The following is a 63,275-nucleotide window of genomic DNA, read 5'->3' as shown; positions in this document are numbered from 1 at the left end:
ATATATAACTAATTTCAATTCATCACATCAGTCATTTTTATAAGAAAAAAATATCAACTGGCTCTACCAATGTGAGGATTTTATGATTTTCTTCATCATAATAGCATATGATGAAGAAAAGCATAAAATCCTCACATTGGTAGAGCCAGTTGATATTTTTTTCTTATAAAAATGACTAATGTGATTAATTGAAATTAGTTATTAATTTTCTATTGATCGACTGCTCAATTAATCAACTAGGCGTTTCAGCTCTATTTCAGCTGATAAGTCATAAATCATAATACTTTTTACAGTTACTTCTTTTGTTTCATAAATGATTGCCAACTCTACTGCACAACACCAAACCAACTTATCAGTACAACAGTGAACTTCCTGTTAATTTTCTCTCTGCTCTTCATGCTGAAGTGCTTCACCAGAGGATCAATTCCTCCCAAACCTCTCCACCCAAGTACGACTCCATCGTCCAGTCCCTACAGACAGAGCTGATTTCTGGACAAGTAGTAGTCATGGGACCAGACAAGTAGTAGTCATGGGACCAGATTACCTAATTGTGTCAGTTGCAAGGTGATGCTCTAACTACCTACAGTCTGACATAAGTGATCAGGCCAGGAGGATATGTTTGGTATGTGCTGCTGGGCACGCTGACATTCTTTTAGGTCTTGTCTTTATGATCTTGCAGTTCCTTGAGCATGACATTAAGGAGCAGAATCATAACATGGTCAGGTGTTGTTCTCAACAGCCTCATGCTTGACTTCTCATGGCCAAACAAAAGCCCAGGGCAAATCTTAACCAACCAGGTGCATTACCATTGGAAATCTCACCCAATAAAATCAACCAGTTACAAAAATATAATTTTGAAATATGGCTCACTGTTTGCTATTGTGCTATAGAAAAACAGCCAGGAAAGAGGCCCCTGTCATCTCTCATGCCCAAAATAGTGGTGCCAGTGTGGCATAAATGTGGAATCTACATGGCACTAAGCAGTTCAGCTGGATAACAGGTTTGATCACTTTACAATGTAGAGGTTTGGACTCTGATTCAATGGAAGATGTTAGGATTTTTAATACAAAAACATATACAATTTAGACTTTTTGTGTGCTTTAGGTGTTGATCAATGCTCTGTCCTTCCATAAAGAGAAAGATGACAGCCTCTCCCTGAGAAGACTCCAACCGCAAAGTCAGCCAAACAGACCTCTTGTTGACCGTAAGTTGACATTTGCCTTTATTGTTATTGTTATTAGTCATATTCTTCCTACTAACAATTTCCTACTTTCCCAACTCTCCCTCATCAGCGGAGTTTCCAGAAGAAAGTGTGCATTTTTTAAATGAAAAGGACCACGTAGTTCAGAGATTGAAGATAAACTCTGGTCCAGGGGATCCTGAGGAACAAAGATGGCATTACAGCCATAACAGTGCCTCAATTATCTGATAGTTTCTCATAGTTTCATTGTTCTTATCAAATGAATTTAATTTTTTCATAAATATCTTCCCATGAGCATATTATAAAATGGTAGTATCTGGATAAGCTCATGTTGCACTGTATGATGTACATTTATGTTGTTCTCCAGTGTGACACTGTTATGTTATTGTGATCACCAGCCAACAGAGGGCAGTCTTCAGACAAGTACTTTCTAATAAAGAAGGCAAAATTGTCTACTAATAAGAATTGTCTTAAAACTGATATTATGAAATGGATTTTTAAATGAAGGACAACAGACCGGTTTTATGCTGGTCACTATGCTGAAGAAAACGATGGCTGCTATGTAAATCTGATGTGCATACCAACTGTTCACAGGGTATTACATGTCACATGTTAAGACTGCATGCAAAAAACATGTCACTCAAAACGTTGCACTAGAGGAATTTGTTACACTGAACATGTTTCTAGATATCTGTTGACACTGTTCCTGTCCATCTACTGGTGAGTAATATTTCAGTGTATCAGTAAACTATAGTGACCTCCCATGTGTTTTGTAAGATGACAATGAAGCCTAAACAAGCAGAACAAGTGAGACTTTTTGTCTTCATATAACAATATTTCGAAAAATTAAGCTGCACTTGAGGCCAAATCATAGGTAAGAAAGGACAAGAAGACCTGAGTCAAACAAAGGTCATGAGATGGATCTTAAAATGTGTCTCTTTTATATGCAGCGAAGCAAACTGAGGACAACAGCAGTCCAAGTTATAAAAATATGTTCTGTCTGAGAACTTCAATAATATTTAATGCAGACAGATTTAGAGTTCAACTTAAACTGACTCTAAACTGAGAACTATATGGCTTAAAGCTATAGTCTATGTATTTCCCTTAGACAGATAATTAATTAAAAACATAATCCAGACCAGACTTCATGTTGAAACACAATACACCTTTTAGCCATTCTTTCACAGTTTGAGTACATTGTCCCCATCATATCAAATAGGCAGTTGTTGCATAGCCACTTTCAGTTTAAAGATAGTCAACAATATCCTCCCTTTTCTTACCGAGTCTGCAGCTTCAGGGCGGAGAAGTTGGGAGCTGCCAAGTGGGCGTTGTCGGTCACACGCATGTCAGTAATTTAAACGTCTGCAGGTTAACCCACCTACACAGTACAAGTCAAGAGGAAGAGATCTGCTGTTGTGGAGAATTAATTAATGTTGCAACAGTGGCGCAACCGTTCGCGGAATAATTGCTCTTGAGAAAAGAAACAGTAAGTAAACTAGCGGTTTCTATTTTCTAAAGGCTAAACCGACTCTCTAATGAATATTAGTTAGGCGAGTAACGTTAGAGCATCTCGGGTTGTCTGGTCGAGTGTCCTAGATCTAATTTATAAGCTAGCTCTCGTGCAGGGACGTATTGGAATTGTCTTAACATGTGATACAATATTCTTAAAATTGTAGCTAATTCGAAATACTAGTGTCATGCCATTGTTTGTATTGTCCATGACACATTGAGTAGCCTACTGTTAAACAGGAAATTATGTTTTTATTTGAAATTCGAGTGTAATTACTGTTCTCCCAACTTTGTTATCAAGTAGCCTTATAGGAGATATTAGGCTACAATGTAGCCTACTAATGTACTCCTGTTGTATTGCTACAGGTTAACTGTTTCTATAAGCATATGTTCTGCTTCTAAACTGTTTAACAGAATATATAGGTGGAAATATGGAGCCCAAAACTGTACTAAAGGAGAAGTTTTTCATCGTGATACGCGGGAAAACGAGGAAAGGCTTCTGCCGAGGATGTATTGGCCGTGTGGAGGCAGAGTTGCAGCCCGGAGAGCTGATGGGGCTGCTGTACTGCGGTGGCAGCAATGCAGGGAGCCCTAAGAGCGGAGGCATCGTGAGGAGGGAGGACACATACCCTCTGACCCGCCACCAGGCCCAGCTACTGCTCTTCGTTTACCCCGCAAGCAAACGCCTGGAGCTGCTGTGTAACCCCCAGCTGTTCTCGGCTATCTGTAAACTGTCTCAGGATGATCTGGTGGTGGTGAAGCACAAGAAGGGACACCTGCCAGGGATGGTGAAGAACCTGATGCAAATTGGGAGGAAGGAGAACAAAGACGACCTGCACATGCTTGGCTTTGAGGTGGAATTTGTGGTGGGTAACATTTTATTTTTCTGGTTTATTTGCAGCATCTAAGTGTGGGTGTAGTGTGGGGCATAATGAACAAAACAGAAGAGGCATAGTTATATTGATCAGCAGGTTTCTCTGAATAATTGCACATACACACTAATATAACCTCAGGAAATATATTGAGACGAGGATGACCATATCATTTCGGGTGATCTGTTATTAGTCACAAGATTGCTAGAGATGCGTGACTCTTTGTCATTAGTGCAAAATGTGCACATGCACAAGAACGTTTATCTTTGTTCTGTACATAAGTGTTGAGTGTCTATTTTCTTATAGGACAGTGATCACAATTTGTCATCCAAGAAACCCGCTCCTCTGCCCCTGTTCAGTGCGGCAGACATCGTCCAGGTGGTCCCATCTTACTCCCTTCCCCTCGGACTGCACTGGAAGGATGGCCAATGTGGGGGTAAGTAAAGTGGTAAAAGTCGCAGCTTGGTCTGCCTCTTTTAAATGTGACTTTTTTTTGTTTTTAAAGATGATTTTTTTGGGGGCATTTTTAGGCCTTTATTGTTGATACAACAGCTTAGACTTGAAAGGGTAGAGAGAAGGGGGATGAAATGCAGCAAAGGGCTGCAGGTCAGAACCGAACCCGCGGTTGCTGCGGCAAGGACTGAGCCTCTGCATATGGGCATGTGCTCTACCAGGTGAGCTACCCAGGCGCCCAACATGTGACATTTCTTAACCACAAGATACTTGCTAGTGATGTCTTTTTGAGTTATTGAACTAAATTCCTTTAAAAAAAAAAAAAACTAAATCCTTTTTGGTAAAAAAAAAACTCCCTCCTCTGAAATCAGCGAATCAAATCCTGCTATTAAAAGTTTTCAGAAAATTACTAACTCCAGAGGGGGCGCAGAAGAAGCAGTCCCAGTACACAACTGGAAAAACTGGTCCTCTTACTCTGGAATGTAAAACAGCAGATTCATCACGGGGTCTGACATTTTATCACATTGTGAACTCTGAGCTGTCTACGTGCCTCTTATGTAACATGTTCAGTTTTAGCTAGATGCCAATCTGATGAGGCATCATGTGACAAGCCTAAAACAAATGTCCTAACCTTCAGCCTTTCTAAAACCTTATACTCTCCACAGGTCTAAACAGAAAAGCAGTGACGCGCATCAACTCCATGCCGAATATAGGATCTCGTGCACGACAAGTGAGCAGCAACGACACAGAGCAGAGTGTCATTCAGAGCCAAAGTTCAAGCGCATCTCATGTGCCTCTGGAGGTGGGATCCATGGTGGAGGTGGTGTCCAACACAGGGATCACAGTATATGGGGTTGTCCAGTGGTTGGGGGCCCTTGAAGGGAAGACTGGTGAATGGGCTGGGATTGAATTGGTGAGTGACTATAACATTTTGTACGTTTCTGTCAGCTTTAGGCATCTACCTCATACTTGATTTGGTTTTAATTGTTTCAGGACTATGAGGTGAATGGCTGCTCTGATGGGACATATGGAAGCCAGAGGTATTTCACCTGCAAAGGGAACAGGGCTTTGTTCATTCCCGTCACAAAGTGCAGTCCTGATAGCAGGTTCTTGTGCTCCTCTACAGGAAGGGAGACCTCCAAACTCACTGACACACCTCCAGGTTAGACCCTTCTCCCAGTTTGGTGGGATGCACATACACAAGCAATTCAAATTGACACACATTTTAAATTATTGGTGTTTAAAGTGTTTTTCAAAGTAAAATGTGACTATTATTTTTTTTATTTTTACCAGTGTTACATTTTACTTGTACAAAATAAAATTAAGCTTTAGGCAAATAATATGTTAAAATTCCGGGTCACATGGGAACAAGATCTGGATCACAACTTCAGGGATAGGGACTGGGAGGCAATATGTGCAGAAGCCCAAAACTTCTCCTACAACAGCCGCCACAAGCTCTTACAGCTTAATCTTATCCATCAAATTTATTACGCACCGGAAAGACTTCATAGAATGAACAGTGCTATCTCAGAAACCTGCTCAAGATGCAAGACAGACACAGGTAACCTGATGCATATGTTTTGGAGCTGTACAAAATGAACCCCCTATTGGGGCTCCATTCTGGATACACTTAAAAAGGTCATAGGAGTCGAAATCCCTCATTCGCCAAGACTTGTTTTGTTATGGGACACAACAGCTCTGCCAGCTGATAGGAGGAAAAAAAAATGCTTAATCAAACTAGCCTTGCTCGCTGGCAACAAGTGCATTGCTATCAAGTGGAAAAGCAAACTTCCCCCTCCTGTCTCCTTATGGTTGAAGGCGGTTACCTCATATATGGCCTCAGGAAAAAATGATGTTCAATCTCAAAAAGAAACCTCCTCTATTTGTAAATTGCTGGAAGGACTTTCAGCGGTACCTTAACAATATGCTTCAGCCTGCTGGGCAACCTCTTCCATTGGTGTTACAATAGGCACGGAAGTAACTCCCTTCACCCTGCCACTACTGATGACTGGATGTCCAGGTTTTTTATTTTTATTTTTTGTTGTTGTTGCTTTTTATCATCATTATCATTGTTACTAGTAATAATACTGTCACCACTTATAATTATTACCATTTGTTTGGGTGCTGGGTGTTGAGTAATAACTGCAATTACTACTCTGTCTTTATTTCCTTTCCTGAGCAGTGCGGGCTTACTCTTTTTTTTTTTTTTTTAAGATAATTTTTTGGGCTTTTCCACCTTTTTTTTTTTTTTGACAGGACAGCTAGCTGAGAAAGGGGAGAGAGAGGGGGAAGACATGCAGGAAATCATCACAGGTCAGACAGAACCCTGGATCTCTGCGTTGAGGCATAAACCTCTGGGTACATGTGCGCCTGCTCTACCACTGAGTCAGCCCGGCCACGGCTTACTCCTTTTTTGTTACTGTGATTTTGGGGGGAAGTAGGGGGCCTGGGTTGGGATTGGGTTGGGATGGGGTTAAAATGACATGGTCTTTTGTTACACCCTTGTGTTATTACTTTTATAAAAATATCAAAGAAATTGTTCAAATGAATAAAATGAAGCTTTAGCTTAACCTAACATCCTTTTATAATTGTCTATTCTAAACTGTTGTGGACACTAGTACACTACACAACATTTAAACTGCTGTACAGGACACTTTGCAAACTCTGAAATTTTGATCAGGGTGCCAGTGTTATATAAAGCTTTAGTATTTTTAGTTTTTCATTCATCTCAATTACCTGCAATTTATGATTCACACAACCTCATAGAATCAGTTTTGAGGAACTTGGCATTTGAGGAACTTGGCAGGATTTAGTGAAGATAAAATTATGCAAACGACACCTGTTAGAATTTTTTTTTTTTTTATCAGTGGAACATTTGACACTCCTGTGAACTTCCTGCTTTGGAAAAGCAGAATAACCATTATTCATAAAGGCCTGTGTGATTGTACAGTTAAATGTGTTTAAGCCTGGTGAGAAGCTACTGCAGAATACAATGTTTCTCAAATCTGACGTTACTAGTGAAGTGATGTGGTCTGTGTTAAAATGCCAACATCTCTTTTTTTTGTTTGCTGTCTGTTTTCAGTTCCTCCATTTGAGGACACAGAGGAGAATGCACCACCTATTCCTGAATCAAAGGCATTGTCTTTGTTAGTGGGAAGAATGAAAGGGATTCAGGGTCACGTCAACTCCTGTTACCTTGATGCCACACTCTTCAGGTAAAACCAGTTCACCACCTCGCAGAGCATTTGATTCTCAAGTAGCACACTTTTGCAAATTCTGCTCAGATTTACTCTAAAGCATCTACAAGAAACTTTCATTTTGTGTTGATTAATTCGGTAGCAATAGGGTTAGGGCCAAATAAATGTTATAATCCTTAAATCGTTTTGTCAGATTTTGCGGGGTTTCCGGAAGAGGCATTAAAAATAACTATATAGAAATAGCCAATCTTCTAACTCTCACTGATGGTCTAGTTTGCTTATGTAGGTCCTATATAGGCATTGGTGTTAAATTGAGACTGTTTAATAACCAGATAAAAGTTCCTTGTAGTTGCTTTAATCTCTCATTATGTACATTTTATTTTATTTGGAGAACATGTACAACTAAATGGAGCATGGTGAACTGTATTCAGAGTTGATAAAACAATGTGGTTTTCTCTTTTAAGTTTGTTCGGCTCATCCGTGACCCTGGAAAATATCTGCCAAAAACCTGCTGACACGGACAAACCCGTAACCTGCACTCTTAGAAAAATAGTCAACTGTTTGCGCAGGTATTAACCGTGGCTTCAAGACTTTGCTTTTCTAACTCCTTGCATTATCATCTAGTCTGCAAAACAAGAACATTATGACATTTTACATAGTCTCAACTGGTAAACAAGTACACTCTGTCTCAATGATATGGGTACTCTTTATTCACTGGCTAACAAAAAAAAGTGCATGTGCTCAAAACCTTCTTACATAAGAAGGTGTGTCTTTGTGTTTGCTCTTAATTGTTTTGGTGTATGCAGCTATTTCAGCGTATGAGTTCTTGTGTTTGCTCACTGGTAGCTATTGTATTTATTGCAGACAAGGGTTTGTGCCTGCCGCGAGTGTGATGAATTTCCGTGAACAGCTTGGCTGCGACACCTTCCGAACAGAGGAAAAAGGTACACATCCATATTTTGCAACGTGCATTGTTAAAAAGTATAGAACCAATTACTGTTTGTTTACAATAAGTTCCGGGTAGAAAACCCATGCGTCATGTACATTCAATTTAACGGTGTTGAGCAAATGGGGATGAGTTATTTCAAGTCTTATTTCAAAGTTATTCTCATTTATCTAAGTTTGATGCTTTTAATATGTCATTAATAACAGAACTTTCTCTAATGTTAGGTTGGAGACCTAATTTAGCCTACCTGTTGGGTTACAGACTAAAGAAAATGACATAAGTTTACCCAACAGTGACATCTCACCTCTATTCGGGACTGCTAGTTTTAGGTGGACAAGGACATAGGCAAAGCAGCACAGCACATAAAATAAGCAAAACGGAAACATCAAATCGTACCACTGTGTTTAACTATATATCTTTAAACGCTACAGTTAATGGCTGAAAATGACACCAGAAATGAACCCGTGTGCTGATTTCACATTTCAAAGCAATTCAAATCAGCTGCAATCACAACAATCACTTCCAGTTGTCCACTGGAAGTGATTGTTGTGTTAGCGCAACTTCATGGTAATTTGGTCTATATTCCAATAGAATAGTCTTTAGTTGTTGCAACATAACCTAAATACGCCTACTGTTGCAATTCTGTAGGTTTTTAATTGCTTTGCTTCACTGCAGACCCAGAAGAGTTCATCACAGTCCTCTTTCAGAAAGTGCTTTGCATGGAGCCACTGCTTAAGCTCAGGTACAATCTTATTTCTTAGTTAAATATCCTGTCCTATTTGACTGTGTTAAGTTACTGAAATTCTGTTTCTTTTTTAGATCGAGACAAGAAATATGTCACGGTGCCTATACCTTCCAGGTCTTTCTAGAAAAAGAACAGATGGGACCGATGCCCACTGTCCAACAGCTGCTGGACACATCCTGCCTGTCAGGAGACCTCAAGTTTGAAGAGGTGAGCATGTGCTCCTCTTAAAATGAAAAGAGGGGGGGGGGTAAATCAAGTTTTCTTCTTTACAGTAATGTAACTCCAATATTGCCTTTCCTATTTTTCCCTCAGATGCCGTCCTGTCTAATGGTTCAGATGCCAAGGTTTGGAAACAAGTATAAGATGTTTTCTCACATCATTCCCTCCACTGAGCTGGACATCACAGATCTTCTATACAATTGTGAGGAACAGGCATAATCAATTAAGTCATAAAGGATGTGAATAGAATACTACTTTTTAATAGTGTTTTTGAAGAGCTTAAAGATGCTTACAGATCACCTAAATTTTTTCATAACAGCTCCAAGGGAATGCTTCGTTTGTGGGCATTTGGCAGAGTACGAGTGTCTTCATTGTCTACCAGATCGCAAATTGCAACCAGGGAGAATAAAACAGTACTGCTCTACCTGCAACACACAGGTAAAACCAGATGGCTTGAAGCAGAAGATGGTTTTAGATGTCAAGTCTCCCACTCACCTAACTTGTAAACATGTATAACTTTATATTTTCTATTTTTCTTTCAGGTTCACACACATCCGTCGCGGCAGGGTCACTCCCCCAAAACTCTTGCAGTACCAGCAGATACAGCCTCTAATACTCCTGTGCCCAGGCACACGATGCAGCTGTCTGCTGTGCTCTGCATTCAAACAAGCCACTATGTGTCCTTTGTCAAATACGGCTCTGATCCTCACTCCTGGCTCTTTTTTGACAGCATGGCAGACAGATGCGGTAAGATAGATTTCAGCTTGTTTATTTGAATTAATAGGTTGTTTCTCATTGGTGTCATTATTAGTTACCATACAAGTAATTTTATTCTGATGTTCGTGCAAGCTATGACTTTTTTTTTTTTTTCTAAGAAGTGGTTACCCTTGACTGCCTTATTTTCTGATAAGGTAGCCTCAGCAGTTTTAGATAAAGCCACACTCTGATGTCCACTCTTTCTTACAGGTGACGATCAACATGGCTACAACATTCCTGAGGTCCGAGCTTGTCCGGAGCTAGGTGACTACCTGTCCCAGCCGGAGGAGGAGCTGGCTTGGTCTAAGCCTTCCCAGGCTCCTGAACTTGTGCGCAGGTTACTGTGTGACTCCTATATGTTTTTATACCAAAACCCAACCATGCCACTTTCAAAACCCAACCATCAGGAATAGTAAACGCATGTGAGGTTGAGGACACTATGTTCCCATAACAGTGCCTTAATAATCTTGCTTCTCTGCTTAATCTGCAAGATTTTGTGTTGGTTATTACATCCAAACAGCAGGAACTGAAACATATGCTTTTAACATCATTTGGTGAGGATATACAATATTGTTGAAGAGAAAAAAACAATATAAATGACATTTGACTATAAAATGACTTTAGTCAAAGTTGATGTACTGTAGATAAGCAAGGAGCGAAAGAATGAGCAGGAAACATATTACACTGTGTACTCATCAGTCTTCATCTCTTGAATGTCTTGCTGTTATTACACTGATTTATTTAAACCAACATATAAAGATAAGATATATATCTTTTAAAGTAAATTGTGACATTAAAGGCATTACACGTAAATGTATATAATCTAGTGAATGAATGAATTTAAATTGTTTTGCCTGTTAAGTTATAGTAAACAAGTAGAGTACTGAACCTTGAGCAGCTTGTGCTCCTGATAGGCTACATGTGTACCCATCAAGCACTTGTTGACATACTACAGTGCTGTGGAGACCTGGCTATGTGAGACTACTTGGTGACATGTTTGTTTGGTGTTGCATAATTTTAACTATGCGTTATCAATTGTGAACTAAAACACCTGAAGCCTCCACGTCATATAAACTACATGCTTTTCTTTTTGATGGGCCGTCGCTTTATAAACAGAAAATTGGTACATGTAGCCTATGTCCTTTTGTATAGTATTTACTTCACTGTGTCGAGCAAACACAGAATTTCCTTAAGAAAATAAACCACTGCCTATCATGTTTTTTAGCAGTGTGGAATAATGCATTGTAATCAGTTAAATCAACTACATTTGAAACCTTTTTTTTATGCTAAATCTTGAACTAAATGTTGAGTCTACAGGATATATTATGGACTGCAATGCCATCTTGTGGACAAAAATGAGTTTGCCTTTAACGTTATTCACTGAGATCCACCATCAAGTCTCAATCATCCCTAACAGAAAAACTTTTTTCTTAATACTAGTATGTATGCAAGCCCATCAAACCACATGAGTATACATTATTCTCATAACCTCTGAGGGAAAGAAATATTGGCTTCACAAAAACAGTGTTTAACAAATATTAAAGTGCAAGCTACCATGTCTACCATTGTCTAAGGTATGATTAAGAAAATAATTTTAAAAAATGTGTTTTTAGATGCTGTCCTGTGTATTTAGATTAAATTTGATATAGTTGTACAGTGACCATGCAACATGCAATTGTGTTTTCAACAATGTCCTACTGTCTTCCAATCTGGTCTCTTACCACCAAGGAAATTACTGAACCAATAGCACGACTATACAATCGAGCTCTCAAGAGCCACAGTAATCTTCCAAAGTGGTCTCACCATTGCATTGCACTCACACGCTCAAACGCTCTGACTTACCAGAACTACATAAACAGACACACTATTGCATTTTATTTTCTGATTCAAAATGGCACTTCACCAGCACTTGCTGGACTTCACTCGACACACAATATGAGACCAGTACGCCTCACTAGGTCAGTTTCACAGGCATTCATTACAGCTCCCTCCATACAAAAACAACTATGGTCAGAAATCCTTTTTTCATACATACACCAACATTTGGAATGACATTCCCCATCACATCAGAACACTACCATCCATCACATATTTCAAAAAGGCACACAAACTGTTCCTTGTCAACAGTTACACTTGCACACATTGATTTGTTAATGTATTGTCCAAGCGTCTGTATTGTTGTTTTAGTTGTCTGTATATGTCTAGCCCACGCTAATGTCCTGTACAAGTGTTTCTGTCTTCATGTGCCGTAGCTGTATTGTTGTTTTACGTTTCTGCAGAACAGGAACCTGCCGGAAACCAGTTTTTAAACTGAGTCAGGCCCGTTTATATTGTAATTTAATGTTACTTTTAACTTTCCTATATAATAAATGAAATGAAATCATCTGTCACTACACCTTTTCATTTATTATCTAAAGAGGATTACGAAGATGAGACTGAAACCTTATTTGTAGGACATTTCAGGTGGTCATAATTCTGAAACATACCTTTTGAATTTCAATTCACTCAGCAACTTACAGTCTGAATATCTTTGCCATTGAGTTGTTAAGTGACAGGCCTGTTGGCTTTCAAGGTTGTGGAGGGCAACAGCTCCTGTCTGTTACGTGCCACACATTCTGGCCCACACCGTGTTTGAAATCATTAAAATGTGTATAGCTTGTCGATATGCATATTCACTAAATGACATAAGGATGGGCATATATGCTATCTGAAAGGACAGGCTTCTTCAGACACAATGATGATGATGGTGAAGAATTTTATTATTAGTACTACAAATAATATGTACAAAGAGCTGCTTCATCCTTTTGCTGTCACTTCTCAGATAAATTGAATACAAACAACAAACAGATAAACAAGTAGAGTACTGAACCTTGAGCAGCTTGTGCTCCTGATAGGCTACATGTGTACCCATCACTCAGGACAGTGTGACCATCGTGTGCCCGAAGAGCAACACGTTTTGGTCAAGAGGAGGAGCTACTACTCTCTACCATTTAAATTGAGGCGCATGCGCAGTACTGTACAATTGGGACTTCATCTCTTACACAACTGTGTCTTTTCTTCTTCAGTCTGTCTGCATCTCCTCGCCGGTGTGTGGTCACCCTACACGTTACTCATTTTTGAGTTTTTAATCAAACAACGCTTAGGAAATGAGTGGGGACCAGGTAATGTCACCACTTGTGGTTGACGGGTACAATTTCTTGCTACCGTTTTATTCGCTTGGTTTGACAAGGTAACTTAGCTAACTGTGAATAGTGCCTGCTAGCGCGGGTTAACCGAGTGTGTTTGTAATGTTAAGCCAACTCATATTGTTGTTAACACCGTCTTGACATGTTTCATCGCGTTTTTATTTGTAATTTTACGTAGAGGTACTGTCTAGTTAGCTTTCCAGATTGTGTGGATAGGCATGAACTCCGAGACAAAGTGGGCTAACGCCACATTTAATTTGGCGTTAGCTGTAGCCAATGTTAGCCGTAGCGGCTTCGGTATCAGCCATGTTACCAGCCAGCGTAGCAAGCTAGCCTAGCTAGCAGGGTAGCTAACAAACTCGCTTTTCAATCCAGCAAGTTCAAAGTTAGTTAGCCGGCTTATTAGCCATTATGATATTTAACGTTCATCTGTTTTTTGATTTTTCAGATTGACGGTGGGTCTCGTTTCAATGGTAAGTTTGTGACATGAAGCTAACCAGTTAAAGGATGATTTCCCTTATATCTATCACGTCTTCACTGATCAAATGTAACGTTACGGTAGTTCTCAGTAGAGGACAGAAATGGCGTCCAGAGACTAAGTCCTCTGTCTCACTCACAAGCGCCTATTGTTCAAAAGGGAGGTCTATTAAAAGCATTTCCGCAAATTATTTTCTCGATTCTAATAATTATTGGGACACAGCTCGAGGTGTTTTATCTGTTTATCGTATTGGAATTTCTTGTTGGTTGACTTTTAATACCATATTTCCCACCTGAAAGTGAGGGTTTGGGGGTTGAGGACTTAGTCTCTGCGCCATTTTCTTTTTTCGGTGTAGCGGCCTGACTACTGCAAGCTGAACCCAGGCTGTGAAGTGCAGATGGCTATGTGAAGGAGAAATGCGAAGGCATTGGGCTTAATTAAGATCCTACGTAGTGACCAATATTCGACTCTTTAATTTTGTTTTAAATAACGTATACGACAGTAAACTGCTTTTTAACAGCTAGAGAGTACACCTGTTTCTAAGTTTGGGCCACATTTAACAGTCCGCACATGTCATCAACTTTAATTGATAATCACACAAGTTATTGGATATTAGAGCATCTTGACAATATCTTAAAGTATAAAGTGAGCCCGTTTTTAGAGTTTTTAATGCTTTTATGATTTTGTCCATTTAAGCTATAGAAACGTATATATCAATCATACAAGACACCATCCATATTTATACCAATTAACCAGGACTAACTTTTTCTAGGGGATGCACTTTAAACACCTACTACCTTGGACAAAATATTCAATGTCTGGTTTCAGTGAAATTATTGAGGTGCCTTAAATACTCCAGCAACCAAGCATGGGATATTGATCTGCTATTGACTTTTTGTTGCTAAAAATCATCTAGACAACTACACCAGTCAACCTTATTTGTCATTCATCAGCAATGGGGCATAAAGGGCTTTGGCTTCACTTCTAGTTAGAGTGGTATTCATTCCCTTCAGACTGAACAGAGAGCATCTTAACTATGGCCTGGCTCAATTGACGTTGGTCAGCACGCTCAACCATTTATCTACTACAAATTGTACTCTTATGCATATATACATTGGACAGTTTACCATGTGTTCCCTAGTCAGTCATATATCTAACATCAGTGGCTTGGTTTAGATCTGAAGACAGCATAAATAAACTGTCTTTGTGCCAATGATAAAAGTAACCAATGTTAAGCTCAGTCTCTTGAGTTTAGTGTTTTTTGTATTATTAGAACAAAGTACTGATCAACACATGGCATACCAGGGGTATATGGACAACTTGTTAATAGATTAGCCGTTTACCTGCCAGCTCTGCTTGTGACCAGGTGTGCTTTTCAATATGCTGTTTTATTTTATATTGTTGACACAATTTTCTTAGATTTAACTTGGTACTATATAATTGTGTATTGTTATGATCAAAGTGACCAAGACGTTGATGCATTTTTCCTTACTAATCTAACTTAGCTACTTGACAAATTTCACATTCACAAATTTATTTATAAACTCAATTCTTTGTATTTTTGAAAAATGGAACCATACATGTCAATGATTTCTTCCTTGCAAAGAAAATGGCTGCAAAACGACTGTATGCAATATCATGTTTTTAAAGGAACACGCCGACGTATTGGGACTTTGTCTTATTCCCCGTATCCCCCAGAGTTAGATAAGTCCGTACATACCCTTCTTATCTCTTTGCGTGTCATAACTCCGACGCCCCCACCGCTAACCTCGCTTGGCACCGATCCTGGAACTAACCGACTCCATCTAGCCTACTGCTCCCAGTAAGTGACAAAATAATGCCAACATTTTCCTATTTACATGTTGTGATTTGTATAGTCAGTGTGTATAAATAAGGTCACATGAGACAGCCATCTAACGTATACAAACTGGGAACTATATTCTCAGAAGGCGATGCACTGCTACTTGGGCGTAGTGATTAGCGAAACGCCTGCAAAGCACCGCTGCTCCTCACCACGTCCCTTCTTAAGTGCTGCGTGCAAATCACTCCGCCCAAGTAGCAGTGTTTCGCCTTCTGAGAATATAGTTCTCGGTTTGTATACGTTAGATGGCTGTCTCATGTGACCTTATTTGTACGTGCTGTGACTATACAAATCGCATGTAAACGGGAAAATGTTGGCGTTTTGTCATTTATTGGGAGCAGTAGGCTTTATGGAGCCGGTTAACTCCAGGATCTGTGCTAAGCTAGGCTAGCGATGGTGGCGTCGGACAGAGTTAAGACACGCACGGAGATGAGAAGGGTATGTATCGACTTGTCTAACTCTGGGGCATACGGTGAGTAATAAGAGTCCCAATAAGTCGGCATGTTCCTCTTTTAGTGAACTTATTGTCACTCGTTTAGTCATCATACACAAGTTAGTCTAATTATTTTCTTGATGTGTATGTTGACACCTTAAAATGAAATTAAAGGTTAGGCATTTATGTCACGCCACTTCATAAAAGACTGCGTAGGAAAAAACAATGTTTTCTTGCTCTAAGCGCCTCCAACAGCCTCCTTGGGGTCCATTAAGGGATTGGAAGATCCTCCATGATGGCAGAGGGGAAATTATTTCTGGGTTACAGGAGGAGAGAGAGAATGCAAGAAAGCATGAGTAGCGTAATGAAAAGCACCCCAGGTCTATAACTTTCAACCCTCTAAAGCATGTTGACTTGATTTTCCATTTAAAAAAAAAAAAAAAAGAGAGAGATGGATAGATTTTTTCTTCTTCTCCTGTAGTTTACAAATTGAAGAGGGTGAACGCCAACTTTGTTCACTGGCATGTTTCATTGTCTCAAACAATGGGCAGTAGGTGGTGCTGTGCTACTGTGTAATAGATTTTCAGTCTACATTCTGCATGACATTCTGATTTGTGGTGTTTTTTATTTATTTTTATTTTTTTTAGACCTTGTGTGCCAATCCTGTTTTTTACTTAAAACTATGGAAAGGGGGGGTCCCATATTACCACCTGGTTGAGCGGAGTGCATGTGTTCGTCTTTGGCATTTGTATATAGGCTTGTACTATGGCCATTGGGTAGATCTCCTACCTAATGTAGGCTCACAGCAATCCTACCATTTTATTCAGTCAATTGTTACTTGGTACTTTGAAGATGATGATGTTTTTTTTTTTTTTTCTCAGACTCTCACAAGCATAAAGACAAGTATAAAGAGAAGGAACACAAACATAAGGACCACAAGAAGGATAAAGAACGGGAGAAGTCAAAGCATGGCAACAGGTAGTGTGTGTGTGCTTCTATACTCTTATTAAATGCAGGTTTCTGCTCTTAAGTGGACAAGACATTTTCTGTATTAAATGGGTAAAACAACCTACATTTTGTATTAATTTTTTTTTTTACTCTTACATAATCTTTTTTTTTTTTTAAACTAGCAATCACAAGGACCCCTCTGACAAAAAACACAGAGACAATGAGAAGGAAAAGATGAAGCACAAAGATGGCAGCACAGACAAATACAAGGACAAGCACAAGGAGAAAAAGGTGAATTACCCTGCACATAATTCATTGAAGAAGGTACACATGGTTGTGCATGTGATTTTACTGCCCTTGCTAAACTTACTCAATTGGTCTCTCAATGGGGTGGATGTTGAGGGCAACTGGTGTGCAATAGACAGATTCTTGGTCACTCCTATCAAAATGCTATGCAAAGGCTTCTCAGTCTGCGATATTCATCACTCAGGGCCAACCAGTTATGTTTATGTAGAAAAGTACAAAAAGGTTAAATATAAAACTTAATGATTAACCATCAAAAATGACAATATTTGACGACTGAATTGGCTTTTATGCAGACCTGGTTGTGATAATTTGCTGTTGCACTTAAACAACTTTAACTTTTTTCAGATGAAGTCCCTCGATGGTAAAGTCAAAAAGGAGAATGGCTTTGCCAGGTATGTCTGGAATCTATATTTTACTCTAAATTTCACCCAAGTACTATATGTATGCTACCTGCAGCTTTTTTTATATATGAAGCCATTTCTATTTTCATTTGCAGCCCTCTACAAGTGAAGTCTGAGCCTGAAGATGGTTTTTACCACTCTCCTAAAAATGAGAAGTCCCTAAAAAGGGAGAGGGATGATGATAATGAGTGAGTATCCTTTAGACTTCATGCATGGCTTCCATGTGTCTATTTCATAGGATCAGGGTATTTGTATGGTTATCTGTGACCAAATTTGTAACGCACGTTGTTTTTCAGCTCTGAATTCAAGCCCAAAAAAATTAAGACTGAAAATGACAAGAAGGCCAAGAAAAGGAAACAAGATGAGGTAAGCAAAGGCCAGATGCAGAATGACAACTTGGGATTGGGCTTCTTGTCTAAAGCACAAAATGAGAGTACCTGAGAAATTGGAGAGGTGTTTATGTTGATACTGCCAGATTTTTATTTTTTTGTTTTTTTTTTTTTTGAGCAAAATTACTTTCTCTTCTGTTTTTTTTTTTTTTTTAGGACATTAAGCCCAAAAAGACAAAAAACAAAAGAGAAGTCACTGATGGGAAAAAGAAAGCAAAGAAAGAGCCAGAGGAGAAGTGGAAATGGTGAGTTATCCATGCCAACCAGATGTACCATATCTACGTGCTGATCAGCGTGGGGGGTGGAACATGTATGGACGTATTGCGTGCTATTGTTGGATAAAGTACATTACACAAACGATTTGGTTGATTTCCAGGTGGGAAGAAGAGAGATACACAGATGGCAGCAAATGGAAGTTTCTGGAACACAAAGGGCCAGTGTTTGCCCCACCTTATGAGCCTCTTCCTAGTAACGTAAAATTTTACTATGATGGTAAGACTGTATTTCCCTACGGCAGTACTCAACTTTTACATTAGTCAAGGGCTATACTGTTGAACCATGCGATGGCATGTCAGTGGTGGACAAATGCACCGATTTCATATACGTTTTAGGTAAGCACATGAAGCTCAGCCCAGAGGCAGAAGAGGTTGCCACGTTCTTTGCCAAAATGCTGGACCATGAGTACACCACAAAAGACATCTTCCGCAAAAACTTCTTTAAAGATTGGAGGAAGGTAAGAAGAAAATGCACTTTTTTGAATGATAATAAGTCGGTAGAGTCGTGTGAAGTAACCGTTCAAAGATTTGTCTTGTGATCGTACCATGTTTTGCTAATGCAGGAAATGACTGCAGAGGAAAAGGCTAAGCTCACAGACTTGAAGAAGTGCAACTTCACTGAGATGAGCGAATACTTCAAGGCTCAGTCTGAAGCCAGGAAGGCCATGACAAAGGATGAGAAACTGGTAAACTACTACGTATATCGAAACTAGGGACTAAAATAGTGGGCCACACAATATATCAATCAACCTTACAGGATGATATTGACTGAAAGTATTAGTTTGACAATCTCACCTGTGTTTCCTTTTGTTTAATTACATAGTAGTTGTAAAATTGATAAAATGCCAGTCAGCCACACCAGCCCATGGCCCTAATTCAATATTACTTTACCCCACACATTGACAGTTGAGGAGCTAAATAAATCAGTTACTCAAAGTAAATTGTTTGGAATGGCGTTCAGCCATTCATCCATAGTTCATACCACCAAATTACCTTGCAAGTAATGTTTTTTGCACTTTTAAATGCAGTACCTGGAGAAAGTATCCACCCCATTTGCACTTGTTCATGTGTTGAATGACATTGGATTCAATAAGTAGTGTTTTATTTTTTGTGTGGAAATCTTATTTTTTTTGACACTGTCTTCAAATTTTTAAACTAGCTGGACTTCTGATGCGTTTTTGTTCCAACACTTTGTAGAAAATAAAGGCGGAGAATGAGCGCCTCTTGCAAGAGTACGGCTTCTGCATCATGGACAACCACAGGGAGCGTATTGCTAACTTCCGCATTGAGCCCCCAGGGCTGTTCCGTGGCCGTGGAGACCACCCTAAGATGGGCATGCTCAAACGGCGCATCAGGCCTAAAGACATCATCATAAACTGCAGCAAGTGAGTGATGTTTATTTTATTTTTTTTCTCGCTATGCTGGTGAATGGGTGTGGTTTTTTTTTTTTTACACTCTCCAAAATGCATCCTAGGGTATTTTTGTGTGTGTACATGAGTCAAACTTTAGTATAAAAGCATATTTAGGACCAAATCGCCACTTAAGATTCACCGTATTCTTGTTTTTGGGTCAAATGGCCTTTTGAATGGGAGTGATAGGAAATAGGAGCACGCTTATGCTAGTCAAAAAATGTCTCGACGCAACATGAAACTTTGCTTCAAGTATCACGAGGAGCTCTACACCTTAACGCAAGCATTGACAACATTCTCTTTGTACACAGATTTACTAAAGAGTTTTTGAGCAACTCAACGCAGCTGTTACCGGCCACTACCACCTCGGCAGTCAAAACGAGTCGATATGCGATTGAACAGACTCCATATGAGGCTCTTTTTTTTTTTGTATTTTTTCTTTTTTTTTTCTCTCCCAACTAGAAGGTCAATATTGTTTTTCAGTAACGACAAAACGACTTATCCGTGCATTTATATGGAACTAAGCTTTAGGAGTCTTTACTCTCCTCCCTGTTACGTTGCATTCGGAAATCGATTGTTTTTGACTGATAAAATGGCTGCGGCCGGAAACGAGCTACGGTGAGTTGTTCAAAACCTCTCTTTTTGTAAACTCTGGGTACACAAACAATGTTAATGCTTTCGTTAAGGTGTAGAGCCCCTGGTGATACTTGGAGCATAGTTTCATGTCGAGCCTTCTTAATATGCTTTTAAACGAAAGTTTGACTCGGGTACATTCACAGAAAGACCCTAGGTTGCATTTTTGCGAGGGTTACGCTTTAAGTGAGTTTGATATTTTTATTTTTTATCTATTTGCTCCTCCATAGGGATTCCAAGCACCCAGAGCCTCCTCCAGGCACTAAGTGGAAAGAGGTTCGCCATGACAACAAGGTGACTTGGCTGGTGTCGTGGACGGAGAACATTCAAGGCTCCATCAAATATATCATGCTGAACCCCAGCTCTAGGATCAAGGTGGGCTGAGTTCTGCACTAAAAGGAGTTTTTGACTTGGTTTAAAATGAGTCTTTAGCCATTCCAGAGTTCATGTTCCCCAGATTGATTGTTACCTTTCAAAACCTTGACAATCTGTTAAAATGTGGGCTCCACTGGAATGTAAATATTGAGACTGCAATGTCACATTACTTGCTGTACTGTGCAACAACCTACTAATTTCTAGTTCCTCATAATCTAGTTCCTTAGTTACTCATTTGTCCACGTGGTTTGTCTGCAGGGAGAGAAGGATTGGCAGAAGTATGAAACGGCTCGTAGACTGAAGAAATGTGTGGACCGTATCAGAACCCAGTACCACGAAGACTGGAAGTCTAAGGAGATGAGGATCAGACAGAGGGCTGTGGCACTCTACTTTATCGACAAGGTGAGGTGCATCATTACTGGTGACATTGTCCGGAGTGTCTATAGCTCTAGGGAGTTTAATGTTGTCATTGCTTTTTAACTTGACTGTAACTTGCAAGTGGGGATTAGCGGGTGCAGTAAACACCAGCTGCAGAGAGGGGGGTAATTTCTTTGTTAACCGGCTTTAATCCAGCTGTCCTGATGTGTTCTAGCTGGCTCTGAGAGCAGGTAATGAGAAGGAGGAAGGAGAGACTGCGGACACCGTGGGCTGCTGCTCGCTGAGAGTTGAACATATCAAACTCTATCCAGAGAACGATGGTCAAGAGTACGTGGTGGAGTTTGACTTCCTGGGTAAAGACTCTATCCGCTACTACAACAAAGTCCCTGTGGAGAAAAGGGTAAGAACTGTAAAGCAGTCTTTTTCTGTTTTAGTGTGCAAACTTTATCTCTGTATTTATGTGTGTTCTTCCTCTTCTAGGTATTTAAGAATCTTCAGTTGTTTATGGAGAACAAGGAGCCTGACGATGACCTGTTTGATCGCCTTAATGTAAGCAAAACTAACCTGGGAATGGGTTTTGGCAGAAAATTCACAATTGCATAAATGTTTATTTGGAGAGTGTTTGTAAATTAACTGATGTCTACCTTTTGGCACTCTGAAAAAACAGTCTTTGTACAATGATTGTCTCCTCCCAGACTTCTGTTCTAAACAAGCATCTTCAGGAGCTGATGGACGGTCTGACAGCCAAAGTCTTCCGTACCTACAACGCCTCAATCACCCTCCAACAGCAGTTAAAGCAGCTCACAAGTGGTACGTCTCCACCTGCAGTCAAAGAATCTAAAACCACTCAAATCCAGCTTTATTTAGTCCTATGTACATACTTCATACAAATTCTTGAAAGTTTCATTTTAAACGTTGTTTTTAAGGTTAGAATATGCTTGAATTTGAATATACTCCTTAAAGCATAACTCTTGCCGAAATGCAACCTAGGGTCTTTTTGCGAATGTACCAGAGTCAAACTTTCGTTTTCAAAGCATATTTAGGACGGAAGCATCACTTAAGATTTAGGAGTCCTAGGTGCACTTTCATGCTAGCCTCAAAATTATTATTATTATTATTATATATATTTTTTAAACGCCAAGTATCACTAGGGGCTCTACATATGAGCTCAAGCATTGAGAACACTGTTTAACAAAAGGTTTTGAGCAACTCACGTTAACAGTGGTTTACGCTATCTGCCGTTTTCCCAGTCAAACGTAGGCGGTCTCCGAATGCGAATGAACGCCTCCATAGGAGGAAATGTCATTCTTGAGGCTTCTTTTTCAACTACAAGGTCAATATTGTTTTTCACTAATAAAAAATTATCCGTGCATTTATATGGAACTAAGCTTTAGGAGCGTTCCATCTTTACCCTCCTCCCTCGACTATTTTTGACTGGCTCGATAGACGGCGACCAGAAGAAAAGTTACGGTGAGTTGCTCAAAACATTTCTTTTTAGTAAACTCTGTGTACACAAACTGTGTTCTCAATGCTGGATTTCATGTGTAGAGCCCCTGGTGGTACTTGGAGCAAAGTTTCATGTTGTGTCAAGCCTTAGTGTTTTAAATGTCTATTTTGAGGCTAGCATAAAAGTGCCCTAGTACTCTCCTTCAAAAGGCCATTTGACTGAAAAATGAGAATACAGTAACTCTTAAAAGTGACTCTTCTGTCCTAAATATGCTTTTAAACGATGGTTTGACTTGGGTACATTCACAGAAAGACCCTAGTTGCATTTTGGAGAGTTACGCTTTAAACGTTCTATTTTAACAATCTCATGTAAACCAAAAATCTTAATTTTTGAAATGTCTCCTGGCATCTCATGCCAGACGCCGGCCAGAATGTGCGCATGGCCTTTCACATTACATCTAGTAACAATTTAGATGTGGTGATATAAGCTTTGAGTCTGGAAACCTTTGGTTTACAGTACCTTGTGAAAGTGCCTGAATTTTTCTCTTTAAAAAGCTGTACGAACCCTGCATGTAGAGATAAATAGAAGGTGCATGCATCTAAATTGCTTGTTTGAAATTAATAATAGGCTTTTAATCTGGGTTTGACTACTGTCACGAATTATTCTGCATACTTAAATCTCATTCTACACACCGTCTCTCTCTAGCGGATGAGAACCTTCCAGCCAAGATCTTGTCCTACAACAGGGCCAACAGGGCTGTGGCTATCCTGTGTAACCATCAGAGGGCTCCACCAAAGACATTTGAGAAGTCTATGCAGAACCTGCAGACTAAGGTTAACACGTTTTATTACTCTTTGACACTCCCTTATTTTTGCTTAACCAGAGAGATGGTTAGTTTATATCTCTCATTTCATTTGTAGGTTTAAATAAAATGCTATCTTGTCAATTGTTTAACCTCCAGTTCAAGTAAGGATTTTATATCCCCAAAAATGTGGACTTAATTAATTGTTAATTGTTTGACTTGGCTCAATGGGAAATTGGTGAATGTTTTTCTACATTGCGGTAGCAAAAATTATTAATGGGAATTTTAAAGGAAAAACTAATTTATTTTTGTCTAGAAAGAGCTTGATGGGTATTGAAATTGAGTTGTTGCTTTTTTTTTTTTTTAAAGTTCCCTGACCCCTCCAAATTGTCATGTTCTGTCCTTCAATAAAACAATTTTATTTGAGACTAATCACTTCATCTTTTTTTCTCTTTTCTTAGATTGATGCTAAAAGGGACCAGCTTTCTGATGCCAAGAGAGAACTGAAGAGTGCCAAGGCTGATGCCAAAGTACGGAGAGATGAAAAATCAAAAAAGTAAGTATCTACAGGTTTGCTATAGACGAAATGCTGTCTCCCTGGTCAACCCTGCTCACCAGTTATAACCTTGTGTGCCACTTGTCTCACCTGTAGGACCGTGGAGACCAAGAAGAAGGCGGTGCAGAGAATAGAGGAGCAACTGATGAAGCTGGAGGTGCAGGCGACCGATCGTGAAGAGAACAAGCAGATTGCCCTTGGCACTTCCAAGCTCAACTATTTGGACCCTCGCATCTCTGTGGCTTGGTAAGATGATGATGTGGATGGATAGAAAAAAAAAAGCTAAGCTTGTGTTGCTCAATAGAATAGAAAGATTAACCCCAAAATCAAAAATGGAGACATTGCGGTTATTTTTTTGGCACTTTGAGCACCACAATCGGAGTGCTATCTAGTTCAATTATATTAGAGAAAAGGCAGACCTCCATGGCTGAAATGCCCAACACTGGTCAACTCGCACCAAAACAAGTCTAGAGATTAATAAACAGAACTACAAGTAAGAGGAGGAATATGTATTTTTGATATTGGGGTTGATGGTCCCTTCCCTCCCCTGATTTCGTTGTTGGACAAAGATGCACAGGTAATACAATGAGGAACGTGGTTCTTAAATAATGAAATTTTGCTGTTATTTCTGTCTGTGTCCTAAGGTGTAAGAAGTGGGGCATTCCAGTGGAGAAGATCTACAACAAAACCCAGCGTGAGAAGTTCGCCTGGGCCATCGACATGGCAGACGAAGACTTTGAATTTTAAATCCCAATTTGTGGTTTAAACTATGATACACTTTTTATCGGATACTTGTTCTTTTAGCTTAACCGACTTTTGCTTGACGGCCAGACCTGATCAGGATTTTCAGACAGTTTGAGCAGAAACAAAAACACCGAGACATGGTAAGACGAGATGATGAGGCCATAATGAAGTGGCAGGAGGGTGTTGTGGGTAGTCTAAACATCTGATCTGAGATCAGGCATCAAGACTGAACTACACCCACAACAGAGCATCAAGGCATAGTCCCAGTAATTGGAAGACCTTTTTACCTTGTCTCCCTCCCTCCTCGGGGACAAAACCTGACAATGCCTACACTTTGAACTCTGTGGTCCTAGCTACTGTATTCAGCAAAAACAAAATGCTTTCATTTTATTTTCTCTGTTCACTTGCTTTGTATTTTAGCCCTTCTGTGTATTATTAATGAATTCTATATTTTAATAGACAAAGTTAAATCGAATGATCTCCTTAACTACACCCACGCGCCTTTTGAGGAAATGGAAATGTGAGCGCTACTTTTGAGTGTGTGTGCGTGCGTGTGTGTGTATGACGGGGCTTGGCCATGAAATTGTTTGGGTGAATATTTTAAACTGGACTATGTTGAATTGTTTAGCATGAAAGACTGTCTGGGCAGGCAAAGGGGGGAAAATACTGCAACCATGTCAATATTTACTTAAGCAAGCAAGCAGAATGTGAATATTTTGTTTTACAGCCTCCATCAGGGACTTCTTTTCAGTGTAAATGTGAACCAATCATTTTTATCCTTTAAGTCGTAAGCATCCTCTGAATCTTTCTGCGTAGCTCTGTCTACATCGATTTTTAACTTAATTTAATAATTGTCTCAAAAAAAAAAAACTCCCTTCTGTTACTTGAAGATAATGCTATGATGTATTTAAAGTCATTGAAATGAAAGTGTTTTTCTTCCCCGAAGGATATGTGAGGGATATCAACTTTGCCCAAAAAAATCACCAATCTGTTACAATTTTAGACAGTTTTTTTTAATTATGTAAAGATTGAGGATAAAATAATGTAACATTTAATGTGAATTCAGTTCATTTTATTCCACTTTTATGATAGGAAAATTGTAAGTAGCTGTAAAGTCAACATCCTATTCCTGTTTTACCTTTTTGTCATAGCCTTTTGATCATGTTTTCTTTAGTTTTATGCTCATTGTAGGTTGAAAAAATAAATAAAACCCTACAAGTAAATGTACTATGTTCTTGTGAATTATTTTTATTTATTTTTTATTCTTTCTCCACATTTCCATTGATCAGAAATGTACTGTATATCTGTGGATTGGATTCTGAAGACAAGTGTTAACCAACCTCAATGCTCCCAAGCAAAGCTGCTTTTACACTAGCGGCCATCTTGGAGATCTTGCCCGAGTTTGTGTCCTCATATTTGCTTAGTCAATCATTTGATCGTCTAAAACCAGCTTGCACTTTCTCTGAAGGTTCTCAGCCTGTGATGCATGTAAGCGTTAACAAAATGTAAAGACAAATGAACAGTTCTAAGAATTGAATCTATTACATGTCTTTTAGCTGACACTTTTATCCAAAGCGACTTACAATTGCTGTATTTCCTATTGTGTCAGAGGTTGCACCCCTCTGGGTTAAGTGTCTTGCTCAGGGACACATTGTTTGATCTATGGCAATGGGAAATGAACCCAGATCTCCCACACCAAAGGCATGTGTCAAATCCACTGCACCATCACTACCCAATCTAGTCCTTTACATTAAAATACTCAAAGAATATTGTATGTTGGAAACTGAGCTGTGGTGTGACTGGAATCACTGCAATCCTGTACATTCCTGTGAGGACCTCCAGAAGATTTTTAGTTTCTCCCTGTAACATCTGGCTGGCCTATAACCCTTTTCTTTCTCTACAGAGCACACCCTTCATTGAATAGAGAAGCTCTGTTCACCATCTGAATACATTCCTAAGGCAAAATACCTCACAATACATATTGCAGACAAAATAAATAGGTTATTCTGTAACGATTGCCTGTCATGGAAACTAAAATTTTCTTCCCCATAACTCAGCTTTCAACACAAACTGTATTGTCAATTACTCACCAGCAGGTGGGGCTGTGTGCATTTCTTCAATCCCAGTGCATAACATGTTACTTTCACATTCATCACACTGAATAATTTCACTGTTATCCAAGGCATAATTTATATTCACTCCTGGTGCAAGGTGCTGAGCAAATAATACCACGTTACTGCTTGGTGAGTATTCAGTTTATTCTGTAAAGATTCAGAAGTGTAGAAAGGATGATACAACAGTGCTTTATGATCAGACTATTTCATAAAAGTGATCATAACACCGTAAGTCCAGATTCCACTATCTCAAACCAAAATAAATTTGTAACATTCGACACAAGTGCATACACTGCTGGTAGGAGATCAACCTCCAATTTCACTTTGGATGGTATAGCACCGTTCATAGCTATTAGCAGCTTGACAAAGATGCAGCTTAATAGGATTCATGTAGTGACTGTATGTTTATATAAACACAAGAAAATTCAGAGGAGAGCAAAGATCTCCTCATTTGGCTCTCTAGCTAGCACAATATCTCACTCTGTCAGTGTCTAGGGATCAAATTGATAATTTAGCTTTAAACAACATTTCGCCAGTAACAATATTAGATATAATGACAGCTTAAAGTTAAACATCTCCAAGTGTACAGAAAGCAGCACAAGATTTTTTTTCACAGATATAGACGAACAGTGACCATTGATGCACTGGCATGTATTTTTTTTTTCTTCTTTTTTTCAGGACAGCACGGTAGCTGGAAAGCAAGGTGATGGACAGACAGGTCATATAAACATGGACAGAGCTGAGTAAGGCAACATTAGCGTGACAGGCTTCTCTCTGTTCAGTTTGCAGGGCAGTGTAGTGTATTGATCTTGACGGAGCTGTCAATACCTTTACTGTGGGGCAGTGGGATTTGTAGCATTGCTGTCTTCATTAGTGCATTGTATATAGTCTCTTGCGGTAGCTGAACTGCAAAGTGATCACCAACATTTATACAGATCTAAATAAACCATGTTTGATTGCATCTGGACTTACAGTGACTATAGAAGAGTAAATAGAATTGAAAAAACAAATAACGGAAAAAGTAAAATTCAAGGCAGTGCTGAAGTACTGGTTGCTAAAAAAGTAAAAAATATCACAAAGCCAACAATAAGATTTCCTTGACACGTCTTTTGTTTGTCCAGTCAGTACAAACCCTCTTTAGTGCAGTTTCAATCATATATATATATATTTCTCCCTCTGACCCCAAAACAATATCTCTCAGCCCTATCCTATCCTATCTTTGCTCATTCAAGTCAGTTTTCCAGTCAGTGTGCGTCTTTTCTCTTTCTTTGATCCCTCGTACTGACCTCATTGTGCACCCTCCCCACACAACCACAAAGAAGCATGAAATGCTTAAACATCACAGGACTCAAAGGTGAGAAGTTCTTTCTTTTGACGATGGCAGGAAGTGATGGCAGATGGAAGAGGAGGAGGAGGGGTGGGGGGTATTCACAGTTACAGTCAGAGTCCAACGGTCCAGCTACAATCACATCTGCTGTCATTATGAACACTCTTGTTAGACCACGGCCAGGGGAGCAAGCCAGCCTTTAAACATCATGCTCCTCTGGCGCGATTGGGCCTGCTTCATCACACCTCCAGCAGCTCCATCCTCAGGCGATCCCTATCAGCAACACACACACACACACACACACACACACACACACACACACACACACACACACACACACACACACACACACACACACACACACACACACACACACACACACACACACACACACACACACACACACAAACCAAACATGCACACATCGTGAGGACCTGATTGAAAAGTTCCTGTTGTATTATTTCTATTGTAATGTGAGGTACTGGGAGGAAACATTGTAAAAAGATGCCTGTGTACGGGTTAACTTGCCTCTTGGAAATCCATCTCACCAAAGACAATTGTCATGATTTATTCACATATATTAGCATGCGCTCTAAATCTATAATTCAACGGGCCAGACTCCTACTTATCTAAAAATAGCTTCTTAAACACAGACCTTTGATTGCCTGAATAAGCTACTCAGCATGAGTACCTGTACACACTTCTCCTGCCTCCTTTTTACTGTACATCACGCAACCATGACTACAAACAACAAGCTGTCATGCTTTCATCACTCCACCTGGCTTACACTGTTTTTGCTTTCTTGATGGATAAATAGCACTAAGCTTTGTAAATTATCACAAGGCACTGTGAATAAGAAGTGTATCTTACTTTACGAGATTTTATCACACTTTGTAATTCGAGCATTGTGACTGAAGTACCTGGCCTGATTGGCATCCGTCTGTTTTTCAATGAGTGACTGACTGGCCACTGGCTGCTGGTGGTCTTCTGCTCTCTCTGACCAGGGATCCTGCAGGTCTCTCGGCTGCGCCGACTCTTCAGCTCGGGCTCGCTCAATGCTCCCCTCAGACGCCATCAGACCAAGCAGCGGAGAGTATGAATCCTGCCACACAACCCGCTGCCCTGAGTTTAGTCCTGCATCTCCTTCAAGGTGCTTGTTTGTGTCTTTCTCAACAAGTTTCTTTTTGGCCACTGGAGAGTCCTTTGGAGACTCGGCTTCAGCATCTCCGTGGCTCCTCACTTCCACTGTTACTGCGGGCGGTCGTTGATAGGTCTCCAGCCACTTCAGCTGCCCGTTCTTGTGGCTGTACCGGCTGTCGCTGAACCAGCGCACCACCTCTGACTTGGGAAGGCCTGTCTGGACGCTTAAGTCCTCGTACTGCTGACTGCTGGGCCAGCGGGTGTTGGAGAAAATCTGTCGGAGGATGTGCAGCTGCTGGGGGGTCTTGTTGGCCCAGGGGGGGGAGAAAGACGGCTGAGAAGCAGAATCCTCAGCTGTATCAGACTTATGATCTTGGTGTACAATCTCAGATGTAGTATCTGGTTCATTCATCTTAAGCCTTTTGAAGTTGATCTTGATGGGGTCAATTTTCCGCTCTGGGCAGCTTCTGTCTCTAGCAAACGGGTCCTCCTCCTTGATGAGTTGCTGTAAGATTGACATGCCTTTTATGGGAAAGTCCTTGTTGCATTTACCCTCATCTAAAATAGATGAGCTGCTTTTTGTAATGACAGTATTGCTGGTGCTTTCAGTTGGGGGTTTGCTGGCATGGTTCAGGTTAGGGACACTGTCATTACAGGTAGTACTGGGGTATTCATTGCTAATACTGCTGTTGTTGGTCTTGTGGATGTAGTTTTTGTGTTCATCGTCAGGATTCGCGGCGTGGGCCTGCTCTTGTGGACTGACGATGCTGCTGTTATGATTGTTGCAGGTGATGTTGGATTTGCTGGTGTTATCGATGATTACTTGACTCTTGGTACTGTTTGAACCTTCCAATCCGATTGGTGAACTGTTGCTTTGGACGTATGTTTTCCCGTTGGTGTCGGCAACACAGCGCTCATCATTATTGCTAATGTTGGTAGAGCAAGTGGTGATGCTGTTAATGCTGTTGGTTGGGCTGCTGTTATGCACCGTTTTCCGGGTGACAGTCTCAACACCATTACTGCTGCTGGAATAGCTGCTGATGCTGCTGCTACTACTGCAACTACTGCTGCTACTGCTGCTTCGACTGCTGCTGGTGCTACTGGCGCAACCGCTGCTTCCAGCCATGTCCAGGCCGAGGCCATTGCTCTTGTCTAGCTCCACAGTGGGTTGAGTATTCTTGGTCAGTACCTGTGTTGTTCTGACTACAGATGGGAACGTTGGGGGGACAATTGGAGTAGAATACGAGACCCTAGTGACATGGGGGTTGGTTGACATGCTTGCCTGTGTGGCCATGACTCCGACAGGCCTGGTTTTCATATTGTTGTAGGGAACTTTGGCCATCTGAAAGTTTGGTCCTTTTGAGCCTTGATGGGCAGTGACAGTGTGATGGGTTACAATGTGATTAATGTGCCGTGGTGTAGTGGGTTGCTTTTGAGGTGCTCCACCCTGGAACACTGTGTTGAACATCTTTCTCCTGGCCTCTTCGATCTCTTCAGGAGACCAGCTTATGCCCTGCTTGAGCCTTTGGGCAGTAAACCACAGTTTGATCTGCTCTTCGGGGAACTCTGAGACCACCGTCAGGTAGCAGAGTTCGGCTTTGGTCGGGTAGGGGAACTTGCCAAAGGACGTCTTGAGAAAGCTGCTGGTGTCCATGGCGGCATCGTAGGTGGGGATGCTGCTGAGAGGGATCATCACCTTTGGAAGGTCTTTATTGGAAGCAGAGAAGGGGGGAGAGTAAAGGGAGGGAGTGTGCTGGTGAAAGACTTGGTTGGACACTGTCGTCTTAGTCACATGAGCGACAGTGGTCCTCGGCATAGCTGGGGCGCCAGAAAGACTGAGAGCCCCGTTTTGGAGTTCAGGCACATTTGTCAGCATGCTGGGATCTACATCCTTTCCAGTGTTTATCTTCCGTACCTCCACGGTGTGAGAAACCACAATTTTTTTGTGCTCCCCCTTGGCTTTCATCATCTTTGCAATCGGTGTTTTGGTGAGGGAGATCCCAGATTCTCTGTTGTCTTCTGCGCTGTCTGTGAAGAGACTTTGCTCCACTGTTGTCACTCCATCCCTCTTGTTGACAGTTAGGGAGGCAGTGACCAAGCCCTCCATTATTTTAGGGTGGGCGGTAGCGTTATGCAGAGCCAGAGCCTCAAAGCGGACGACTGATACCCCACAGTTCAGGCAGTAGAAAGTGGGCTGGGCCCTGAAGTCTAAGTGGCAGTTGTGCATGTGATCCAAAAAGTAGTTTAGATCTCTGGACTCGAAACGGCACTTTGGGCAGCTGTATGTACCTCCTTTCTGCATCTCGCTGCCACTTTTGGATTTGAAGGAGCTGTGAGAGAAATGGCCAGACTCTTCTCCAGAGATGCTGAGTATGCTGTCTTCTGGGATCGTTGGTAGGAGTTCTGGTAGCGAGCCCAGTATGATTTCCTCACGCACATGTTTGGATTTGGATGGTATCATGCAGGGTACAGTGGATTTCCTCTTGCTGGCCATTGTGCAGCTTTGTGTAAATGGTGTGAGTGATTGCTTGTCCGGTATGATGAGAACAGAGGGTGGGTGGAGAGTGGAGAGGGTTGAATGGAGTTTAGTGTCATGGACCAGCCACTATGAGATCACAGTGTTTCTTCATGCCCTCTGCCACTTCAGGACTCCTGTCACATGGACAAGTTCAACAGCTCCCAGGGAACCTGTAAGGAAAAAGTACAAAAGAGAGAGAGAGAGAGAGAGAGAGAGAGCCCATCTTTAATTTAGTAATTACAGAAAAAAAAATGGCAATATGGTACTTAAAATGACATAAAAACCTAGCAGATTTATAGTCTATGCTTTGAGAAAATTCATGAAAACATGAAATATTCATACGTGAAAGCCCCACACAGGGTAATAAGTGTAGGTGGAAATACAGTGTGATAAGAGTAGGTGGTATTTAGCAGCATTACAGCACTAAAGTAAGAGTCTAAGGCTTTATTTCTGAAAAAAAAAAAATAAACTTTTGCATTATGCTTATAATCAAAAATGAAGGTTACATTCAATTACTGTACAGAAAGAGGTAAAGTGGAGTGTGCTCATTAGACATTTTTTCAAATGGCATCAGAGTTCATGACCATCATTATTAAAGTTTTAAAATCACATTTAGCTAATTTCCTAATTATTGAAAAATAAATATATAACATTAAATAAATCAAGAAAATCTACGAAAAAAAAAAAAATCTTCAGGGCACCACACTCACACACTTCTTCAATCAATGCAGCCTGTTCGTGTTCTGGTTCTTTACTTGAATTTACAGACTCCACAGCCATAGGTGTGGCTCTTCTATGAAGTGATAGCATTTGTCCACTGAACTATATTTTAGTAAAAATAACATAAGTCACGTAATAAAAATGCTGGTTGGCACCAAGATTAATGTTAATAATAAATAGAATAATAATAAATGGGATATGCTAGGTTTGAATTAGTGTTCTTAGTTGCCAGATGCTACCTGCCTCGCTCCAGGAAAGACTTAATATCAGTAAATAAATATCATCCACACATCACTACCTTAGGGATTTACCACCTATTGAGTGGACTACATTTCACCACTCCAAAATGATAGCGCTGGGTGTATCTAACCCTACCAGCTGTTCCACATTGTCTGCAGCAACCACAAATATGCAAAAATATGCACGCAGGTGTATGCGTTTGTCTCCCAAAAATATTTGGTAAACTTTTTTTTTTTTTTATGTATAGGTATTATTGTTTTAAATAAGGATTTTTCTTTTTCTTTTTTAAATGTTATATGTTCAAAATGTGTCACATGCTGTGGGCCATGCTGTCTTGTGTGTCTTTGGTTTGATATTGTAGAGCAGACATATGAAGGTTAAATTACTTTGCTGGAGTGAGTGAGCATTTTACTGCCACACTTGGATGGGAGCCATATATTTTACATTGGACGTTACAGTGTACCTTTCCGGCATAATGTAGTGTCAAGAGGGAAAACCAGGTGACTGTGTGTGTGTGTGTGTGTGTGTGTGTGTGTGTGTGTGTGTGTGTGTATTCCCAGCAGTCAGCCAACAACAGTTCAGTTAAGGACCTGGAACATTCTCATAAGGTCTGAGAAGGTTACTGCAAACACATCTGAAGCCTTTTACAAGCTGCAGGCTCAAACCATTTCATCCGACACGTGTTCAACAAGCAGCATGGCGTCACATGCATGCATGTATGCATACAATCACTGGATGCACACATCCATTAGCAAACCACATCCACTGGCTTTCCCTTCCTTTAACACCCCAGTCACAAGGATGGTTACGGATTGTCTCTGCAGTCTTCAACATTTCTCCTGTTTTTTCTCCGCATTATGAAGTGAATAACATGCCTCTGTTCTCTCACAAAGGCACACATATTTAACAAAGTCTGTAGGACAAGGATGCACTCTAGCCTGTGTTTCATTAGCGATACAGCTGGTTTTTATAGTCATTTTAACACTGGAAAGAACAAAACGTGAAAAAAAATATCAAAGTGGAGACCTAGCTCTGCACCCTCTGCCCTCTGCATGAACCTTTGACACACACACACACACACACACACACACACACACACACACACACACACACACACACACACACACACACACACACACACACACACACACACACACACACACACACACACACACACACCCACACACACACACACACACACACACACACACACCCCCTCTGTATATCACTCTCATCTTCCTTTCCGAGACTGGAGAAGCATTGATGTGTGACATGCTGCTAAAAAAAATAATCTCATCCTATCATCATCTATCTATATCATTCAGGCTTTGCCTTGTCCTGCAAGCTTATCATTTTGGGGAAAAACATCAGCTGCACAAATTCAACCATCACCCAAAACATGGTTCCTGTTGAAAAACCAGCATACCTCAACATCTCAAACTGCATTTTGCCGTTAACAAAGAAAAGAATTTTCTTTTGTCATGCTGCGTTTGTACACAGTGAACAGCACTTTCACAGACTTTGGTTTTACTGCATCCACGTGCATGATCACCACGGCCGGCTGGATGGTAAATAAAAGATGAACCTGTTCCAGAATTAAAACCCTCAAATGACTGGCCAACAGTACACACTGATCCCAGACAGACTGTGACATCCTTCTTGTATCTACCTCTTTTTAATTTCTACTGAAGCCTGCTGATTTCTGACAAAAAACAACAACTAAACAAAACAAACAAACAGAGAAAGTAGGTCACCAGCATCTTATGCAGTAATCCCAGTTCGCTGCATCCAGACGCGGGCATGTGCTGTATGTTTTGCCGCCAGAGAGGTCATGATATCCTCTGACGGCACACTCGATTAACCCCTGTTGAGGACATGGCGTTCATTGGGTTTGTTCCGCTGAACGAGGGATTTAGAAGTCGGCTTTCACGCAGCAGAGGGATGTAGTCATGCATATCTGAAACAACTGTGTGAGAGAAGTCACTATGCTATAGAACAAAATCAGTGTTGGCTCAGTTTTAGCTGTGCTGAAGTGATTCATTTTGTTTGTCCCACAGACAGCACACCCCGCATGTCAGGATGTTTCAGAAAATAAAGGTGATGGAGAAGGTAACTTGGTCCCGGCGGTTGGCTGCGGCTGAGGTAGCAGCCCCCGAGAGGGGACGCTGTTCTGCGACGATACGGATGCTGGCCTAGTACAGAAGAAAAAACGCCCCACTTCCTGCATGAGAAAACCCAAGACAAGCCAAAAGTTGAGAAAGGTTACATAAAGAATCAGGTCACCTATCAAAAGAATGGCCGCTTTATCTGGCGAGTGAGACGTGCAATCAGACACAAGACAAGGGCTTCCCAGACAGGGAGCCGCTGAATGGTTCCCTCTGAAAAGCCAGGCCTTGTGTTTCAGCGACGGAGGTAGACAACGCTCAGACGATCACTGTCCCCAGTGTGTCGTATGTCCTTGCACTGGCACTGGATCTGTGGCACAGGGGGAGGAAACTCTTTTCATCTCAGCGGACCACGGGAGTCGTATCTGAAGTGAGGGAAAGTGGCAGAGCTCTCAGACGTGCTTTCTGGACACCCACGCTTAGCGTAAGCAGAGGGGCCTTGTTCGCCGAACTAAAGCCACATCTGGACCATTCAACTTTTTAAAAAACAAGCGTTTCAAAACAAATGGGATTAGTCTAGGTTTAAATATTGATGGGATTTATACGTTCCGCCTCATTTAATAGCAGCTTTAAGATGTACAGGAGGGCCTCCCGTATGTGCTCTTTCACTGTCATTTCCATAACAATATTATATTTACATCTCATTAATATTTAATTATGTTCTCTATATTTTCACATGGCAAACGGCTGAGTGTGCTACTCCCATTTCGGCAAAACCAATTGAAAGAAAGCAGCATGTATTCCCTTTCATCACCTCATAAACTGCTGCAGTAATTACAATATTTCAACAGAAAAAAAAACATGCCCGATCTACAGCGAGCTGCTACCAGCGGAAAGGGAGGCGAGGCTGCAAAGTGGTTGCTAAACATTAAAATTTAATTCAAAACAGTGCACTGATTCAGACACAGATTGTTGGGTCACCTACAGTTGACATTAACAAATAGAGATTGGCGTTTTTGTTGTGCCACCTGTCACATGAATGAGAATGTGAAGCCTGGAGGAGGAAGGACAAAGGAAGACAAAACTCAGACATTTGGGAGTGAAGTGAGAGGATGACTGATGATGATGACAGGCTCTGCTGTTTCAATATTCCTCCCCGCTGACATCTCGTAGGCACACATCTCCTCACACCCCCCCCCCTCACCTCCGCGACATTTAGCACCTGCACTGTTCTGAACATCTTTCTCTTTGAAATAAATAACTGGCAAGGAGTCTCTTGATGCGTAAAGAAGAGGAAAAAATAAAAACAGGCTTAAATTCTCTCACTTCTAAAAATATTTGTTTTGCGTGTAATTTGCTTTGACAGTGATCTGCTGTTGTCTTGAGAGTCCGCTTAAAAAAAATCTGACAAAAAAAAATGACCCGCCGTCCGCTGAGGGTTTGGGCAGAGAGGGGGGGAACTCCTGACAAATACATTTGAATGATCAACAAATCTGTTTAGCGGAAACATTTTGGGAACAATGTCCATTAAATAGATTAACGTCATGCAAGTGGATCAGCTGGACAAAATAAATATAAGCCAGAGAGCAATTACGGTCTTGCACAGAGAAGAGATTGGGAACAATGGCGCCTCATTTATAAGGGAAACGTGATCCAGCGCTGGGAGCCTTTAGACGGCTGACTGTCGAATTGTAATTGTTCTGTTTCCTGGGTGTCTCCTGTGCCCATTATGCTGCCACGGTGGACTAATGTGGACTTTGTATTGACAGTAAAGGTGGACAGGTTTCAGTTTGGGGACATCTTTTGCGTGAATGGCACTGTATGTTTGCCAGCATGAATAAGTGTCGGGCTCTAGTGTTACGTGTGCTGAAAAACAATTCAGACTCATCAGGGTCCTTAGCACAGTGCTAATACAGCACACAAGTTCACACCGTCTTCACCGCCTGTCCGTCCAGCTGAAGAAATGCTGGGGCTTCAGTGTGCATACGCCGTCTCCACTGCGCGCTCTAAATTTTTCCACATGGGTGTGTTTGTGTGCGTATAAGCGTCTGAATGTCTGTGATGCAGGTGTTGTCAGCCATCTCGTCTTCCTCTTTCTCCTCCACACACACACACACACACACACACACACACACACACACACACACACAACTAACCCCCTTACCTCCATGACTGCAGCCTCATCCACTGGGAGACCAGTTGGTGGTGCCACTCATGTGTTAACATCGCCATGGCAACCCCTCTCTTCCCCTTGCCCACCACGCCACACACACAGCGAAGTCACTCGCCCACACCCACCAACCTCAAGACAAAACACACACACACACACACACACACACACACACACACACACACACACACACACACACACACACACACACACACACACACACACACACACACACACACACACACACACACACACACACACACACAATTCCCTGGACTGCATCCGGTGCAGGGCAAACTTAATCCACATGCTCTGCCAGCCATCTTTGAAAAGTCCATTCATGGGTCAAGCCTCTTTCAAATAACTTTGAGTGAGGTCCGCAACAACAACTTGGCTTTTTCTTTCTTAATCGGGTCGTAGGGATACAAAAATCCCAGCTCCACTGTTCTTATGTTTGTGACAGAGATTGCTAAAAGAAATATTGCAGCCATACACGCTGCAAATGACCTCCTGTCAGTGTTATTGTCTTGCTAAATCGGTGCATAGGCCTGGAGACGGAGGTGCTACAGTACATACCTACTGCACTCTGCCTGTCTCAGCATCTTTTGTGTTAGTGTCACTGTTGAAATCTTACATTGTTTTCCGAACCCTTCAATCTGTGGCCCAGATGAATGACAGACAAATAAACCATGGTGCGCAGAGAAAAAAAATCTGAGTCATGCATCACTTTTGATGAATAACTTCTTCAGTTCTGTAGCCAAGACTACAGGCATTCATTTAGCAACTTAAGAAGAAAAGGAAGAAAGATGGCGGCGTACCGCACATTCTACTGTCCATCCTAAAATGGCTGACATCACAGCCTCCTATAACTGCCAAAGCCTGGCAAATGCCAGCTCCTGCTGACCAAACCTTTCTTGCACAGGACAGAGAAAGTGGCAGGGGCTCTTTCTCCACTAGCCCCAAGGTTTTTCCCCCCTCTCATTGCTGGGGCGTTTCTTTTGGTTGGAACTGTGCAAACATGCCGTTTTAGTGAGGCTTTTGAGTGGTCTGGGCTTCGATACGACATTGGTCCAATGACAAAGGCAATACCAAAAAGGATGAAAGACCCAAATAAAAGTGAACCTGTATAGAACGCCGTCCTTTCTGGTGGGAAAACATAGGACTCGGCATTGTGGTTCGGAGAATTTTCTCCCAATTTGTTAGGATCATGAGGTATGCCGCTATCATGACTGCTTGTTTGTATAAAAAACGGCTGTAAAATAGATCTGGTTGGCATTAGATTAGATTGATTTTCTTCTCTGAACTTAAGGAATGTTATACACTCCATGTCAACTAAATCTGCAAATCATGACCATATGACCTCCCTTGGTATTCTCTGGCAGGGAATTCATTTTGAACTGTGGGAGGCGCCCAAAAACATAACATATAAAGTGTTGTTAGAAATCAGAACACCAAATCCTGAAAAGTACAGTATTCCGAAATATGAGATGTGGCATGTGCAGAGAAGCTGTTTCGCCGAGGGGAGTGGGCTACATTGTGTCTGTGTATACACACTCCGCTGTGGCCATAACGAAAACTGTGAGCTGTGCCTAATTGCAGGGAGTGAGGGATGAAAGGCAATATGCCTGGCCTCATTAGAGTAGTTCCGAGAAGGGAGATGGAAGACTGTTCCCAGGGATCCACAAAGGGAATTGACATTCCCCCAGTGTAAGCATCCTGCTGGAGTGAAATCCTCCACACACACACTGAACTCACCGGGCCAAACTGGGCCAAGCTGAACCCGATCTGCCGGATCCGCACAGCAAGAGCTCATTTACCTTTGTTTAGCCGGTCTTCACACACACCACACATGCCTGAAAATTAACTATCGGAGTGCAGAAATGTCCACTAAACACACTTGAAGTCACTCTCCATAGTCTAAACACCAACTCTCTCAGGAAAACTTCAGTGGCAGAAGTGTTGCGCAGTCATTTCCATGACCTACATTATATATATATAACAAGCTTACATGGTTAAATAATTAAAATACCTTTAAAAAATTGCCAACGATCCATGCCTGAGCTGGCTGCTTGAATAATATGTTGTCACTTGTGTTATGGACACTGGACTCACACATCATCAACAGAGGCAACATTAGTCAGCACAGAGGTCCCTCCCCTAAAGGCAGAGGGAGACACATGGCATCCAGAGCTGGGTAAATATACAGATAGAAAATGTGATCGTACACGAACTGATATTTTTAATACATGCCTCACTGATAATCCACATTTTGCAAAATATCTGTGTGCTCCTGGAATGACCAGCTCACCTTACTGTACTGTATATGTTTCAGTATGTGTGTGTGTGTGTGTGTGTGTGAGAGAGTAGGGCAGCAGCACATGTTGGCAAAAGGAAGAGGAGGAAATGAAAGAAAAAGAGTCCTGTGCATAGAGATACAGGCCTACCTTTTTGCTCAGGAAAGAGGAAGAAATGTGTAGAGAGTGAGCGATCAATAGATGAAAACTGATACTTGGCATCTAGTTTGATCATCTATGGACTCGGAGGCTTCTTATATCAGTCAATAAGACTGCTATAGCACTGTGTTCAGAAGTCTTTCACAACTAAAAGCACACTCACACTCACGGCACAGTGGGGAAATACAGCGCGTTGTGCAATAAAATAAGCAGATACGCCACATTGTATAGCGCGAGAAGGAGCGCAAATCCAGCCAGACGGAGGATCCGTTTTTGTAACTGTAACAAACTGACGAGTTAACCCGTTTCACTCCATTCACAAGAGTGTGGGGCAACACACTGCCTCGAAGCCTACTTGCTAAAGGCGATCTGGCACTCTATATAACCTTATGAATATTCCCAAAAATCCTCCACCCCCCTCCTCCACCTACTGTCGCCATTTTATACATTGGCGACTTCATATAAACTGCCTTGACTACAGCACCAGATGAAAATTCAATATTCAATAGCGAGGCTTAATTTCAGTAAACAACTTTGGAGATCGCACCTCGCCAATAATGAGTTATTCGCGTTTTGGAAGAGTAGATGTGTCCTTACCTCAACAGTCGGTGGGAAAAATGGAATCCGACATTAATATATAAATGAATAATATTGGATTAGCTCCGATCGTTGCGTTTTGAGAAGAAGAGGAGGCGAGCAGGGGGTGGGAGCTCTCCTCAAGTGAACCCGGTGAACTGGCGTGAACCCGTCAGTGACCACGGCAAGGTACATTACATTACATTACCTTTCCACCCCTCAGCCACACTGCATGGAGACGGCAAAACAACTATGGTCGGCGGTGCAGGACGAGGCAGCTCCAAAAAAATTATAGCGAGTGTATTTCCTATGAACACGTGATTCGGAGCGTCATCCAAAATCCAAAAGCCCTTTCATCTAAAATTTTGGAGAGGGGCGGGGATGTGATGGGGATGTGTGTGCGTGTGAGTGTGTAGAAGGGGAGGAGGGGAGCGGGGGTATGTATACTGAGCCCAGTGCACATGTCGTTATAGGGGGTAAGGCAATGCTCTAACAGATTGGGTTATGCATAGCTACAATGGCGCCGTGGAGCCGGGTGAACAGATGGATTGTGTTGTGTAAATTTGGGATTTGTTCAGTGTTCAGTGGTCTATCATTTCTGTGAGCTTCATCATCCAATTGGGTCACATGTTTTTTTTTTTTTCAATAGATGCCTGCCGTTTTTAGAAGAACAAAAATCTTGATGGGCTACTATGAATATTAATCGTTGTGGGAATTGCCATTTAAAGCACCATTAGCCCACCGGCTTAAAATAGACTTTTACGCACACGCGTAAAACCAATTTACGCAGATGCACAGTAAGGTGTTCATATATATTTTCATAGTTAAAAATAATCAGACATATTTTCTTTAATCAAATTACCAATGTTAGTTATGTCTTGTTGTGAATAGGGGGTATAAGCTTGTGATCCTCATGACCCTGTTGGCCTTTTATGCGTGAAAGCGCAGAGGCCCAAAGCAGACACAAGTTTAGAATAAGGGTTTAAGAAAACAATTAATTAGAGAAGAACTACCTTTATATATTTTGGAAGGATATTCAAAAACATATAAATAAGTCATATCAACAAGAGAAGTAGAATATTGTAGTAGGCTAATAAAACATGAATAGTATTACATATGATAATGCCACTCTAAAACCACTGAGTATTATGGACACATTATATGTCTACTTAGAAATATAATATGACAGATTTAGATATGTGTACAATTTGTGAGTGTGTGACAAGTAGACTACAGCCAAAGACCTCCAGCATATGCAACATAAATACAACACCCTCAATGTCTGTGTCTGACATATAGGGTTACAGGCCTCCATTATTTAGGAAACATGGATTTGCTCTTCCCTCCCAGTTTGTCCTGACTGGGTTCAGACGTTGCCTGTAGCTGTGGCTGTGTACAGTCAGGATACACAAAGATTATCTATCTGGAAGATGAATCACTCAATTGTACAGCAAAAACCCAGCCTCTGGTTCCGGTCTGTAGGAGCGAGACTTGTACTTACGCATGATCTGGTATAGTATAGGACTAAAAGACATGTGCCTCAAATATGACAAAATGCAACTTTTTTGTGCACATATATTCTGGTGCTATGTTCTACTTTTTCTATTTTGAAGTTTCTGTAAGACCATTTCTGGAAGACTAGATGCTGCAAATTTCGACTAAAGCTCGAGGTTATGTAACCTACAGTAAAGGGTCACCACAGGTGTCACCAAATCCACTTGACAGATTGTCAGCACTATTCAAGTTTAGATGGAGGCGAGGATGTATTCAAATCTTAGACCATTTTTTGTAGTTTGTAGTCATTGTAAGTTAACCCCCAGCATCCACCAGAAATAGATAATGTTGCTATAGTTACCAAAGGTGTGTCCACCTTTGCGCTCTGGTTTAATAAATATTGAATGAATATATTTGATATTTGAATTGAAACGAAAACTATTTAACTGATGTTCTTGTGACAGTCCGATAAGCCTTGTTAAAAAAAAACATGTCTATAAGAATGTAGGCTATAAAAAAATACTTTATGTGTGTCTATCTTCCTATAAAGTGTAAGGGAAACCCTTGCCAGGAAGTTTATACTGAGATTGAGGCTACTGGTCCCAAGAAATCCCAACGTACACGGTACTAGGGGAAAGCGCCAGAGTGAGGGCTCTGTGCTCTTCCCTGCTCTCTGCGGTGTAACCTGATCAGGGCAGAGCAGGGGGTGTACAGGAGGCTTGTTTGCATCCAAATGAGCCAATGAGATCGGCTTTACATTAGACTGACAGTCGGCCTCAGCGAGCCCGGAGACGCCATTCTGGTCTGACAACCGCTCGACAGCCAATACGGATCCACGACGGACAGGAACGGAGGGAAAAACCAAGATACAAATCTGACTTCCTGTAGGTCAAAACGTTACCTGTCACCTCACCTGCGGTACGGTCGAGTCTTTTTCGAGGAGAAAGGGGGAACAAAATCCACAACAATGGCTCTGTCACAGTGCCTGGACGACTCACCTCTGAGGTTGGCTCCGAAACACACCGGGGTCGAGGACCTGAACCTGCAGGAGGTGTACAACGAGAGACACCGACTGGCACTGGAGGAGCTGCTGTCGGCCGGGCTCGACAACTTTCTGGACTTCCTCAGGAAAGAGAGGATCCCCAACTTTCTGTCGGACGACGAGATGCAGCGGATCAGGAACGCCGCCGTGCCCCCGTGCGGTGTGTCCCTCCACGGGGAGGACCAGGCACTGGAGCAGTCGCTCAGCAGCTCCCTGGACTGCTCCTCCGTCACCTATTTCCCCGAGGTGTCGGACGTGGAGCCACCGCTGCTGGAGATCGGCTGGCCCGCCTTCACCGCCGGCTCCTACCGAGGAGTCACACGGGCCGTGGCGCACTTCCAGCCCAGCTACGGCGAGTGCATATATAGCTGCAAGGAGGCTGCGAGGCGTATGATTAAAAGTGCCAGAGAGGTATGCACAAATAAAGTATTAAAAGCATAGCTGCATACTCGTCTTCTAATAATCACCTTTTACAGTTTTCTATTATTTCCTAAATATCCTACAGGCACTGGTAGCATAGTGATATTCTTGCAAGGGACAATGCTGTATAATATCTTGTTGTGTTCTGTTTTTGTATTTTCTATCCCAACATTGTTTCACATATTTTCTAAGCCTAAAGGCTACAGTGATAACATGGCAGCATGGTTTTATGTGGTATCCTAACAGGATTTTTTTTATTTGTCAAATTCAAATTGATATTTTAGGTGTGTGTGTGTGTGTGTGTGTGTGTGTGTGTGTGTGTGTGTGTGTGTGTATAGTCACTCAAAACATGTTTGGAGGGAAAACTCAAGTTCTAAATCTTCTTTGTATAATCCCTAAAATACATGCCAGACTTTCCCCATGGAATTTCTTTGATCAGTTTGTAATTTGAAAGGTTTTTGAAGTCTTGATCAGAAAGAAAGCAGTGACCAAAAGGATCAAACAAACAAAAACACGACATGAATATTCATGGTGATGCTACTGACAGACTGTCTACTGACTGTCACTCTAGCCTCTGTTTAAAAAAAAAAAAAAAAATCCAACACGAAGGGAGTGTGAGAGCTTCAGCAGCACCTCAGGCCTGTGGAGGGCCTGCGTGCCAGATGTGCCTCGACTTGCTTTGCTCTATCAAAGTTTGCATTCCCTCTTCATCTGGTTTCTCTCTCTCGTTGGTTTCTGTTAAAATGTAGTGTTGTGTATATACAGTGCACTGGTAATCAGTTTTGAAACCTTAGAAAATATTCTCAATCAAGTTTGACCGTTTGGTCGTCTGTCTTTTTGTAATGTTAAACCACTGACTGTAACAACCCAACGTGCATCTACAGTATGGTCGGCTCACAGGAACAACCTGGTCCTGCATTTCAGTGAAATGTAACCGTTTTTAGGGTTGGGCATCGAGAACCGATTCCTACTTGGAATCTTTTCAAAAATTACGATTCCATCGGAATCGTAATTTTCGTTTCTTTATTGGAATCGTTTGGAGGATTTGGTTTCAAATCTGAACATGGGTTCCAAATTTAACAGGCACAAGTTTTGGTTTCTGTAGCAGCCAGGTGCTTGTTGTGTTGCAGCCTTGGAGTAAGTAAGCGGTGCTCTAGTGTGGCTTTATTTTACATTGAAAAAGCCCTGTATAACTGTAAACCACCATTGAATCAAAATAAAACTTTCCTCTTCTTTGTGAAGTAAGCATGTGACCCATTGCAACTCCACCCCTCAAAAAATCGGAATCGATAAGAACCGGAATCGAAAGGAAGAATTGGAATCGGAGTTGTTAAAATCCAAATGATGCCCAACCCTACTGTTTTTACACATTTTCCTAAAGCACCCCCACGCTATCATCCAAATAAGGTGGGGGGCTCACTGTTAAAGCTGCATGTGGATAACACCAGTTTGAAGCAATAAATCTGAGCTATGTAAACATCCGTGTCTAATCCTCAACACACAACCTTTACCACAGCATGTGAAATTCCTCGCGAAAAAGAGAAATCTCAGTGCGAACCGAAGCTCAGGAAAATGGAGGCAAGCCATACAGGGCACCTACTTCTCTCCTGTTTAAAGTAACTTGTTTGCTGACCAAGTGTTATTGCCGATTGCCATGGTAACAGACCACAGTCAATAGAAAGCTCATCAGCACGCACATTACTGGGAGTGTGCCTGAAAGAGATTCACAGCTCTGTTTGAATAAGGCATTGCATTTGACAATAATAAAAACTGTCATGTGCTACATCTGCGAGAACACGGCTGCGAAAAGGAATTCTATTATATTACCTCCTGTAATTTTCCACTGCAGGTGATTGCCATAGTTACAGACTCCCTGACCGACCTGGATATCTTTAAGGATCTTCAGGAGGCATGCTCCCACCGCAAAGTCCCTGTCTACATCCTGCTGGACCAATCATGTGCTCCTGCTTTCCTCAAGATGTGCAGAAATGTCGGTGTTTGCCTGGATGACCTTCGGGTATGTGGTGGGCCTGTAAAGCTGGGCGTGGCTCTGTGTACAAAATAAAAACATCAGATGGCATCAAATTAAAATATGTCCTTTAAAATTTAATACGACTGGGTGGGTCTGCACTTATCTCTCACTCCTGTTCTTTCTCTTCTTTTTTTAACCCTTTCAGCAAATGAGAGTGCGAACTATAACTGGTACAACTTATTACATGAGATCAGGTGCAAGGATTACTGGGGAAGTTCATGAGAGGTTCATGCTGATTGATGGAAACAAAGTGGCTACAGGTTCTTACAGGTAAAAGGCTTCTAACCATTTTACCTAATATCAAAATCCCCAGATTTATCAGACAAAAGTAATACAATTTTCTTGCTGGGTTTGGATAATTGTACCTGCTTACTTTCATTCACGCATGTTGTTAAATCCCATTTCTGTGCAGGTACAACTGGACTGATGGCAAACTAAACAGCAGCAACCTAATCGAGCTTTCTGGTCAGATAACGGAGAGATTTGACGAGGAGTTCCGCATCCTCTACGCCCAGTCTCTACCTATAAACGTTCGAGGACCTCCAAGTGTCCGAAACAGCAGCATCTACGAGCATCTCCTCATCAAACACTCCTTCACCTCCTCCCCTCAACTGGCCAGAGAGAGGCCAGTGTGTCTGACCAGCACGCCCAGCCGCAACCCCTTAAACTCAGCTGTCCAGCCGTCGCGTGAACCATCGACTCCAGATGGTCGTAAAACCAACACGGTGTCCGACTCCTCCACCGTAGGTGAGGAGTGGACCGAGCAGCAGCACATGCAGGAGGAGATCCTGGCCGGTAGCACCACTCAGTGCTTCCCTGCAAATCAGATAGCGGAGAAAGAGCCAGCGACCCCCAGCCCCGTCTCATGCCACGCCTCCACTCAGACCAGCCAGTCATTTATGGACAGTGACACCCAGACTGACCTCCAGCTCACACCAGACCCCAACCTTATCACACCAACGAGCACAGGGCCAAACCAGGCCACCTCTCCCTCCTTTCCGTCTCCCGGGCAGAGCTCGCCCACCCAGGCAGCTCCACACGGCACCTTAAAGGACTCCTTACACAAGCTGACCAAAGAGCGCCAGCACCACTACTCCACCATCCGCTCCAAGCTGGAGCGGATGGTGACCACCTTGTCCCAGAGGCGAGAGCTAGCGGACGTCACCAACATGACTCAGGGGTCTGGCGCTCACAGCACGCAGAGGGTACACAAAGACTGTAAGCAAGAACCAAACCCCAGACTGCTTGTTGAAAGTGCGGGCATGGGCACATGGCCAAGAGCCAGATGTGTACACTAGTTTGTCTCCAGGGATTTCAGGGGATGGAGCGGGGAAGAGCTATTGGAAGGTTTCTTGAGGATCCTCTGTTTCAAATAAATGGTTTTGGCTCATGCAGTAGAATTCTAGCTTTCTTCTATTTGTCTTGTCTGCAGTGCCCACTTGTGTCCCTTTCATTCAGTGTCCCGTCCATGTCAAAGCTCTTTTTCGTGTATGTTAACAGAATTGTAATTGACAGAAATTCTATTTTTAACCAAAGACATGGTGCAATATTCTTTTGACCATGCCAGTTTAATGAAAATAATTTGCCGAGGTGGTTAAAACTGGATAATATCTGCTGTAGTATGAGTGAAAATGCATTGTGCAAGTGCCGTTTTGGTTATTTAAACACATTTGGCTGCTGTAACTGCATTAGAACAACATTCCAGAGAGCAGCTGGCTCTCACTGTGCTTTGCTAATAAACAAAGCTAGATTTTTGCTAGATGAGTGCTTCTTGACTTTTGTCTTTTCTAACACTTCCTACATATCCACCCTTTTGTGTTCGCTTTCAGCTCCATCACAGTTGAAACTGTAATCAAATCCTTGTGAAGAATATCTTGGGGAAAAAAAATGTGTTAAAAAGTTATAGGTCACACGAGGAAACAAAGTGACTTCCCAAAGAGAATGAGCACCTGCGCCTTATGCGCTGCAGTGCCTTCATGCAATTAGTTGAGAGACAGCATCTGTGATACTGGCACCTCTGCTGATTACATAGCCAATCACAGTTGCTGTCCAGGGCGGATTTGGAGAAGAATCTCTGTCACAGAATACGATGAATGCTTCTCTACGCACAGATTATTGTCAATATCGTTCTTGGACAAAGAGAATTCAAATTTGTATGCACCAGTGAAGCAGGGTGGTTTAGCATTTGTGTAAAACTCCATATTAGCAATAATCTACTTTTAAATTATTCTGAATCATGGTTCTACGTGGTGTGCTGCTGAGCCTGGCACAAACAGTGTTTATGTCTTCATATCTCGCATCTAAGCACAAAGGTCCTGTGAATGATCAAAGCTTGTGAGGCGTCGTGATACTTGTGCTCAGAATGCCTTGAGTTATAAATGTATTACTCACTCTGAGCTTTATGTGACTAATGTTTAACTGTAGTGAGAAGATTAGGTGTGTAAACTGTCTCGTATCAAGATGTACAGATAGCTTGATTCAAAGAGGAAGGAGACCAGTTGCATGTGGTTTCAGAATCAGTAGGTGATCATAGGATTGTGTTTAAAGAATGCAAACTATGAGTACATTTCTTTCTTGCAGTAGGTTTAAATGGTGAAAACAAACCTACGGCAGCAAACTTAGCTATTTAATCTATTTATTTCACAGTAGACATGCAGAGTTATACACAGACTAATTTGAACAAAAATTGGTAACACTTTACTTGAAGGTATCTACATATGTCATGACACATGAACTCTAACCCTAACTCTAACCATAACTTGTCATGACAAAAACTGAATGACACTTACTAAAAGAAGCGTTATGTCATACATTTTTGACTTGTTTATAATGTTCATGACACGTTCATGATAGTGTCATGTCACTCTTATGTAGATACCTTCAAGTAAAGTGTAACCCAAGGGGTTGCATTATAAACCTTTTACAACAGCCCACATTTTCTAAATACTGTAGATGAACTAATTGATGATGAAGCATTTCAAGTTGGTACTCAATGACTTGAATATAGGCCTAATTCATATTACAACATATGTTGTATAGTAGTCTGCCATTTTTAAAAATGGCTTATAAGTAAAATTTTTGAGGTGTTTGTACTTAACTTGAGTATATAATTTTTTTTTGCTACTTTATAATATAATATTATGATATAATATATGTTTTGCTCCACTACAGCAATAGTAGTATCTGACCGTTACTTTATTATAATTTTATACACAAAATATGAGATGATCTTATAAATAATGGCTGCAAATAATGATTTTGTCTATTGCCAATCGATCTGACAATCATTTTCTTAATTCATCAATTCATCGTTTGGTCAACAGTATATTGTAATAGTAAAAAAACACCCATACCAATTTCCTTCAGTCCAAATGTCTTCATTTGTCCAAATAACAGTCCAGAACCCAAACATTTTTCAGTGATCGACTAATTGTTTCACTTCAGACATAAAGATGTATTGTTTCATATAACTTCCCAACTGCATATAAAAACTTAGCTCCACCTTAACATTTAAATGCTGCTTAATGCATCAGTGATAATGATCAAATTATATTGATACTGCCTCCATAACATTATCTTTTACTGAAGAAACATGCTTTTTCCACAACTGTCATGAAATAATGTACCTGCTTCTTGCTATTAATGGCTATGGGGATGGCCTATCCAATATCAATTAATTAATTCATTGGTTATATATTGATTGTTTAACAGAGAAATGTACTAAAAGGTCATAATGAAGCATGATTATAACCACTAACATTGCATTTAACTACAACTTTTACAAATATCAGTTATAAATGTTTTTCATTTCCAAGATGCCACATTATTACCCTCCAGACCTAACAACGTCTACACTTTAAACTATTACATGGCAATAAGGTGAGAACAGCAGGCTGTCCTCCTATGGTGCGTGCATCTCCTACCAGGCAAACACATCAAAAGCGTCTGCATTCATCACGTGAAATGGCGCAGTTAAAGGGAATTGATCTACAAGTAAATACAATGTTGGTAAAATGCGAGAGAACGGTATCTTTTTTTAATTGGCTGCTGCAAAGCAACTACTGTCTGTAATCAAGGAAGCAGTGGGGGGTCCACAATGTACAACAGTCTGTGCCTATTAGGCTCGGCTCACTGGTAAACAGAGAAGCTCGCATATTCCACTTCACATGTGACAATTAAAAAAACTGCATGATTTACCTTTTAATTGTGCCTATTTTTACTCATTTACTGGGTTTACGCTTGTGATGAGCATTAGCTGTAACACTAGCAGGTCTCTGCCACCAGAGAGAGCCCTGTCCTTGGCTAAAACATGCTCACTGTTTAATTTTTCTTCACTCTCCTTATCCTTATGGAGAAGCACATTGGAACTCTGGAAATACCTGTTTATTTCTTAAAATGAAACAGCACCATATCAGTCTCTTTCACCACAAAGACTATGCTAAATTATCACGATTTAATACAATAGTTTAGATATATTTGTTATAGATTCATTCTAATGGCTAACCTGTAAAATGTTAATTTTCAAGATTTGGGTGGACTTATTTATTTTATATTTTATAAGAGACAAACAGCCACTGTCTGATGTCATCCTCTTCAGGTCACATGTCATCCTTGGAGAATTGTAGTGGTAGAACCTTTCCTGCTGCATGCTGGGTAAAATCCTTGTTGATGTCAGCATGTCCGGCAGAAGGTGTAACATTATATCCTACCAAATATTGTGTTAAGGCCCAATCCAGTTAGTCAGCATGCCTATGCTGTTGTGCATAAGGACAAATTACACCCATGCAGATGTGAAATAACCTCTTTATTGCAGGTGTGTAGAACCAGATCATTTGTTTTAGGAGGATATAGTACATGCTGAATGTAAATGTGAATTGCTTTGCAAAAACTGTAATGAATCTAATACACATGCACGCTTGTATGTGTATTATGTGTTTATTTCATTGAAAATATATCTGATTTGTAGTGTATTAAATGTAGATTTGAAGGCCAGGAGCTATGATGGCAGTATTTTACACTAACAGCCCTTCAGAGTCCCACAGGACAGAATAGATCAGGATGACGCAGACAGACAGTATACAATTAATTATTGTACTCATATCTATCACCGTGTACATTTATGTAGGCTCCCTCTTTGCTTGGATGTGAATGCACGGACTGGACTTCTAACTGTGGCACAATGTATTTGTTATGTCATTATATTAAACTAAACAAACAGTCAGAGCAGTAGATTTTGTGTCAAATGTTCAGATTTTGGCTCTTGCTCCTGGAAATAACAAACATCAGGTTTGGCTTCTGACACTGACTGACAGAGTCAAACGGCTCTCCTGGTGCTGAACATAAACCTTTTAATTACTGCAAACATGGTTGATGAGTTTGAAGCTTGATTACTTGGCCTTCATTAGTCAGATTGTGAGCTATAGTGACTCCCAGAGGCACAATTTGGCATCTCTAAACACTGCCAGCCTCTGTGTTTAGCAATTACATTTACCCTACAGTACACCCAAACAGGTGTGTGCACCCCAAACAAACACACACACACACACACACACACACACACACACACACACACACACACACACACACACACACACACACACACACACACACACACACTTTTTATTATCAGCTTGAACAAGCAGGCCTGGATGTAGGAATTTCAGTCTGTTTTCTAATTTAGAGAAAAGGTCTGACTAAAAGAAAACTGATAAAATGTGCTTAGTGTGCTCATACCTACTTTGTTGAACTCTGCCTGTCATAATGATTTTGTGTTTGCTGTGCCATCTTGGCTTTGTTTTCCATCAGGGCGGCCGGTGGTTGTCACTACACCGAGGAGGGAGCATTCTGCCTCAGGCCACGACACACTGATAATGAATGTTCAGCTCATTGGAAAAATCAAGTGTGTCTGAATTATGTGGTCAGGATCGGGCCGTTGTTTGGGTTGTGAGTCAGACACAGTGACATGCTTGTACAACAGTCAGTCACTTCATGCGTTATAATGCTGATGCCAGGCTGCAGTTAGGCTAATGCAGGTGGAAGGTATTGTTGATAGGCTCTTTGTGCTATACTGCATGTTGAGCTTTAATACACTGTCCGGCAGCAGCCCTGCCGCTATTTTTAGATGGGTACAGCTGCTCCTTAGCACCCACCCTTAAACCAGCCAATCACCAGAGATTTATGGCACGAGCCCATGAGAAACAGCTGTAGTGTCTTGCCACTTGCTTGTCCAAGGAGTGCAAGCTGAGGTTTATTAAGAATTGTATTAATTGTGTTTACTATGATGCCCATTCACAACAGCTGACATCAGGATTAAATGCAGTTATCAGTGAGTGGGATACCTCACACAGTTGAACATTTAAACCACAAGTCTGGAGCGTCTGGTGCTGCAGCGATGAGTCAGACTCTGGTCACAACGCCACCTGGGTCCAACACAAGTTCAACACTTGTAGCAAGCTGCCCCCCCCCCTCACCCAATCCCCGCCCCCCCCAAAACACCATGTGTCTCTGCATGTCTGCTCAGCATTCTGTACATACAAAATGGAAAACAACTATATAGTTTGTTCCTGATGAAGGTGACTCTGTGTTCGCTCATACGTCCCTGGTGAGGACAGAGAAAAGATTCCTGGGACTTTGTGTTTTGTTCAACAAAACCACAGATTTGTACTTTTGTTCATTTTCTGCTTTACTGTTCCCTTGATACTTTATCTACAGTCCAGTTCACATCAGCGTCAGTCTGACCAGGATTGTCACACGATTATAGTCGTGTAAATTGGCTGGAAACTGCTGTGGAGCTACAGTAGGCAGAGAAATTGGCCTGGTGGTGGCTGCCTTTATGAGAGAAAGAGTGTGTCAGTGTGTTGGGGATGGGCACTAAATAAGCAGCTCCCTCAGCTAGACTAGAGCAGCTCAGCTTAAGTTTAGCTTATCTTGTCAGTTTGTTGTCTCCATTATTCAAAAGGACACCTTATCAGCCAGGGCGACTCGTATTAGCCTTCTCCACTGTGTGCTCCACACAATGATGTTCTACACTGTTCCACATTAACTCTGGTGTCTATTTCAGCTGCTCTCTATCCATTTATTGATGCACGTCTTCCATTGATCCCAGCATTGATTTGCCATGCAATCCATTACCCATCTGTCTGTTTTAGCTGGCTTTTAAATGATCCGTCAGATTGAGCTATTAAGGGGAGGAGTGGTGAAGTCCAAAGGTTGGTGATACATTTAGGGAGAGAGGGGTGCAGTGTGTGTGTGTGTGTGTGTGTGTGTGTGTGTGTGTGTGTGTGTGTGTGTGTGTGTGTGTGTGTGTGTGTGTGCGAGGTTGGGTATAGGTGTTGTCAGGGAATTAGAAGTGTGCAGTGATATAATATTAACACAATTGGAGTGTGGACCTCATAAACAGATTATAGAGTAAAACTGTCTAAATTTATGGTAGAATCCAAAATATGTAAGGCTATGTATTTAACCTTAACACTTTTTTGGCAATAACCAAAATGTGTCTCTTGTTTTCTATGGCTAAATTCTTCCTATGTTCTATATACTTAAAGAACCAATTTAAGACTAATTAATTATGTCAAAGGGTGTGTGTCTCTGTTTGTGTTGTGTGTTTGTGTTTCTACAAGATTTAACATTTGTGAACTTTGGCTTCCTTGTTAAACATGTTTCTTAGATGTTTACATTTGTCAAAGTAAGGTATCAAAAAAGAATTGTTTTGGTATTAAAAAAAAATTGGGTATTGTATTGGCGCTAGTATCACACTAGCCTCAGTTAGGAAGTGTTTGTGGTTTTAATAATTTAGTTTTAAAGGAAGAGTGGAATATTTTGGGAAATATGCTTATTTGCTTTCTTGCTGAGAGTGAGATGAGAAGATTGATATAACTCTCTTGTCTGTCTGTTAAGTATGAAGCAACAGCCAGGAGACAGATAGCATACCTTAGCATAAAGATACAGGAAGGGGGGGCGGGGGTTGCTAGCCTGGCTCTGTTCAAAGTTAAAAAAACACACCTACCAGCACAGCTAAAGCTCATTAATGAACATGTTATATCTTGTTCGTTTATTCTGTACACAAACTGAAATATGAAAACAACAATTTGTAGTTTTACTGGAAGCTACATGCTAAAACGAGTTCTTGGCCGAGCACAGTGACTTAGCTACAGCTAAGCTAATTGTCTCCTAGCTCTAGCGTCATAGACAGATATGAGAGTGGTATCAATCTTCTCAACTCTGGGAAAGAAGGTTGTCTCACCTTCAATTTAAATGGTCCTTCATGGTCTATAGAAGCTATATATAGGCCTGAAGCTCATGAAAACCTTGCAGAATTCAATTGGATAAACTTAAAAATGCTTGGTCATCATGCTAAAAAACAGGCTGTTTCTTAGTTCCTGAAAAGTTGACAATTTGGAGGTTTTCACCTGACAACAGCGATATTTAGGAAAACATTATGCATTCTCCCTTAAAGTTCTGGAAATTTATATTGCAGGGATTTGTTTTGTACATGGACAGACCAATTTTTGATGTTTCATACTTTTTTGAATTATGGTCTGGGTTTTTCAGGGTACCACTTTAATCTTCCTGTAAGAACACACTTTGAGGAAACAAAGAAAACGCCACAAGCCAAACATCAGATGTGGGGGGCTAAAATGGGGGGGGGGTTTCCAGATTGAGATGCAAGATGGATTCATATATATTCATGAATTCAGTCAGAAAAGTCAAACGGAAGCAGTATGATAATCTTGCAGTAATTGCATTTTTCCCTCCAACTGTTTTTGGCAGAGCTGAGAGCCACATCCAGAGACATGCGATGGGGAATGCAGTATCAATGAGTGTTACAGTGGTGAACAGTGGATACACTCTGACCCTGTACCTAAGGCCAGTCAATCCACAGCGGGGTCAAGTGGTGGTTATGCCAAATCCACTGAATTCATGGGTAATGGGATGGCTATCATTAGTCCTTGGATAGTCAATTATATGTTTAATTAAGCAAGACAGACATCAGATAATTGAACTATTGACTGGTCTCTCCGGTTCACGTTTGTCTTCTGATTCAGGGAGGGCACAGCTGAAGTCATATCACATTTGTTTGGTGGTATGAGATCCTAATAAGAGTGGAAATAAAATCAAGTCCTTTCATTTACTCGACAGATTCATTTGATGTCCTGACCTCTGACTAAAGAACTTTTTTGTTTCATTTTCTGACAGTGCACTCTTTCACTTCCAGGCCGCAGGAAATGCCTTACAAAAACACATCCAAAGGACCATATTTTAAACTATCAAGCTTTTTTTCATACATGTCAGTCTGCTGGATACATGTCAGCAGCCGTCTGAAAACTGCTGACATTGCTGCCCTCCTGTCCGGCAGCCCGCTCCCTCTGTGTGAACTTGGATTTAGCTCAAGGGTATAGCCACCCTGCTAATGTGATGTAGCTCCAAGAAGGAAACAAATTGGCCTGACGTCTCATACACTGCCTTGTCTTGATTGTGTGATGGCTTCTACTGCTAATGTGTTACGATGGGTAGACCTGCACGGGGAGGGAGATGGGTTTGTGTGTTAGAGAGAGAGGAAAAGAAAGAGAGAGAAAGAGAGAGAGAGAGAGAGAGAGAGAGAGAGAGGGGGAGGATGGGGGAAGGGCCTCAGTCTGCAAGATCAGCACAAGTGGAATTGCATTGATTCAGTTAACTGCAGAGTTGGAGCGTGATGTGGAATTCTGTTTATCAAGGGTGGAGTTTACACGATAGGCTCCATTTTGAGCTTATTTTCTACATCACATTATAATTAGTCCCTGCTCTCTTACTTTTAGCAATAAAATGTCATCTTTATACATATAGCTTAGGCCCACCTGGAGTTTCATGCTCTCAACAAAATGAGCAGATATGTGTTGCTTACTAATTTACTGTCTTGATTTGAATGTCCACATAACGTTTGTCTTTTGTACCAAAATCATAACTAGAAATGCTCTCATAGCTCAGATGTGATCATACTGGCAGATACACACTGGAAACAACATAATCTGTATTAATCTACATCAGATGCAAACAACTGACATCATGTTCTGTAAATCACCAGAAAATGTGCCGCATATTCCAAGTGAATACCCACCCGTGTTTTATATTCAAACTGAAGCCACTGGCCCAGAAACAACATCTGCTGAATCTTAACAAACTGCTAAATAAATCTCAAACATTGTACTAATTATAGGGAATAACGCACAGAATTGGAGCTTTGTAATTGGCTGTTTTCATGAATGAGGAGTGTTTGGTGGTTGAAAATATACAGACAATACTGTATGCATTGTCAGAGAAAAGATGTCATACTGAAAGGAAAATATAGTAAGTAAAATGTTAAACTGAGGTTCCCATATAATAAATGTTTTTTCAGATAAAATTGGCCAATATGCTTTAAAAAAAAATCCCTATAGCTGGTGTTTTATGTGTTTAAAAGCTGTCTACGTGCATTCTTTCCATGTTTTTGGCATTCAGAGAGGATACACGTATTGTAAATTAATGAGACTCTCTCTTAAACATACATTTAAATTGGGCATGTTGTAGATGTATATTTTTTTTTCTTCTTTACCTCTCTCCCCCTCTCTTTCCTCTCCTCAGTCCTCCGTCTAGCTGTAGGGAATTTGTCTCTAAGGGTTTATCATGACTGCCTCATACCCCCCCCCCTCCCAGTTTGTCATTTTGCTGATCCAGACGCTTTTTCATATTTCAGTATTCTTATCATCCACTGGCAGTAAGATGATCCATTTCACTTATTTCTTAGAAGTGTGACTGTAGCCTAAGTCAATATCTACAAAATGAATTCAGTGAATCGCCAAGGAGGGGCAGCTAGTTAGCGGCTGTAGTGGTGGTACTGGTGGTGCAGGACTCTTTTTTTATCCAGAGTCAGCAAGGGTAAAATGTCAAGTATTTCTTAGGGAAGCGGCTCCATAGGACTCCATTTGAAGCTTTAATCTTAATTGAGAGCATCGCACATTGATATTCCATAGGCCTCTTTGCCCTTCGCTTCTCAGCTACTTTCATTTAGAGGACAGCCGTACTGCACTAGAGCATGGGGATTGCTTTGTCAGACAGCCAAGAGGCCAAAGGCAAGGTCAACCTCTCTTTGTAATGGTGGCTCACACTGGAGTGAAGGCATCCCCTCTTTGATGCTGTCAGTACTTTTGTGAAACATGTCTGAGTCTTCCTGAAGTGAAAGGGAACGAAATTAATCACATTCTGACCTTATATTGGCATGAAATATTATGGAGGACTCGTATTTTAGTTTATCATATCATAGGAGTAAAAGGTGTGTAGCTTCACAGCTTCTTGACTTGTGGATCTAAACAAGCCACTTCTCTCCCCCACAGCTCGAGGCCAAACAGAATAATGATTTATTGCAATGTGGAGTAAAAGAAGATATTTGCATATTTAGCAGTCAGAGAGGGTTCATCACAGCAGCTGCAGATATTATTCAATTATTAAGATTATCTGAAATAATCGCTTAACTCTAAATACGGATTCCTAACAGATATGTGCCTCATCTGTGTCTGTAAGCTCCCAATACAGCGTTCTGTTCACAATGGGTTCAGTAGCATGCCCTAGTCCTTAAACAAAGGAGAAGGACTTACTGGCCCAGCAGATGCAAAGATAAGGCCCGTGTCATCAAGTAAGGTGAGGAGGGGAGGAAGGTGCGGGACGGCAACGTTCTCGCCACTTCTGTGGGAAGACTCGTCATGCCACTTTTCCAGAGGTGATGAAAACAGATGGAAATAAAGATTCACGACACTCACACACACACACACACACACACACACACACACACACACACACACACACACACACACACACACACACACACACACACACACACACACACACAGCTGAGTGCACAGCCCCTATCCGTGGGACTGAGGACCGAGCTCGCCTCCATTTCTCATGCTCCTGCCTTAGCCCGTTGCTGACACAGATATACTGTAAAGAGATAGCAGCACAGATAAGTATGCATGTGCATGTCAAAGTAGCCCCGGGGGTAAGCTGGTGTGAAAACACAAAGAGTGAAGGGATAACATACGATCCATCTGCCACACTTTTCTCATTTATCTCAAACATTTATGTGACACTTTAAACTGAATTAGGTAGCACTGCTCAAGATAAGAAGTTTAAGTCTTTGCAGCAAACACAAGTGTTTGTTCTGCTGATGAAACAATGAATCAGGATTAAAGGGATTAGTCCTTCAAAGATCTGTTTTACTAGCACATAGGAATAACAGGTATATGGAGAGGGCTGCAGCTTCTGACAGATATATCAGGTGATCAGAGCTTGATGAAGCTTCAGAGAAGCTGCTCCTATTTCAAAGTCTTCTCCTCTGGTTCTGTGGGAAAGCCCAGCGCTCCTGCTTTCCACTTCTTCCACCAATCACCCAGAGCAGCCTTTACTAAACACCTCAGCTGCCACAGACGAATCAACACAGTTAAGACTCCAGATCTATTCAGACAACAAAGCAACTGAACTCCTCAGCAGGACATTGGGAAAGAATCTTTAAAGAGAGGGTTCACTTTATCACACGGGTCAATAAAATCCATTTTTAACCAGGCAATGATACTCTTTCCAATAATACGGAACCTACATTCTAACTCATAAGGCTCATAATGAAAGCATTGTCAAAAATTTATATTTTTTTTTTAGAACTGCCCTTTATTTGCTACTTCAACAATAGATTTCACAATCAGCGTCTTGAAATAATTATTGCCATCAAGTTATATGGATTCTAGGAAACTTAACAAGAAGAGCAGTTTAATTTTTCTCTGTGCGCAGGGTCCACACATGAGTCAACGCTGTTCCTCTCCTCGGGATTTAAATATAGCCCCGCTCGCCATTACTGCTGTCACTCACAGACTTATGGTGACCTTTTGACCTGGCCTGTACAAAAGAGACTTGAAGCTGACATACTCACTCTGAATGTTTTTCACCAGAGCAGCCAACTTATTTATGTTCATACTGTATTTATGTTGACACTGCACTATAGGAGAATTTTTACAATCCATTTGAAACAATCTTTTTAACCAAATCTTACTTGTAACTTATCTCACTTACTTCTGCTTAATGTTTTACTTATGTATTATTGTAGCTATGTTATTTCATACACTTTCTGACTTGCTCTTTCTTACTCTTATTTTAACTTGAATCTGACTGTGAGCAAACTGCAACTAAATAATTTCCATCAGGGGATCAATAAAGTATTCTGATTCTGAAACAGAGGCAGAGACACATTCAAAGATTTTTTTTTCTGGGCTTTGATGTTATCAGTCTGATAGTTTTTCATGGTATTGTTTTCACTTATTTGTCTGATTTTGTCTGAGGCTTCTGTGCTCCAGAACATGGGAGGCAGACAGATGGGAGGTTCCCACAACAATTGGACAGTTGAACGTTTCTCAACACCTGATGTGCAGACTCAGGTCAGAGTGTGTTGGGTTACAGCTCAGAGGCCACCAACTTTTGTTGTTGTTCAGCCTGGACATGTTAGTGCTGCAGGCCACTGCTTGGCCACGTGTGGGCGATGTGTTACTTCACACGATTCACTTTCTCTTCTCTGACACTGCTGCATTTTTTTATCATTTGCAGTTTTACATCAGTGCATTCATACCAATTCTTTTTTTGTCTTGTAAAAGCTATAAAGACTTAAAGCCAGTTAATATTCAGCTGTATCTCATGATAAATAGTAAGATACACAATATAATGCACTTTAGCACAACATCACCACAAACTACAGCCTCAAAAATTATTTTCTTTAACATTTACAAAATTTCTAAATTCTTAAAGGGCAACTATTATATAGCATTTTCAGGATACTTGTATTTTGTGTTTGTACTAGAACATTATATTCTTTAATGTTCAAAAAACACTTTATTTTTCTCATACTGCCCATGGCTGCTGCACCTGTATTCACCCTCTATATGAGACGCTCTGTAGGAGCGCCTGTCTCTTTAAGCCCCCCTCCTGACAAAGCCCAGTCTGCTCTGATTGGCCAGCATGTTTCCTGGAATCTGAGCTCCACCGCAGCCAAGGGGGTAAGCTTCACTTCAGAACTCGAACCTCCTATGGCGCCATTTTGATGCAACAAAACAATCACCTCCCGTAAGCATTCCACTGACTGTCACTTTGACAGCGAATAACTTTACATCTGAAGTGTTTAAAGACTTTATTTGTCCGTTGTTTATTTCTAAAGAAACACGACAATGTATAAAAGGCTCCATTACCTTGTACCTCACGTTATAGCTCCGTAGCAGACATTTTTGTAAAAATAGGCTAACGATTGTGTCACATAGTAGAGGAATTACCGTATAGTACAGGAGAAGCTTGCAGGCAGTTTTGACTTACATGAGCTGTTTAGGTTTAATTATTAATGTTAACTAGCATTTTAGTGATCAGTAATTAGCCTGTGCCCATGTTATCTCCTTACATATACCTACGCTCTCCGTCTCTGCAAGATTGGGAATAATTGAGATTTCTCTTGGCACAGCTACCAGAAGACTTACAACTTTCAGACAGGTTGCTCACGTCACATTTACGTCTTCGAGCTCAGTTGGAGGCTGCACAGTAACGCTCAGCGGAAAAGTGCTTCTAATATCATTCGCTGGTCTCCGTCCAGAGCAACGGGATCTGTTGGTCCATTCTTATATACTGTCTATAGCCGCAGCCTCCGTCGTTGTTTCACTGGCTATTTGAAACTGGAGCTACTGCAACGGAGTAGCTATATAGCAGGGCTTTGTACCGTGAAAAATCACCAATAAAGGCTTCTTAACGCATATTAATGTTAAAAAAACCTCATAAAGTGAACTTTTCATGCCATGGGACTTTTAACACCACCGCAGTAGCGTAGTAAAAAAACACTCCAGTCCTGCCTATCTGAAGCAGATGACCAATCATAGCAGGCTGGCTTAGACTTGCGTAACACTTAGCCGAAAGTAGAAAAAACTGTTGAAACCGGAGCATTTAAAACAGTTGGAAATCTGAACGTTTTAGATCACTGTGGTTTCTCTAAAATACGTTTACCTCATTATTTGAAAATAAAAGAAATTATATCTCCCCTTTAAAGGAGCTATAAATATTAGTTGGTCTGTCAGGCCACTACTTTCGCTTTGCCATGTTTACAGTAAGGCAGATCCCTTTGTGCTCCTACTGGTCAAAGTCAGGGATGTGCGGGAACATGTCGTGGAAGAAAAAAAAAATTTAAACATGCTAGTCTTTTTGTTGGAACATCGTGAGGTATCCCAGATGCAGCGGCCATTGTCGTCCGTTATGACACACTACACAATATAAACTGATCGATCGATGCACCTGACGCCTTTTGTCGTTCCCGATCCGACTCCCTACGTCAGCCAAGTTGGGCTATAATCAAGCCGATATTGTGTAGTCTGAACCCAGCATTAAAGGAACACGATGACTTATTGGGACTTTAGCTTATTCACAGTAACCCCCAGAGTTAGACGAGTACATAACCCTTCTCATCTCCATGCATGTTGTAACTCTGTCTGACGCCCCCAGCGCTAGCTAAACCTAGCACACTAGCGTACTGTGAATAAGCTAAAGTCCCAATAAGTCGGCGTGTTCCTTTAAACAAACAAGATACACTGTGTTAATTAGTGAGCTTTAGAAGTGCTGGTATGTGTGTGGCTGGGTTAGCTCAGTTGGTAGAGCAGGCGCACATATATGTAGGTGTATACCTCAACGCAGAAGAGAGTCCGACCTGAGACGATTTCCTGCATGTCATCCCCCTCTCTCTCCCTTTCATATCTATCTGTTCTTTGCATTAAAGCCTGAAATGCCCCAAAAAAATAAATAAGAAAGTGTTGGTAGGTGGATTTTGTTGCCTTTTGACTGAACTAGCTAGCCATTTCCTCATGTTTCCAGTCTTTATGCTAAGCTTAACCAACTGGCTGTAGCTTCCCAAAACATTACCCTACATTTATTTAGCAACCGCTTTTATCCAAAGCCACTTAAAATAAGTGCATTCAATCATGTGGGTACAAACCCAAAAAGTGCAAGAATTATGCAAGTACATAAACGTCATCAAATATGTTGATCTACTGGAAGTGCTACATTTAGATACAATAAGTTTATTTCATGGGCCAAGGTGCAGTCTGAACAGATGAGTTTGTTCACTGTGGCCAGGACAGCAAACAGTTGTGACCAAAAGCTCAAACTTAAAAGGTGATAAAATGTCAGTGTTGTGTTTAACGTTTGTTTCTGCTCCCTCTAAGTTGCCAAACAAATAGTTAATGCAGATTTGATTTCATAAACGATCAATAATATAGTACTTGTTTAACAATTTTTTGTATTGATTGCAAATTAACTAGAGCTGCAAAGATTAATCGATTAATCGATTAGCTTTCAACTCTTAACTTAATCGCCAACTATTTTGATAATCGATTAGTCGGTTTGAGTAATTTTTTAAGACAAAAAGTAAAAAATTCTTTGATTCCATCTTATTAAATGTGAATATTGTTCTAGTTTCTTCTCTCCTCTGTGACAGTAAACTGAATATCTTTGAGTTGTGGACAAAACAGGACATTTGAGGAGTCATCTTGGGCTTTTGGGAAACACTGATCCACATTTTTCACCATTTTCTGAAATTTTAGAGACCAAAAAACTAATCAATTAATCGAGAAAAAAATCAACAGATTAATTGACTATGAAAATAATCGTTAGTTGCAGCCCTAAAATGAACTCTCTTAACTTACCTTCTCTTACATTCAGTGGGAATTTGTTTCACACCCTCCATAAACTTTGTTTACTTCTAACCTCTCATTTAATTCTTGAGAAGTTATGGTTTCTTTTTTTCTGCCGTTAAATCCCAGAAAAAAAGTAGTTCCTGTATCTTGACCACAAAAAGAGCAAACAAGTACATGGGTTCACTGTAGTATAAAGGACTGCGTCCCCTTAAATAGATCCCTTATAAGCTCTATGTTGGCCGATCACAAGCTTCTCTCCCTGACAGTCCAACCACAGCACACAGATGGTTGTTACTCAGTTGTTGTAGCGGAGGCTTAACATTGTGCATGATGACAAAGATGGCCAAAGAATCAAAGAATGGGGCGTGTGAACACTGTTTTGCAAAGTCCTGCCAAGCGTAAAAGACGCATAGACGGATCCGGCTGAGCTATAATCAGCTGAAAGGAAAAATTATATGGTTTTAAGTTCAGCATAGTGCTTCAGAGAAACATGAGGGAAGAGTTATGACACAAGGGAGATGTTAACATGACACACTAGTGGGAGAGTGACACACCTAATTCCAAGGAGGCCTGTTAGACTTTACCAGAACGAATGACACCACTGCCATATTCTCATGTTAGTGACACCCGCAGAAAGTTATGAAATAGGGTGTTGAATGGTACATGTGCAGTGACATCTTACATTTCGAACCCTATCATCTGTTCATATCCATTTTCTCACTCTGTATGAGGGAATCTAAACTAAGAGTGCAGGAAAAATCTCATTTTTCTTTACGATTTTCCAACTAAACCTTCATATACATCTCTGGGATATCTTTTGCTGTTCTCACTTTTTGGGCCACGATTCATTTAAAATTCCCGGTGACACAGTAACATCATCCCAAAAATATTAAATGATCTATCTCCTACAATTAAACCCACGAAAAAAACATAACAGCAAGAACAGTTTATTTTCTCATCTGCATTGCCCCTCTCAAAAACCAGTCCTACTATTAGTTTTCCTAGAATGTTATATACCAGAGACATAATATGGTCCCAGAGGGCTGTACCTGCTTTGCAGGTTGTGTTAAACTCACTGCACATGCTGGTGTCTGAGCAGGAGCTGACCCTTAATCAGTGAAGCTTTGCCAACAGCAACTGAAAGCCACAATTATCTGCCCTATAGATAGGTAGGTTGTATACTAGAGGCCAGGGGCTGTGGAAAGGGAAGAGGCTGTCAGGAGGGGGTGGGGCTAAGTTAACCTTTGTGGCTCGTGTTTCTACTGTGCACTAATGGACGCCTGTCATCATTATGGACAGAAACAGGAGGGCGCCTGCCAGCTGCATGACCCCCATAAAACAGAACAGGAAATCCTAAGGAAAAGATATTCCTCTTCTTTTTTCTACTCTTCTATTCTCTTTAATGACGCTTCCTTCACTCTTTGGCCTCTTATTTATGCTGCAAAACTGCAGTGTCACCCATGAAACAGGAGAATATGCTCTGTATTCGTCGTAGAAAATAAAGTCAAGATGTTGAGGGTGCGGTTATTGGAATGTATCTAAAATTAGTCACTTTCACATCATTTGCACAGTTCATTTACCCCTTTTGTGTATGTTAGTCACCTCTGTTAAAAGACTGTTTTTATAATGTTTCTGTCACGCTGGGAAGTACCTGTATAATCATTACATAGAGTGGTTCACCCTTTGTTCAGTAACCA

At 41.1% G+C, this 63,275-nt stretch overlaps 4 protein-coding genes across 8 annotated transcripts; 3 read left to right on the top strand and 1 right to left on the bottom strand.

The window, feature by feature from the left end:
• The first annotated feature begins 2,565 nt into the window (after positions 1-2,565).
• Positions 2,566-10,491, top strand: cyldb (cylindromatosis (turban tumor syndrome), b). Of its 2 annotated transcripts, XM_039797851.1 has the most exons (15): positions 2,566-2,687; positions 3,125-3,576; positions 3,889-4,018; positions 4,701-4,948; positions 5,029-5,197; positions 6,292-6,348; positions 7,118-7,250; positions 7,697-7,801; positions 8,097-8,176; positions 8,854-8,920; positions 8,998-9,130; positions 9,236-9,344; positions 9,462-9,580; positions 9,685-9,889; positions 10,109-10,491. In XM_039797851.1, exons 2-15 carry the CDS (start codon positions 3,142-3,144, stop codon positions 10,309-10,311), a joined length of 2,193 nt encoding a protein of 730 aa, XP_039653785.1. In that variant the 5' UTR covers positions 2,566-2,687; positions 3,125-3,141; the 3' UTR covers positions 10,312-10,491. The 2 variants fall into 2 exon arrangements, with proteins under 2 accessions (XP_039653785.1, XP_039653786.1); XM_039797852.1 differs by lacking the exon at positions 6,292-6,348 and having other exon boundaries at positions 2,568-2,687.
• A 2,419-nt stretch (positions 10,492-12,910) lies between these two features.
• On the top strand, positions 12,911-25,490 carry top1l (DNA topoisomerase I, like). The gene is made up of 21 exons (XM_039797850.1): positions 12,911-13,059; positions 13,532-13,556; positions 16,737-16,833; positions 16,986-17,094; positions 17,455-17,501; positions 17,606-17,698; positions 17,807-17,876; positions 18,056-18,144; positions 18,276-18,391; positions 18,511-18,632; positions 18,738-18,860; positions 19,372-19,559; positions 20,447-20,591; positions 20,850-20,993; positions 21,184-21,369; positions 21,450-21,518; positions 21,665-21,779; positions 23,122-23,249; positions 23,680-23,774; positions 23,871-24,020; positions 24,419-25,490. The coding sequence occupies exons 1-21, from the start codon at positions 13,045-13,047 to the stop codon at positions 24,519-24,521; spliced, it is 2,229 nt and encodes a 742-aa protein (XP_039653784.1). The 5' UTR covers positions 12,911-13,044; the 3' UTR covers positions 24,522-25,490.
• Positions 25,491-26,755: 1,265 nt separating this feature from the next.
• On the bottom strand, positions 26,756-42,466 carry si:ch211-232b12.5 (zinc fingers and homeoboxes protein 3). 4 transcript variants are annotated; one of them, XM_039797259.1, is made up of 4 exons: positions 39,903-40,181; positions 38,882-39,009; positions 28,880-31,787; positions 26,756-28,232 (listed from the first exon to the last, which is right to left on the bottom strand). In XM_039797259.1, exons 3-4 carry the CDS (start codon positions 31,591-31,593, stop codon positions 28,199-28,201), a joined length of 2,748 nt encoding a protein of 915 aa, XP_039653193.1. In that variant the 5' UTR covers positions 31,594-31,787; positions 38,882-39,009; positions 39,903-40,181; the 3' UTR covers positions 26,756-28,198. The 4 variants fall into 4 exon arrangements, with proteins under 4 accessions (XP_039653193.1, XP_039653195.1, XP_039653194.1 ...); XM_039797261.1 differs by lacking the exons at positions 38,882-39,009; positions 39,903-40,181 and adding an exon at positions 42,374-42,466; XM_039797260.1 differs by lacking the exon at positions 38,882-39,009 and having other exon boundaries at positions 40,090-40,211.
• On the top strand, positions 42,001-46,634 carry fam83d (family with sequence similarity 83 member D). The gene is made up of 4 exons (XM_039797262.1): positions 42,001-42,828; positions 44,687-44,854; positions 45,015-45,139; positions 45,282-46,634. Exons 1-4 carry the CDS (start codon positions 42,343-42,345, stop codon positions 46,165-46,167), a joined length of 1,665 nt encoding a protein of 554 aa, XP_039653196.1. The 5' UTR covers positions 42,001-42,342; the 3' UTR covers positions 46,168-46,634.
• Positions 46,635-63,275: the final 16,641 nt, after the last annotated feature.

This window comes from Perca fluviatilis, chromosome 4 (assembly GCF_010015445.1).
Source record: "Perca fluviatilis chromosome 4, GENO_Pfluv_1.0, whole genome shotgun sequence".
Lineage (NCBI taxonomy): Eukaryota > Metazoa > Chordata > Actinopteri > Perciformes > Percidae > Perca > Perca fluviatilis.
Note: the sequence above shows the minus strand (reverse complement) of the source record. Positions and strands in the feature narration are given on the sequence as shown.

Coding starts and splice junctions, on each gene's coding strand:
- cyldb (XM_039797851.1), top strand. CDS start 3,142: ATGGAGCCCAAAACTGTACTAAAGGAGAAGTTTTTCATCGTGATACGC. Junction 8,177..8,853: donor CTTCCGAACAGAGGAAAAAG/GTACACATCCAT, acceptor GCTTCACTGCAG/ACCCAGAAGAGTTCATCACA. Junction 9,131..9,235: donor GAGACCTCAAGTTTGAAGAG/GTGAGCATGTGC, acceptor TTTTTCCCTCAG/ATGCCGTCCTGTCTAATGGT.
- si:ch211-232b12.5 (XM_039797261.1), bottom strand. CDS start 31,593: ATGGCCAGCAAGAGGAAATCCACTGTACCCTGCATGATACCATCCAAA. Junction 28,233..28,879: donor ACGGATGCCAATCAGGCCAG/GTACTTCAGTCA, acceptor TGTTGCTGATAG/GGATCGCCTGAGGATGGAGC.
- top1l (XM_039797850.1), top strand. Junction 13,557..16,736: donor CGGTGGGTCTCGTTTCAATG/GTAAGTTTGTGA, acceptor TTTTTTTCTCAG/ACTCTCACAAGCATAAAGAC. Junction 17,699..17,806: donor GAGAGGGATGATGATAATGA/GTGAGTATCCTT, acceptor GTTGTTTTTCAG/CTCTGAATTCAAGCCCAAAA.
- fam83d (XM_039797262.1), top strand. CDS start 42,343: ATGGCTCTGTCACAGTGCCTGGACGACTCACCTCTGAGGTTGGCTCCG. Junction 42,829..44,686: donor TGATTAAAAGTGCCAGAGAG/GTATGCACAAAT, acceptor TTTCCACTGCAG/GTGATTGCCATAGTTACAGA. Junction 45,140..45,281: donor GTGGCTACAGGTTCTTACAG/GTAAAAGGCTTC, acceptor ATTTCTGTGCAG/GTACAACTGGACTGATGGCA.